The following is a 54,336-nucleotide window of genomic DNA, read 5'->3' as shown; positions in this document are numbered from 1 at the left end:
AGATTTGGCTAAAAGTTCCTCAGCCTTTGTTTCTGCTTGAGTTTGTCTCAAAAACGTCAAACCATCGCTTCATTCTCTCATCCTGGATGTTATCTCCACAGTTCGTCCATCACTAACTTCTGATCTGCTGCTTCCAGGAAAACGGACCAAACTCCGCAGAGAATTAGGTGATTCAGGTTCCGTCCACATCCGTCAGTTCTCCGCCCGGGATTCATCCCCAACGTGCAGCCTGGTCGCTCAGAGTCGGAAGTTTTCAGGAAACGAGGACTCCAGTTTGACGTTAAAAACAATCCACAAAGTTGTTGGATTCAGTTTTTTATAGGAAAATATGTGTCACACGACATCCCTCCATCCAACGCTGCTCCACACCTCCACCTGCCAACCTCAGAGCTGTCATTATTCTGCTGCACATGAATCAGTGGCTTCCCTCCTCCTTCCATCTCTCCTTTCTTCTCTTAATCAACCATATTTTACATCCTCTAACTCTTCACCTCTCCTGTGCATCTTTTCTTCTTTATCTTTTGATCCTATCTCTTCTGTATCACCATCTCTTTCTTCATCTTTTCCACATTCCCTCTCTTCATCCTCTTCGCTCAGTCTTTTCCTTTCTATTGGTCCATTTCTTCACCTCCCTGATTTCCCCTTTCTTCCACCTCTCCCTCCACTCTCCTCTCTCCTGGAGCTCTCCAGTCTGTTCCTGCAGTCTGTATCGCAATGCTGTTCCACTCCACCTCCTCCTCCTCTTCCTCCTCCTCCTCCTCCTCAACTCCAGGAGAGAGAGGGATGAAAGGCAGCGGCAGCAGCAAAGGAGGGATAAAGAGAGAAACGAGGTGGAAATAAAGCACTGAATTCCAGCCTCTCGCTGTTGTTGTTGCCGGGAAACACGGGCGAAGCTCCAGCCTCCCTCCTCCTCCTCCTCCTCTCCCTCGGTCCGTCTGCATCTCTCACCTTCCTCCCTGTCTTCCCTCTCTTTTCACAACCCCGCCCTCTCACTGCTGACACACAGCAGCCGTGAAAACACACACACATACGCTCGACATGCTGCATGAATACTTCATGAGATGACTGACGCCCCCACGGCTGGGCTTCAAACATGCTCATGATTGTGTGCACAGGTCAGACGCCTGATAAGAAACGACAGATGGATGAAACCTGGAGATCAGATCCCACTTCACTGTGATTGTTCATCAATTAATCAATGACCTAATCAGCAGAAAATAAACCAAATCTGAATAATCAATATGGTCTTTGAGATCATTCATGATGGAGACGTTTTCTGCCTTCAGCTCCTCAGACATGAACTGTTTTAGTTCTACTAATTACACTCCAACAGGTTAACTTAGTAAACAGTCCGACTGGGAATCCTGATCAGAAACATCCAACAGCAAGACAAAAGAAAAAGAACACAGAAAACTAAATAAGGGGTGATTTTAAGCTCTGAAACTGTTCATTTCAGCCCCACTGCACTCAGTCCATGAAACTGATGTCAGAGGTCCGGAAACCAACTTGTTATTTAGCTCTGCTGCATGGTGGCAGCACACAGTGCGAGCAGGGGCATCATTTATACATTTAGCACAACACACATGGCTTCAAAGTGCTTCACAAATAAGGTACAATAAATTAAAATGGGTCTGAATACGACAAAGAAAAAAACGTTTAAACTAAGTTAGAAACTTGAAGGCATGAAGCAAAGACATTTTCAGCAAAAAGCAAGAGAAAAAAATAATTCTGATCAGGTTTTTAAACTGTTGAAGCGTTTGTAATCCATATGAAAATTCCTCTTAAAGGTCATGTTAGATATCCCTATTGTGTTTTCCTGGTTGTCCGTGAAGGCACTATTTGGTCACATGACATCTGTTCAACCAGTCCCACTTCCTGGTAGTCTCCATACAAGCCATCTTCACCACCAGATGTGTGGGAGTATGGGAATGGGAAGGCTGCAACAGGTGAGTCTTGTCCAAATGCTTTCCTGGTTGATTATTGTTTAAAACTCTGTCGTATGTTGTAGACGCTGCAAACCCACTGCTGACACCAGGGTTCTCGTGTGGGACGGATTTTTAAGAGGATTGGTGAGTCTGCTGTGTTTGCTACATGCTGTCAGCATTAGCATGCTTGTGCTTTGGCTCACTAGTATAATGCTAATATAGCATTATACTACATTAGCTTTACTTTGAATAAGTTATGTTCATTGTTAGGCTAGAGCCTTTAAAAAAGCCATGTTGGCCTAGCATGTATTTTAAATTTACTTTTGGTTTTATTGGTATTTCTGTCAATGCACTTTGATTTCAAATGGTGCAACGCTCTTTGAATTTTATTTGCATTGTTGTATGTACATGGAAATGACTTTAATGTTTGATGGTCGATGATTTATAATTTAATGATATTTAATTATTTAATGTGTGTACACCAAGACAAAACTAGCTAGTGGGTATGAACTTTGAATGACTGAATGTTTGCCTTGTTTGTCTGATGCAGGCCAGGTGTGCCCTGTTGAGTACAAATCCTTCTAGAGCTAGACTCAAGAGTCTGAACCCTGCAACACACAACAACCTTCTGCAGGCTGGTAAGAGGCTGTTTGCAAGCCAGCCCACTCCCATCTTTTTGCCCTGCACACCGCTGACATTCACATTGGTTGAATAGCGCGCATATGGACATATATTCAATTTTCATGGACTTGGTTTATTATTGGACAACTCATACATAGTGCATTGTGAAAGGTGAATAGAGTGATTGTGACCTAACTTGGTGAAGTTGATGGAGCAATTCCACCTAGGTTGAGTTTGCATACTGGCTCATTACATGTTGTGAATCATTTGGATGCAATAAGTCAACTCTTGAAATTGAATTATGTGAACATGTTTTTCCCTTTTATTCTGCAGATTGTAAATATTGTACATACTGTTATTTATAATTTTTTTTTCCACATTATTATGGCATAAACTCACTGAAGGTCAAAACCTTGCCTCTGGGATTACTGTACCTGCACCTCCCTGAGCTGATATCTACATCTTCTGATTCTAGCCTTAGACATTATCTTTTTCCACAGCTATCTTAATACATGCTACACGTTTCTTATACAAGGAAAAAAAAATCCTCATAGTTTATACAAATGAAATGAAATTTTATTTATGAAGCACTTGTGATACAAAAAGCAGCACAAAGTGCTTCACATAATAAAATCTACCATTTTTGTATAATGAAAAACACAAGCCTTGACACCCAAATATAAAACATAACATAAAAATTTTCCTCCAAGCCCCCACTAATTTTAATCATGGAAACAAAACATCTGATCATATATATGCTGACGACACTCAACTCTTTATTACTGTTTCACCAGGGGCATCTGGTCCCTTGCAAAGTTTAAGGGCACATTCATACCAGGATATTCAAGGGGACTCAGTTCAAGTGGGCAAAAAATTTAGAAAAGTTTCACACCTTCCTCAGGTTTGGTTTGTTTTCATGCAGCTCTTCGCTCAAGCGGATTAAACAGCCTGGTCAGTGTCCTGCAGTTACAACAACTGCTCACTAGAGGGCAAAATTCCCTTTAAATATGACCAAAAAAACGACCAAGAAGAAAGAAGAAAATCAGGTTAATCACTTGGTCAGAACTAAACAACAGAGCAACGATCAATTTAGGAGTTGCTGATTTTACATTGGTATTCCTAATACAGTTTGCAGCAGAATCTTTCCAGTATGAGCAGCAGGAGAGCTAGGGAGCTATCCAGCAGGCTGATCTATGCCTGTCTGTTCAGTTCACTGGATGCTCCGTTTGCTTACACACTGTAAGCGAACCGCACCAGGATTCACTTGCCAGAGAACTAAGGTTTCCGGTTCAAAAGCGGATCGGAGTTCAGTGTGAAGTGTGAATGCACTTTCACGCTGCTCCAAACGAACCGTCCTATCTGTGGAAGCGGACCAGGGTTTGTTTAAAGCAGACTAAGCAAGGCTACCCTGGGTGCCTCAGTTAAATCAGTGCTTGGATGTGCCAGAATTTTGTTCAGCTAAATAAACAGAAATCCAAAATGAGTATTTTTGGAACTACAGACTTGTGCCCAACGACCGACTAGAAAATTGGGTGTAAATCTTTGTTCTGGTTCTCAATTGGTTTGAATCCTACTTGAAGAAAAGGGACTATGTGCAGTTGATGAATACAGATCTACTGTAAGATATGTGAACTTCCCAAGGCTCCGTCTTTGGCCTCCTACTGTTCAACATGCTCCCACCAAATGCTCCCGGTCAAATCAGTACGATAATCTGTCTTGAATTAATAAAGATTGATCTGCAACTTAACTGTGGAACCACAGATGAGCATCCAAAGATTGGTCCAGCTTCAGTCAGCAATGATGAAAAGAACAGATTAATCCAGAAATATTGGTGTTACTTTGGACTCTGAGCTAAATTTTAACAGCCGTATTAAAGCAGGAACCAAATCAGCCTTTTAGTACCTGAAAAAATATCTAGAATAAGTGGAATGATTGCTCAGCATGAAAACCTTTCTTTTTTTTAGTAGACTTGACTACTGCAATGAAATTTTACAGGTCTCTCTAAAAATCCCAACCAAACATGAAGACGCCATAGACTGGGCTCTTACGAAGAATCTAGGCCACAATAGGGTGACACAGCTGGTCGCTGTTTATTCAAACACATATTCAAGATTCAATATTCTTTATTGTCATGTACAATGTACATGTTGGTTTCACCTCAACTTTGCACAGTTAAACATGTAAGAGCAAACAAAGTAAGCTGGAAAGGTCAAATATCAAATTTAAACTGTGGAAACACTCAGACGTCATCTCACTTCTTCCTCCAGATTATTTTGATTGTGAGCCAGAAAAAGTCACATGATTAACTACCAGCAACATGACCCATTGGCACAACCTATAAACTACCCCACCTACAGGTGGCAGGAGGCATTGCACCTTTCTGAACCAAACAACCATTTAAGATGTTAAATCCACATCATAGCAAACATAATTTCTGATGATCCTTCTAACACGGGATGTATTTTCAGTCCCGATGATGATGTTATCACCCAAATCCAAACAGGAAGTAATGGTTTTATTAAAATGCCTGTAGAACTGAGAACTGGTAACAGATTTTATTTGTGGTTCTTGAACTCATCTCCCAGAGTTGAACTGCACATTCAGCCAGTTTGCACTTTGTTAAAGAAACATTTCAGAATTATATCTGATGTGGAAATGTAATCAAATGAGTACATTTTTCTCTCCGGCTACCTGTAGCAGACAGGTATTTTAAAGTTTTTTCTACTGACATTTTTCTTTTGGAAGTCCATTCTCACAGCAAAATGCAAACAGCATGTGTAACATGAAGACAGATGTTATGAGTCCAGTGTGCAGAACATAAACAGCTGTGTTTACATCAGTTGCACAATAAAGACTCAGGTGAATCCATGTGGTTTCTAACGAGTCCCAAAGAAAGTCACTGTACTGCTTTCCTGCATTTAATAACTCGGAAAAGTGAATTAAAACCAAAAAAGAGTCTGAATTAGTGTGACTGTGACTTGCAGCAGTGCTAATCCCTCTGTTTCACAGCATCATGAGAGCAACGCGTAATTGGATAATTAGTGAGCAGAGCAGCCAATCAATGCTGACAGAAAATCAATCACCTCTGCAGTGAGAGGGACTAAAACTCCCATGATTCTCAGATCCAGATCCAGGTCATCCGGGATCAATACTCTGGAACGGACATCGATCAGATGAGGTGATCCGTCAGCGTTAACCAGGAGAGAACAGAAACTGATTCCAGGCCAGCTCAACATTCACACAACAGCCTGAAACCAACAGATCTGAGGGAGGTACAACCACACCATCCCTGGTCCACGGCCCACCTGGCTTCACCGGAGCGTCTTGGGGTTAAGATCTCTTGTAGATGGAAGAGTTGAGGCCGACAACACCTGCTCCTTCCTCATGTTTTCTCCACCAACTTCTCTAAAGATGGAAAAAACCTCAGCAGCCGGTTTGAACGCAGCAGCTTCCTCCAGCTCCGTGTGATTTAACCTGCCCCACACAACACATTAAACAAGCAGAAAAGAGTTTTATTCCATCCAGTCAGAAAGGCTGACGCCCCCGCCTCGCTCCACTTCCTGTCAGGCTGAAAAATGACTTTATTGCTTTTTACCGAGACACAAAAGAAAGAGGCTGGAGGTGTTTGGACTCTTCTTCTGTGGTGTTTCTGGCTCTGCTTCAGTCCAACATCCTGTCAGCACATCAACAGCAGCTTGTCAGCAGCGCCGCCTCAACACCACCAGCTTTCATCCTCCTGTTAATTATCCTGCCACATCACAGACGTCTGCAGGTCCAAACTTAGCCTCTTTCCTCCACCTCCTCCACCGACATCTTCAGCTCTCTTCAGAACGTCAGATCAGGACTGACAGCATCTCCAACTGCTGAACACACCAATGAGTGTGTGAGGAAAACCTCTTGATGAATGGAGATGTAGCTTAAGGCTGTACTGGTTAACCCCAAACTGGACCATGAACTTCTGCAGAACCAACCACCCTGATCCCAGGCTGCGTACAGCTCACATAGACCCGTCACCGCTGATGTTTCATCTTCTGTTTGGAAAGAAAACTGACTGTGAAGCTGTCTGTGGTTCATGTTAGACATGGTGGAAGTCATCATATGAGGACAAGGAGATTAAAAACTGATGAGTAAGATGCAGCGTCCATGATGTGGAGCCTGTGGGACGAACCCATCAGCTGTTTGGGTCCAGGTCGTGCCGGTCTGTGCAGCCTCTGCAGTGAATCTGTTCGGTAACTTTGATGCAGCTTCTGAAAGTCAGCAGCCGCTCTGATTGTGTTTCACCGACACCCGACCCTGCATGGTTAATCAGCCTGCAGCCATCAGGTCGGGATCTGAAGGACCGCAGGAGACCGGAGCAGCAAGCCGCTCTCTGATCACAGGATGTCGACAGGAAAACCCGGGCCAGAAGCCAGAAACTCACTTTGGGGCCATGAATTCCTCAGTGAGGAGCTCAATTTAAAATTTACTTCATTTTTTATTTTAACAGAATACACACACACCGACCTGCAGAGGACACATTTAATCTCTCACGTCCTGGTCCCACAACACAACATTTAACATGAGCACGAGTCCAGAGCGGTGTGAGGTGTCAGCAGCATCATGTGACTGAAACCACGAGTGTTTTTAAGCTCCTTGTTTGAGGTTTTCAGGGTTCTGTTGAAGCTCACAGAATCTGGTTTCAGAGCTGCTCTCAGAACTTATAGACACCTCACCGGTGTGTAAAAAAAAAAGAAAAGACAGCTGAGTGAGACAAAAAATTGCTGCATCAGAGCAAAAACCGAGACTCAGACGAAGAACCAAACCCACAACAGAAGGAAACGTTGAGCTCAGATGGAAATTGCCAGAAGATTTCTGGCTCTGAGCCAACAGACGGCGAGGAGTCAACAACACGTTCACACAGCGAACTCCTACAATATGTCGGATTTTCTCACTCCGTCTGTTTGGCTTTTTTTTCCCTCTGAACACATGCGGCAGGAACCACAACAACACTGTCTCTTCATCTTCCAACACTCTCATCCTCCAGTTCATCCAACTCCATCATGTTCCCATGATCATCTCAGGAAGAGCAACCTGGAAGAAGCTGGAGTTTGTTTTAAACACCTAAAAGTCTTTAATGATGAGTCCACACATGCCTGAACCAGATGAGCTGAGTCACAGCAGCCTGTAAATGTGAACTTAGCTGATGTGGTTTCTGAAGAGCTGGATGCAGAAATGGAGACGATAACCGGCAGCATCCCTGTGATGATTGACAGCTGGAGCTCATGTCTGAGCATCCATCCATCTTAACAGGCAGGCTGACACCACTGAGTCTAAATTCACCGAGAAATGTGCGTCTGAGCTGAAAATAAAACACAGCTCCAGGGAACCTCAGCTGGCTGCATAAATCAGTGCTTCTGGATTCAGAACATCATGTTTGCTGCCTCACAGAGACGCTAACCTCTTCCTCAGAGCAGAACCTGCCTGGTTTACTGAAATCTTAAAGATGTAGACCAGGACCCAGTCTCAAAGATTTACTGGCCCTTCTCATAAATTTTGCATCCAGAGATGTTGGATCAGGACTTGCTCAGTGTGACACAGCCCGATGACCTCCACAGTTTCTCACACATCAGAATCATGGGAGCCCTTCCGGTCCAGCTCGGCCCGTTGGGTGGCCGATGGCTTCAACACAAACTCCTGTGTTTATTTCCAGATGAGAGGAGCTGGTCAGAGAGCGCCTGGTCTGTGTTTGGAAGCTGCCGGGCTTCAGATGTGACTGTCAGTGACAAAGCAGGCAGAACTGCCCTCCTCTGAAGTGGGATGCAATATCTGCTGTTCACCGTACACAGAGCATGGAGGACAAAGTGAACAGACAGAATAAAAGATCTCAGCAGTTTCTCCTCACAGGACTTCATCAGGTTTTAATTCCTGCTGCAGCTCTGCACATCTGAGATAATGAAATGATTAAAGTTAAATGTCCTCACATGAAACACAGACTCCACAGATCGAAGCTCATCCCACATTCAGCTTCAAGCTCCATCATCAGCAGAAACACAGGCGGGAAGACGAAGAGGAGTCCTCCATAATTCAGAGGACAGAGTGAGACGAGTCCTCACCACCCACCACCACCTCTGCTGCTTCCGATGCAGGACTCAGACAGAACCAGCAGGTCTCACTGGTTCTACTGGATCTGGTCAAGCCTTGAATCAAATGTTCATGATCTCAGCTCAGTATAATCCGCTTGGATCCAACGACAGCATCCCGACACAGAAGTGCTGCGGTGTTGGACGTGAACATGATGGAGGTTCTGTTCAGAAACAGGTCTGGAGACGAAGATGAGCCTGAGCCTGATGATGATGATTCTGAGCTGCTTGAAATGAATCATGAAGGTCCTGCTGGTTTCCATGGAGATGAAGGAGGTTTTATAGAGAAGGATTCTCTCTTCCTAACATAACATATCTTGGGCTTCTGTTTTTTCTGGATCCTCATGGTGTTTCTAAGGTGAATGTGGGGGCAATTCCTGGATCCTCCTGACTGACCACTGATAGAGGTGTCCATCATCATCATCGGCTGATGGCTTTCTGAGATATTTACCTGCGTTACATCTCTATTAAAACACCTGGAAACCTGCTCAGGTTCACTTTTTATCTTCTACTATAGCACAGTTCCTCTTTCCTAGATGAACTGAGCTGCTATCCTCTGGTTTTCTCTGAAAGTAATGTGATTTTCTTTTAAGAAGAGAGAAACATTTACATTTTTTACTGTGTTCCAGGAGAATTTACTCTGACACAGTAACACATATCTTGATTCTGGTACTTCTGTAGTAATCTCACATGTCTCAGCTTTCTGTAGAAGATCACACATACAGCCTTTGTAGCTGTAAAGATAAACGTCATTTATTTCAGATCTGAGGCAGAAAAATATGCCTTGTGGTGAAGAGGTTCTAAAATCTGAATAAATCCTGGTTGGCTGCATCCACCATGAACACAGGAAAACATCACATTCTCATCCGACTTGCAGATCTATTATCAACTGAGACCTCAAACTACAGAAAAACTGGCAACTTCCTGGACTGACATGATCAGCTCATGAAGTCAGAAGATTACAAACGCTCCTGGATATTGTACAGAGATGGGCCAGAACTTCATCTAAGAGTCTGTTTGTCCAGAACCAGAGCTTCATCATTACACAACAACCACAAACATGACAGAGAAGTTACATCAGAAACATGAATCATCTTCAGGTGGCGTAAAAGCTTCTGACTTAGAACAAACTGCTGTCATCGAGTTTCTAAATAATCCAGAACTACAGATTTGTATGAACACAAAGAAAACATGAAACTGTGTGTGTGTTTGTGTGTGCGCTCTGCAGGGAGCTGCAGGCTAATCGAGCCTTCAGAGAACTGCAGATGAAAGCGACTCTGCTCCCTCCACTCAGCCCTCACCCTCCTCTGACAGATGCATGCTGGGAAATCTGCAGGGTATTGTGAACTCTGAGTCATCTAAAGGGTTTCAGCTGAGTTCAGGTGTTCCAGCAGCTGGAGGAGTCGAGAGAGCAGCTCTTTAACAAACAAGGAGGCAGTTGTCTGTGTTTACTGAACGTCTGCTGTTTTTATCTGATTTACATTTTAACTGCAGAAACACAAAAATCTGAGTCTCCTCAGCCTGACCCTTAAACCTCTACGTCTCCTCAGACCGACCCTTAAACCTCTGCGTCTCCTCAGACCGACCCTTAAACCTCTGCGTCTCCTCAGACCGACCCTTAAACCTCTACGTCTCCTCAGACCGACCCTTAAACCTCTACGTCTCCTCAGATGACCCTTAAACCTCTACGTCTCCTCAGACCGACCCTTAAACCTCTACGTCTCCTCAGACCGACCCTTAAACCTCTACGTCTCCTCAGATGACCCTTAAACCTCTACGTCTCCTCAGATGACCCTTAAACCTCTGCGTCTCCTCAGACCGACCCTTAAACCTCTACGTCTCCTCAGATGACCCTTAAACCTCTGAGTCTCCTCAGACCGACCCTTAAACCTCTGAGTCTCCTCAGACCGACCCTTAAACCTCTACGTCTCCTCAGACCGACCCTTAAACCTCTGCGTCTCCTCAGACCGACCCTTAAACCTCTACGTCTCCTCAGATGACCCTTAAACCTCTGAGTCTCCTCAGACCGACCCTTAAACCTCTGAGTCTCCTCAGACCGACCCTTAAACCTCTACGTCTCCTCAGATGACCCTTAAACCTTGTCTTCATTCCAACACAGAGTCACAGAAGTCTGGTTGGTCCATCACGGTGGACTTACAATCTGTCAGTTGTGTCAATAAGACAGAAGAGTTTAGTTTCTGCAGAGGAACTGGAATCTTCTTTTGGACTAATCCACCAAACCTGGAGCTCCTCCTGCAGATCAGGCCGACTTTCTGCTTTATATTCATATTTTTACCCTTTAACGCCTCGTTTTAAAAGACAGTTAATGGAAGACTGTGTGTATTTTAGGTTTTGTTATGAGGTCTTGTGGTTCAGTGAAGCTGAAGCGGCGTGTCGGGTCAGATTCTGGGTTACTGACAGGATCTTCACAGTGTCTGCTGAGCAGAAAAGGATCTTTTGTTTTTCAGACTGTGACAACACGCTGCTTCTGTTCGGTGTGACACACACACACCTGCATCAGGTATTCAGCTTCCTCTCTGAACACGATGCAGGCAGATGGAGCAGAACCTCCAGAATCCTGCGGGCCGCCTCTCTGACAGCTCCAACAGGATAAAAATAGCATATCTGCCAATTAGATTCTGCACAGACACAAAGCGGGCTTTCAGCTCCGAGCCGACGTCTCTCCGCTGAGTCTGAACCACGATGGAGGGATGAAATTAGAGAAAACTTTCCCTGAGGGAGGATTTCTGAGTCTGTTTCACTGAACATAAAATCTTTATTCTAACAGCTTTTACAGAAAGTAGAAACCAGTAACGGTGGAAACCCAAAAACCAGAGTTTCCTCACAGTAAACAGACAAGTACAAGATACAAACAGAAACCTCCAAGTTTCTTTGAACTTGTTTCCATCAGATGGAAGAATTGAACAAATGTTTCTCTGTTTCGCAGAAATCATCCAAACATGTCGGAGATCTTTAAAATGTTTCCGAATTCAGACAAAGAAGAACTCTGGAGATGTTTTGGACCAGGATGCTTTTACTCACAAACCAAACATCCTCCTTCTTCCTTCAGATCTTTGTTACATAGAATCCTACATGTCAGCTACAACCATATGTCTACATCACTACAGCACCACCTTCAGGTTAAACACATCCTTACAGCTCAGATTCCCATTAAACACAAATTCTTTACCAAGGTTCACAAACCTGTTTAATACTTTTGATTGTCGGCCATGACCCGTTTCAGGGACAAATGTCGGGACAAATTCGCTCTTAACACATCTCAGACCACCGGGTAATTTTATAGGAAAATCTTACAGAACTTAAGATAACCGAGCGTTTGCCATACTTGGGTCGGGAAGGGGGAATTGGGACAAAAACAGCCCGATAATCTTTATGTGTGTATCCAGCTTAACACCAGAAACTGGTTCCAACCAGTCACTGTTACAGCAGCAGAGACGATACACACAACAGACCAGTAAAATAACTGTTTTGGGGCTTTTTGTATGTTAGTTTAATTTACAGTTATGTTGTCGTTTATTTTGTTGAGGAGGGAGAAAACCCAGAAAATGATTCAGTAACTTTTTCTCCACTTTCATTTCTCAGCTTCTGTAAACAAAACTAATTTAACACGTAAACATGATCCAGAAATGTTAATTATTTATTAGCGAACCAGTCGATAAAGGTTTGATCGTATTTATGTTCCTCATATTTAACACTTTAATGCTCTGGGGATAAAATCAGTGTTGCGTTCACTGACCTGATGAAGAAGGCGGCTGCAGCAGACTGAGGCTGGACGGTCTGGGTGGCGATGCTGTGGGCTTCTGGTTTAACTGGGACGTCCTGGACAGGACTCGTCGCGGTCACATGACTCGCAGCTGAAGTCGAATCCTGATGAAAGAAAAACCGATGACTAGTTCTTCACTGCAGGAAACACGGGATCAAACAGCAGGAAGTGAAGCAGCAGCATCATCAGGTCTATACTCTGATCATCATCCATGTAAACACATCTGTTTGCTCTGAACTGGAACTAAACCTGAAGCTCTGTGACAACAGCTCCGGTCCAGAGGATGCTCTGGACGAGGAGATCATTAACTGATTAACGCTGGTCATTTCTGCACCTGCCGGCATCCACACCTCCTGAAGGTTGATCACTCAAAGAAATTCTCCTGCTGCTTGATGTCAGACTGGACCGGACCAGTGGGACCGGTGTCAAACCGGACCAGTAGGTTTGCGTCTGAGAAACAATCACTTGCATCAGTTTCATGGCTTCATGTTGTAAGATGACCAGAAACCACAGAGGCTGGATCCACGACCCGTCAGATGCTGTTTGTCTGTGTTTCCAGTTCATCTCTGATCTGTGTCCTGGTTTTGGTGGATTACCGTGGCAACAGGAAGCAGTAAATAGGCAGATCCATTATTCAGCCATCTGACTGCGACATGCTTGGCCAGCTAACGGGATTACACAGAGAGCCAGCAGGAGGTTGAGTCAAACAGGACAGGAAGAGCAGCTTTGTTGGTCTGAACTGCTGCACAATGTCAGACAGACACAACCATTTTGGTTTGTTGGGTCTTTAATTTCAGCTTTTTCTTGTGTGTTGAACTGAAATTTTATTTGGTTTTGTCTTTTTGTTTCCTCATTGTTAAAGTTTACACCATCTAGCTTCAGGGTTAGTTACAGGCAGGTCACCTTCTTCCTAAACACTGTGCTCTGATTGGTCAGATCCATTTGCCTGACCAGACTCCGCCCCTTAATCTGAGCCCCGCCTGTCTGACCAGGCCCCGCCCACCATTTGCAGCAGCTCTGCTAAAATCTGAAATTTAACATTAAATTTGATTGAATGCAAAGTTGGAGTCCTTGATCCAAAATGATTTAAGAAAAGACAAAAACATTGAACACTGACTTTGGTTTACTTCATTTGACAGATTTTTGGGTCTAAATAAGTTTTATTTTCATTTAATTTAATGACAGAGTTCAGTTTTTAGGTTGCTGTTAATGTTTATACTGCAGTTGGATTTAGTTAAAAATGTCCATGGCTGTTTCTACAGAGTAATGTCCAGTCTATCCAACCCAGTCATCAGCTGGGTTTGCTGATCTTTAGCTTCTTCTGACACTGAAGAAACCAAAATCAGAGGCAACTGGACTACAGCATCATCAGAACAGAGGTCACGAACTGAAGCTTAACTCAGAACATAACAAAGAGAAGTCAGTCTCGTTTCAAAGATTCGGGTCTTCTAGTTCCCTTCCTTCAGAAGAGCCGGCTCTTCATTTAGTATTACCCAGAGCTTCATTTTAGCCTTGTTTAGTAATTATGAATGCTTTATGTTCTGGTATGCAATTATTTGTTTAGTGTTTTCATTAAAGCCTAATTTTCATGCAGCAGTTACTATTAAATATCTTTATCAAACCTTTAAAAGAACTAAACAAAATTATCAAATGAATAAAGACATAAATTTGAATATCACGACACTTTAGGTTTAAAAGAATTTTTCCACTTTTCATGATGCACTTGTAATTTAAATTCAATGTCGCTTTGTTTCTGGCCTGTACCATTACAATCCCCGTCCTCTGAGAGTCTGCCCCCCTTTCTTCTTTCCCACAATGGTACGATCCTAGTCAGTCCTTGCATGCGACTGACTGCATGATTTGTCTATCAATGCTAAGTCCCGCCCCTTCTGAAGATTTGGATTTACCCAACAGGAGTTAGCTCTTCTTGTTCACAAAAAAGAATCGGCTGGTGGAGCTCTTGTGAATGACACATCACTACCAGAGGAAGATGGAGAGAGCTCTGTAGAAGTTCTGGTGATTTCATGTCTTGGTCATGCTGATCAGTCATGTGACCAGTCATGAGAGTAGAAACAGAACGTGATCACAGAAGCTGTTCCCATCTCTTTTTATGATGCCAACGGAGCAGAAAAAGTTTCTATTGTGACACTTAAATATGTTAACAAAGAAACTGTTAATAAATTTTAACGTGAATTTGGATGTCGTATTAACTGGACTTCACTGATGGCTGGTTTAGACCGGTTTTCATGGGTTTGGTTAAAGGTTTTGGTAACGTCTGAAGGAGAATGTGAACAGAGGCTCATCACTGGAGGATCCAGTTCAGTTTTTACTGTTCATCTCTGGTTGGTCCAGTCAGGACTGGTTTGCTGATTTAATGACATAACTTTTAGTTATTTCTGTTACTGTTTGGTTCAAGTTCAGAAACATTTAGTTTATTTTATGTGGGTGATGCAGGCTGCCAGTCCATCGCCGTGCAGATCATGTGATCATGACGTCGTCCATTCAGGATGCAGCTGCTTATCTCTGCAGACTGAGACAGATGAGGATGTTGCGTCATCTGAGATGAAAAACACGGTAGTCATCCTGCATGTCCGAACACAGATGACATCCAGCCTGAAGGCCTCGATCTTCTTTATTGCCTCAGTTTTCCTTTGAAGTGTCAGATATGTGAACGATGGATGATGCGGAACAGGCGGGTTTCTATTTCAGCCTCAGCCTACAGCTGCAGTCAGGCTGTGAAGAGCGATGATGACGATGTCATCGTCACCCTCGTCTGTATCCTCACCATGACCCAAAAATAAAAAAATCTTTCTGGAGGGCCACCAGACCAGCTGATCGATGACATTGATCAAGGATGAGTCAGTAAAAGTCTGAGCCAGGTTTGAGCCCTCAGTTCTGTCTGTCAGGAGTTGGTTGTGTTGTCAGCGCTCAGCCCGTCACTGAGCAGATTGTGTACCGACACCACGACGGTCACAGCGTGAGGACGGGTCACCGGTGTCGGTCCAGGTGACAGATCCACACAGAGGTTTATGAATTATTTACGATGTTGCTGGAGGTCACGACTGCGACAACAATCTCAGAGACGCGACTGTCTGTGGAAGTGAGACCGAAGGACATGAGTTCTGCTGCAGAGGACGGGCTCTACTCAAGGTTTCCTCTCGAGTTGAGACATCCATCATGGTGAGAGCTGATGAGTCATTCAAGTTTCTTCACCAGATTACACAAAACATTTCAGAAAAAAGGAGAAATTGCAGACGCTGTGAAGTTCCAGCATAAACCGTTTAGCCTCATCATCATGTGTCTGCAGACCTCCTCTCCCTCCTCAGTCTGATCAATAACCCGTTTTTCTGCTCTGACCTCAGGTTAGATTTGCATCTGTAATCAGCATCATTGATCGCTGCACTTCGTCACTGAGATGAAGGACCAGCTGACTGAGGATGACCTGAACACCTCATCACTGAGAGGAAAATAAAGACGAGGGACTTAGGACACTAATGATGATCAGTCTCACAGTCTGGATGCAGCTCTGCGACCTCCATCGCTCCATATCCAGAACCTTCTGTGTCTGCAGGCAGCTGTTTAAAAGATGCTTTCCATAAACTGCATCAAGTATTTCATCTAAAATATTCTTATGTCACAGAAGCTGAGCTATCAGTTACGTTGATATATGATTCAGAATATAAAAAAAGAAAAAGCTTCAGATCTGACGGATAGCTGCAGAGTCTGACTTATTATGACAAAAGATGTTTTGTGAAGTGCTCAAGAAACAGTTCATCAGTTTTGTCTAGAGAAAAGCTTCTTCATTTGTTCATTTTCAGCATGTCAGGTCGGTATGACGCCATCTTTACCCTAACGTAACACTCTCGTTAATTTGATTCATTTTGTACTGGTGTCACTTAGGCTGTGGTGTTTAACATTACAACGGTAGGGGGTAAAGCTGACCCAAAAATTAAACTGACAGAATTTTTATTTGTTTTTATCTGACGTCTGTATTTGTTTCTTTAACAAAATGTAAGACAAATAAACAAAAATATTTAGCATACATGTGTGCTATTTTACCATGTGGTATGTCAGAATTAGTGTTTTGCAAAAGTTATCCACCAGTGGGCAGAAGTATCAGACTTACCGTAAAGTGATGCAATAGGTCTCAAAGTGTAGCATTGAAAGGTTAACTAGAGCAAAAGATGCATCATCCACTAGGAAATTGCTAAAAAGCACATTTCTTTATTTCTTTATGTTTTTTACCAAGATTTCTTGACATTTTAGTAGAACCCAATCAGCTGCTTGTTTTGCTTATGGCTCTGAATTATTTTGGCATCACTCAGAATTCTGAATCTGCCGATGGATTTCAGTACCAATCAAAGACAGGATTAGATATTAAAACCACTGAAACCATTTATCAACATCATATTACATCATCATGACCCCTCCCTGCTTACCGTACTCTGTAGAAGTTCAGGTCTGCAGCATGACACCCTCCACACCCCCTCCAGGTAGTTGTGTGCATTTAGAGGTGTGACAGTGGCAAGCCCTTTGGCTCCGCCCCCTCCCAGATAAGTGCTCTGTACTCCGCCCCATCCCCATATAGCTTCTCCCCCTTTCTGCTGCCCATCGTGTGTCCATCTCTGCTGCTTAATTGGCAGCTCATCAGCCTCCCAGCTGCTCTCGGAGGCGAGGGGGATGCAGGCAGAAGAGGGTGGGGGGGCACTGGGGGTGGCGGGGCGGGGTGTCATGTCCCTGCTGATGCCCAGAGCCCGACGCAGAGCGAGACGTCTCAACTGCTGGAAGGCAGCGCCGCAGACGTCACAGCGCGCACCAGAAGAAGCATGGCGGCCACGACGAGGCCATTGCAGGCGCTGGAGCTTATCAAAGAGGAAGGAGGCGTAGGCGGGGTCCTGGGGGGGCAGGGGGAGATAAAGATCAATCATCATATTTCAGCTTTAAACAAACATAACACAAAAAACATGGTCTCCAAATCAAACTGGTAAAGACTATCGGTCTGTGCCAGATAGAGGAACTGGCCTAAAATGAATGAAATGGGTTGTGTAGAGTCGTCACGGGGGCAGTATAGGCTACAACACTGCTGGTTATAATTCAGTAGAAGAAGCGGTTCTAACAGGAAACAAGATTTGCTGGTTAATTAACCATCAATGGTGAATTTTACTCTATTGATGGATGAAAACATGGTCAGGGTTCTGTGTGCTCATTTTCTATTTCAGGTCAGTTTAGATAACTTTATTTTTTACATTGAGGGCAGTTCAGTTTGACATTTACAAGATCAAACTACAAACAAAGCAGAAATGCAACAGAACTGTGTTCAACAGTTTGGGTTCAACCAAAAACAATAACGCAAAGCCAGAATAAATACAATAATAATCATTTAAAATGGATAATTATGAAAGTCTCTGCCTGCACTGGGCTTTTAAAGACCCACTCTGTAACTTTTGCCATTTTCTCAGTGATGTGCCTCCTATCGATGGCTAATTCAGCATCCGTCTTGCATCCTACTTGTACTGTGAGCTCTCTCCAGACAGTAAAAAAACAGTCTTATATTAATATTCGTCTCATCTCTTGCTCTGTTTCTGGCTGTCTTTTGTGTCCTCTCTTCGTCCATTAATGTCCTCTTGGGATTCTTTGATGAATCAACAATGCCGTACGTTCAAAACAGCCAGGGTGTTGATATGTAGTTGGTAACATGAAGCAGAATACTGCTGTAAAGTGATGCATCGGGGCAGAAAAAACGTTGTGAAGTGTGGTTTCTCAGCCTCAGGTCGCTGCAGGCCAATGCCAGCTTCAGGAATGTACATAATAAAAGTCACTGCACAGTTTTAAAGTCGGAAAGTTATGTAGTGCTACTTTACTTGTTTTCAAGACAAGGCTCCTAAAAGCCCATTTATGCTTATTTCAGAAGCCGCAGCCTCATACTTCCATGTATCCTTCTGCAGTGCAGAGTTCAGAGGTCACTCCTGAGCTCCGACATCAGTTTCAAACAACATTAAACATGCGACAGTGGAGGACATCGTCTCCGAGGTTCAGCAAAGTAGATGCCGGTGGTCTTTGCAGCCACTAGCGTAGTTCATATGGGCCTTAAATCTCTCAGCTGGACACCAATAGTCTTGGAGCACATATTAACCACAAAGCTTGGGCTACTCATGTCTCAGAAACCAACAAATAGAAAAAAATTGGAAGACTAAAAGAATTAATAAAAATAGAAAAGTTTTCTTAGAAACAGAACAATTTATTCTTTGTATTAGATAAGTCCCCTGTTTGTCTTTTATTTTTATTTTATTTTTTTTTTTTAACCTGTCTTGTCCAGCATCGTTGCAAACAGAATGATTGTCTGGCTGCCGTCTGATGCTGGGCAATTTTACTCTATCAAGCAGGGATTTATACTACATGTATAAAGTCCCTCTTGATGACATGAAAAACTTTATTAAATCAGACTCTTAATGCTGGACTCGACCGGAGGGGACAGAGAGAGAGACAAGAAAGTAGAGAGAAGAGGGAGGGGAGAGAGAGGGACAGAAAGGGTGTGGGGAGTGCGGGTGGGGACTTGAAACATCATACAGAAGACCATGTAATCCATACTACTTACAACATATATAGCTAAGATCATCCTAGCCAGTAGGTCATTACACAGCTAGTTGGTAATAGTAACAATAATAATAATAAGAGTAAGAGTAATAATAATAATAAGAACAGAAATAATAAAAAAAAAAAAGAAAAAAAAAATATGATAATAGATATAAGTGAAACTGCTGTATTCAAGAACACGCGCAGAGAAACCTGTGTGGATGTGTTGGAGAACTCGGCCACACGGCGACGCAAAGACTGTGTGGAGACGTTCGGGAAGGAGTGACCATGCAGAGTGATCATGCAGATGCCACCTCACTTGAACAGAGGCCAGAGTCAGGCCAGCGGTCCCGAGACCCAGGCCACCAGCCCCCCCGCAGGCAACAGATCCCGACCGGTCCACAGAGACGACCACTCGCCCGCCCAGGAAGGCAGCAGCAGGAGACCCCAGCAGGAGCTGCCCCGCGGACACAGGCCAGCAGTCCCCGACCCCCCCGGGCACCGGCCGCCCGGGACAGACGGGGCAGAGGGCCCGGGCCCAGGAGCGCAGGGACCCCCCCCCCCTCCCCCCCCCCACAGGCCGAGGGCCAGCACGCCACCCGGGGGGACCCGGCCCGCCCAGACGGCCACCACCAGAGGCCAGCCCCACACCCCAGCACCCAGCCGCACACCCCGAGAACCAGTCCTGCCCCCCCCCAGACCAACACACACACACACACACACTCTCCTTCCACTCCTCCATTCATCCTCCCACGCATACACCATTCAACCCTCACATACTCTGTTCTCCCACACACACACACCATCCTTCCACCATCCATCCTTCCACACACACACCATCCTTCCTCCCACACACTCACCATCCTTCCACCATACACTCTCCCACACCTACCCCATCCTCCCACACACACATCATCCCTCCACCACTCATCCTCCCACACATACACCATCCTCCCTCTCATACACCATTCATCTACCTTCACACCTCCCACACACACACACACACACCATCCTTCCACTACCCATCCTCCCACACATACATCATTCTCCTACACATACACCGTCCTCCCTCTCCTACACCAAACATCCACCTTCACGTACCCCATCCTCCCACACACACACACCACCCCTCCATCACCCACTCTCCCAAACATACACCACTCCCCCACACACACACCATCCTCCCTCCCATACACCATCCATCCTCCCGCACACACACCATCCTTCCACCATCCATCCTCCCACACACTCCCCCATCCCTGCACCATACATTCTCCCACACATACCCCATCCTCCCACACATACATCATCCCTCCACCATTCATCCTCCCACACCCACACCACCCCCCCTCCCACACACCACGCATCCACCTCCACACACCCCACCCTCCCACACACCATCCCTCCACCACCCATCCCCCCACACCCACACCACTCTCCCACCCACACACCCCCCCCCCCCCCCCCCCAACACACACACACACAAACACCATCCCCCCACCACCATCCTCCCGCCACCCCACGCCGCAGGGGGACAGCCCCAGCCAGGAGGCGAGGAGACACGAGCCAGGCCCCCACCCCCCCACCGCCCCCCACTCCCCACCCCCAAAACAGCACCTTCCCCCCAGGGCCAGCAGCCAAAACCCCCCGGGACAGCCCGCCTACGCCCCGGGCCAACGCGACAGGCCACCCGGCCCGCCCCGCCCCCGGGCCATCCATGGAGACAGGGGCGCTTGAAGACCCCATCCCCCCTCCCTCCCCCACTAGTGATGGAATATATTATGTGCTGTTTGCAATTAAAAAAAGAGGGTTAAAATTGGGGGGCAGTAACTGCATTGAGGAGGGGGCGGGGCCACCTGAGCAGTCCCGGCCACCTGAGCAGTCCCACCCACCTGACCTCGCATGTTCCACCCCCCAAAACGTGTTTGTATGTTGCAAATGTTATTTGTGCTCAGTGACTAAGTGGAATTAAAAGCTGGGAGGCATGCTGCCGCTCGGCGAAGCAACGGGGCCACTATGATGACCCCCCTGCCCCGCCCAGCACATCTCCCACAGCCCTACCTGTGTATGTAGTGAAGAGTGGGGGAGGGGAGGGGTCAGGAGATGTAGGTCCAGAGGGGAGTAGGCCTCCCCCCTGGAAGACGACCCGCCAGTGGCCTAGGGCGCCCCCGTCCCCCGCCGGCCCCGAAGGGCGTCACAGGCCCGGAGCAGGCACCCCAACCCAGGCACGCCACGAACCCCCCCAGGGGCCAGCCACCAGCCCAAGGGGCCACTTTGCTCTTTCTGAGTGGGAGGGGGGCGAGGCAAAGGAAGGGAACCCCAGGCCCACGCCCCCAACACCCGGCCAGGGCGCCCCCCAGAGGACACGTCCTAACCCCCTGCAAACGCACACATACTCTGTTTGTCTTTTAAACAATTACCTTTTATTTCAGTCAGATTTCAGGTCTCAGCTGGTGTAGCTGATATATAATGTATGTATGTACACCTTTTACCCTTAGCTGCTCCGGTGTGTGTGTGTGTGTGTGTGTGTGTATATATATATATATATATATATATCTACCAGAGCAGCTAAGGGTAAAAGGTGTACATTTTTTTAAAAGGTGCCTCAAAGGTTAAATAAAAACAACTGGACATCTTTTTCTTGGTCCTCCTCTCAAAGGTTTCTTCAGTCTTTACCAGCTGGTGGAGCGTTTTAGGTCATACATGTGTCACTGACTTACCTGACCTTTATGTGGGTCACCAGTGAGTTCTTTACCTTCCTGATTAACATGTTTTCAGACACAGAAATTATAATGTGTGAAGGAGGAGGAAAGTCAAAGCTGCGTTGTGGGTGAAGGTGATACCTGAGACCTCTGTTCAGAGATGGTTCTTCTAGTTTAACATAGATGGCTTCAATCATTCCATCATTTTTTTTTATGTTTAAAACTGGTCTTAGGATTACTAATCTGAAGATGAGATACAGCAGCATAAAGTCATGACACATGTAAAGTCATCGTCATCACCGTCATCATCAAATCTGCTGCAGACAAAAAGCTTTGATCAGGAAAATATTTGGTTTGTTTCCAGATTTTTATCCAAACAGAAATAAAAAATCATGAACCGACTCCAACATCTGCGTCTTGGTCACATGATCCAGACGAAGGTTTGGACAGTTAATGATGCAGCAGCTGCTCACTTTTCATTCAGACCAAGCTGCCTCTCGGACATCCATCAGAGACCAGCTGCTCGGCCTGACCGGCACGCTCACATGTGCACGCTCGTAAACCTGTCAGCGCCTGTAGAGGCAGCTCAGATTTACAGCAGCGCCTGACCTCCAGTCAACACGAGTCAGTGCTCATCAGCGGAGGTCAAAATAACTCTGCAGGCTGCCTTTATGTCCACATGTTGCATTCACTGACACTCAGCCCCATACAGAAACAATGAACTCATTTTTTTGTTCTTTTATAACTGAAGAGAAAACTCTGATGAGTTTCATTCTAATTAGAAAGAATATAAGAAAAATTCAGGTTTTATCTGAGTTATTGAGGAAAAAATGAGAAAACTGAAAGAAAGAAGAAACAGATGAAGCTCAGTGATTTTCATTCTGTAAAAGACTATCTGCTGTTTCATTAATAACTCTTCAATAACATGTGAAAACAGCTGCATTTCCCATCCCCTGACTCCCTTCCAGCTGTTCTGAGGTCAGTTTCAGCAAGATGCCACCACAAAGCTGCTGTCTGACCTCTGACTGAGTAGCCGGCAGGTTTCAGGGCTACAAACTGAGCTTTCATCTCCAAACAAACATCTAAGCAACAAACGCTCAGTCCGTTATTTCCGATTCTTCTGATGGAGTCAGACCAAGACAAAAACCAACCACATCACACTGCAGATCACACGATAAATGACCAACACAGGCTGTAAGCGTCCAAACACGCCACCAACATGAGATGAAAGTGGCTGAAAAAGAGGAAAACGGGAAATTACCTGAAGCTTTAGAGTCCTGCAGATCTACCATCAGCCTCCTCATCGGTGTGATCCTGAAGGACCATCTGACTGCAGACCAGCAGTCTGCTCCTCTAAATCTGCTGGTCCTAAATCTGACTATTCACCAACATGACAGCGGGGCGGCGACCTGCTGTAACCCTGCAGCTGCTCTGACATCACTTCCTGTCCAGCCTCCACAGCAGGGGATTGATGTGACTTTGAACGTGGCATGGGTGTTGGTGCCAGAAACTGCTGATATACTGGGATTTTTACACACAACCACCTCCATTTTATTATCTTTTCTCTTTTATTGTTTGCTTTATTGTTGTTTTGATGTTTTTATGTATTATTTTACCTGTGCAGCACTTTGGGTTCCTCATGGTATGTGAAAGTGCTATATAAATAAAGACTGATTTGATTTGAATTGATCTCCAGGGTTCACAGAGAATGGTCTGAAAAAGAGAAAACATCCAGTGAGCAGCGGCTGTCTGGACCACAGAGGTCTGGTCAGAGGAGGATGGACAGACTGGTTGGAAATGACAGAAAACAGTAGCCATGATTACATTAACAGCACAGGAGCATGTCCGTATCTGAATCTATAACAAGTACAGATTCATTCTGAAAGGCAGTTTTACATGTACAAACATTAGTCTCTGGGTCCACTCCATTTACCCACCGGGGAACCAGGCGGCTAGCCGGGTGGGCGGAGTTTTCATTCCTTTATAAAAACAGGCAGTCAGCTGTGGCATCAGCTGGTTGACCCACTCAGCCAACAAGAAGTTCAGTGAGAACGCCCTTTTAACCACATCAGGGGGAACAAACAAATAAGAGGGGGTTTGCAGATAAACTTAGAAAAAGTTTGAACTGTCTTCAGATGGCAGCGTTTTCGTTGATTGTTCCGTCTTTGTGATTCTCAAACCTCCGTCTAAAGAGGCGACAGGTGTTTCAGATGCTTCCATCTCGCTCCAATCAGCCATTATGTACATGGAACTTCTTGTTTCATGGAGATGGGCATGCAACAACTGGGTGCATTACTGCCCCTGGTACGGAGTGTGGACCAGAGATAATGCCAAATTCAGATTTTTTAATATGGCGTGAGTAATAATGTTTATGCTTTGATGCGTGAAATTAATGCATAAATTCCACAGATTAGTGTCTTTGCATTAAAGCATTAATTTTGACAGCCTTAATAAAAACAAATTTATTTGATAAGTTCATATTTTTTACAATGATATGGTGACCCTCTAAATTATCTTGGGACCCCCATGGGGGTCCCGACCCCTAGTTTGAGAACGGCTGCAGTAAATAACTGCACATTAAAACGATACCTTAAACATTTATATTGTGGCTCTGTTCAGCTGCTTAAAGCAGGAACGTTGTCCCAATCCAGCTCAGAACAGGAACCCGAGGCTACAGACTCACCAACAGTGGACAATAAAAGATGGAGAAATGTCGCCTGATGAGTCTCCATTTCAGAGTTCAATGGAAACAACATGGATCCATCTGACTTGTGTGGGGAATCATCTGGGAGAAACCACACCAATGTTCATCCTGAATTCTTTTCATCTTTTCTTTTTCTTTCATCCTATAAGTCTGATCCTCCACTTCTCAGTGAACACCGTTAACAACCACCCATACCTCCACCTTCTCCCTCTTAACTCTTCTCCTTCTGTTCCAGTAATACGGGCACTCAGTGAAGAATCTGATCACCTCAGTTAGAAACTCATTAACTCAAATGTTTCTGATCATCATTTCCTGGCTATTAGAGTCTCTGTGTTGTGTTTGGATGGATTTTGGAGCAGCCCTCCAGGCGACGGCTGTGTCTCCTCCCGTCTGCAGGATGTCACTCAGGTGAACGGCAGCGATGTCAGCTGACAGCTTCACCTCAGCTGACTGACAGGAACTGAAATTGAAGTGAGCATAGACAGTAATGAAGAGTCCCGCAGCCTCGTTCAGACTGAATGAACTCTTTAACAACCTTCAGTTTCCATCGACTCTGCAGGAAGAAGACGAGACGACAGCAGAGCTGATCACACACCAAACGCCACCTTCTTACCAGCAGGGAGGGGACTGGTGTTTATCTCCCAGCATGCAGCAGCGTCTGCAGATAAACCAGGCATGATGTGAGTAAACACTGCAGAGTTGAGACTCTTGTCTTTGCCAAATTCTGGTTTCTGCTTCTGTAAATCATCATTCATCTCAGTGTAAACATGAGTTTTATCAAACTTCATTTAAAGGAATTTTCCCTGCAGCAGACACGACTCAGAGTTCTGCTGCAGCTGGAACAACCAGAAAACACGCAAATGCTACAACCATCTATTTATTTAATTATTTTATACAAATTTCTGGAGTTCGCCACCGTTCGCCAAAGAAGAACAAATAACAGGTAAACTCCTTGTGTGTGTATCCAGGTGAAACACCATCAGATTTTAAAATGACTATAGTGCTGCATTCTGGGAGGTTAGAGATTTTTCTTTTGTCTCAATAAAAAAAAAAAAAAGTAACTTAATTATATCTGCACATCCAAAATGGTTCAGAACAGGTTTTATGTCACAAGTTCACGAGACTGCAGGAGAAGGGAGGGGGTGAAACCGGATTCATTAAAACATCTAAATTTCCTCTCTTACAGTAAACCGAATGACAGTATGGACGGAGCTACATGTTTCCCACCTTTTAATCAGTTTATTTATTTATTTTATTTATTTATTTATTTATTTATTACCTGTCCTGTCCAGCATCCTTACATACAGAACGGTGGTCTGTGTGACAGATTTGCTCTACAAAGGGAGACATGATATAAACATGGCTGCCCTTGATATTTTTATTATTTTTATTGTAATCTTATTTTCTTTAGTTTTTATATGTCAGTACTGAACCTGACAGGGAGATCCAGGAAGAGTGAAGAAAAGAAAAGAAAAAAAAAAAAAAACAAAAAGGGGGCGAAAAGGACAGGATTAAAATGTGTAAATAACAGTTGTCTAGGCTGCCTAAAACACACCACAAAAACAAACAACAAAAAAAAAAACAATATAAACTGCCACAGTACAGCATGATACATAAAGAAAAATAGGACGTTGATGATATGAAAAAGTACAATAGTCATCAAACGTACCTGCAGAGAAACGTACCAACACACAAACATCAGCAACATCTAGTTAGAAGCAGATGGAGAGACGAGCAAGTTTGTGAGCATGCACGTGTGAACGTGCGTGTGTGGCCATGCAATGAGGAAGAAATCTGTGCTTGCAAGAGGGCCGTGATCACGCCTCACCCCGAAGCATCAGTGGGGGACGGGGGGAGCCCGAGGCCCCAAAGGCCCAGCAGGTCCACAGAGCACCAAGCCCAGGACGGCCAAAGCAGACAGAGCAGCGGTCCACTCAGACCAGAGCAGAAGGGCCCCCAGACCGGAGCCCCCCGGCACGACGGGGCAGGGGCACTGGGCAGCACAGGGCGACGGTGAGCAGGCCCAGCGGGTGCCGGGCGCCGCAGTGCGGGCCGCACGGACGGCAGGCACCCCACAGGCCCAAGGGCCACCCATTCCCCCCAGTAGAGCCGCACCCAGAACACCTGACGGGGCCCGACTGCCTCAGGCAAAACCACCGCCGGCCACGCCAATCCAATACCAAGGCTAGGCACCCCTGGGACAAGAACATGGCATGCCCAGGGCGACCAAGCCCCCCCGAGGTCCAGGCAGGGTCTCCCAGGCTGAAGGGAGGCAGCCCCCTCACCCGGCCCCCAACACGGCAACCCGGCCACCAAGCCCCCCCAACAGCCCCGGACCCCCGGTCGCCCCCCGGCCCGCCCCCATGGAGCACCAGCCCTCAGGCCACCAAGGCCGTGGTTCTGGTCAGGCACACAGTCTCCCACCTTCCGACCAACCACCGTCCCAGAGAAACAGCCAGAGCTGATGGACCCCCAAGGCCCCCCAGCCAGCCCCACCCCTGACCCCCACGGAACGACTAGACCTCAGCACCCCTTCCCACTACGTGATGTGACTAATCAGCAGGGTCCAGGGAGACTGAGAGTTAACTGATTGATGTTTAATGGATGCCGATACAGTCTCTAGACTGGTGTGATCCAACAGGAGATTTCTGTGCTGGTTAATATTTAGTTTTTATGGGTTAGATGTAACATTCCTGCATGTCCTAAACTTTGTTTACTGGGTGACCTAAGTGACATCAATACAGACACTAACAAAGCACACGTGGTCCTCACGGCCTTATCTATCGCAAAGAAAACTATTTTAGTGAATTATAAGTCTAAAACCAATCTTTTAATCAGTTAATAATGCAGCACAGATCAATTAACACTAAACAAAGTGCTACAAGTCATGTAAACAAAGCACACAAGAGTTCCTCTGATGTTTGAGCTCAGCCTCTTCTGGGTTCAGTTAATATCAACAGAAACAGCAAAAATAACCAACATCTGACTCTGCAGAGAGAAAATGAAACTTTCACTCAACGTTAATCAACACATTAATTCTCCTGCCTGGATATGAGGGAGTTTTGAATGCTAATGACTCTTTAAAGTGTGACTGGAGGAGCTGAACTCGTCTCTCTGGGCTCTAATTATCCCATTAATCACGAGCGCAGCAGCGACCGCCTCTTCACTCGGGTTTATTCTAGGACCTGTGTTTGAAACGAGGAAATCAGTTTTCTCATTAGTTAACCATCTTCCTCTTCCTCAGAGGTTTCCTTCTCTGTGCAGATGAGATCAGTTGATGCTTCTCGTCTTCGTCCACTCTTTACTGTCCGTTTAACATGAAAACAGAAGTGGTCGTCATGGCGACGGTTGAAATCAGTCAGTTCAGGTCAAAGTGGACTTTTTAAAAAAACTCCAAAGAAACAGACCAACAAACAACATGAAACATCAACATCTTCATCTTCAACGTCATCTTCATCATTGTCATTATCATCATCTCCTTCCTCCTCATCATCATCCTTCTCCACATTCATCATCATCATCGTCTTCATTATCATCATGCTCATGGTGATGACAGAGATGATGATGATGCTGATGATGATGGTGATGGTGATGACGGAGATGGTGATGATGGCGATGGTGATGGTAATGATGTGATGATGATGGTGATGATGGTGATGGTAATGATGGTGATGATGATGGTGATGACGGTGATGATGATGATGGTGATGACGGTGATGATGATGATGATGGTGATGGTGATGACAGAGATGATGATGATGATGATAGTGATGGTAAGGATGGTGATGATGATGATGATGATGGTGATGACGGAGATGAAGATGATGTTGGTGATGATGATGATGATGGTGATGATGGAGATGATGGAGATGATGATGATGATAGAGATGATGGAGATGATGATGATGTGATGATGACGGAGATGATGGTGATGTTGGTGATGATGATGGTGATGATTATGATAGAGATGATGGAGATGATGATGATGTGATGATGACGATGGTGATGATGGTGATGACGGTGATGATGATGATGATGGTGATGGTGATGACAGAGATGATGATGATGATGATAGTGATGGTAAGGATGGTGATGATGATGATGATGGTGATGACGGAGATGAAGATGATGTTGGTGATGATGATGATGATGGTGATGATGGAGATGATGGAGATGATGATGATGATAGAGATGATGGAGATGATGATGATGTGATGATGACGATGGTGATGACAGAGATGATGATGATGGTGATGACGAAGATGATGATGATGTTGGTGATGATGATGATGGTGATGATGTTGGTGATGATGATGATGGTGATGATGATGATGATAGCGATGATGGTGATGATGATGATGGAGATGATGATGGTGATGACGGAGATGATGATGGTGATGATGATGATGATGGTGATGACGAAGATGATGATGATGTTGGTGATGATGATGATGATGGTGATGATGGAGGTGATGATGATGATAGTGATGATGGTGATGATGATGATGGAGATGATGTTGGTGATGACGGAGATGATGATGATGGTGATGATGATGATGATGGTGATGATAGTGATGGTAACGATGGGGGTCAGATGTTTTCTTCATCATGTGATCTCAGAGGGAAAATAAAAACGAATCGTGTCACCTGCTGGTTTAAACCTCTGAGTGAAAATGTTTGGTTGCTGTTTCAGTTCTTTGATTTCAGGATTTTTACAGAATCTGCTGAACTTATCACCTGCGAGATGATGGAGCTTCCTGGTCATGTGACCTCAGGTTAATTTAATCTTTCTGAAGTGAAGAACAGTGTCCGTATTTTCCCTGTGAAGAGCTTTATGCTACATTTGTTTAAATAAATCTTCATTAGAAATAGATATTTACCAACATGCAGCGTCAACTCCTCAGAGGCTCCTCACTGCTGTAAAGCCATCCCATAGACCCCCACCCCCACACCCTCTATGACACCACCGCACTGAACCTAATAAAACATCATTACTTCCGATTGTTGGTGCAGTAGGAGAAGATGATGAGGATGAATCTGAGAGCAGTGAGGAAGATGATGCAGGAGAAAGATGAAAACAGCTGTTCTTCTATTGTCTGGTCTCCAGACTCATCCAGCATCATCCAAACATGGAAACCTTCACACCACAGTAGGATCGCTGCAGTGATGGAGCAGCAGCGGGCAGGTGGAGGTGAACTGGTTCCTCCGTCACATCTCAGCTCAAACAGCAGCTCCTGCTCCGTATGTATCACCAGAGGACTGAAATACGAGTCTGATCCAGTGGCTCTGAAAGCGACTTAATTTCTTACCGAGGTGTATCACCATGGCAACAGATGCTGGAATCTGCACCTGCTCTGCAGCTGGATGCAGACTGAGACACTTGCAGCAGGTCTGTTTATTAAAACCAATCAGATCATTTTCACAATGAGGCGGTGATGTTACTTTGATTTATTTATACATCCCGTCTCCTGTTTGAGTAAATAACCATTATCATAGTAAAATCTCAACGGTTAACAGAAGATAACCTCACATGTTGAACCTTCAGACCTCACTGCACTAATGGAATATTATAAATTAAATCATTCGTTGTTTTTCTCTGACAGACGTCACCAATCAAACATGACATTTAATTCTTTCCCCACAGTTTGTTTTATCTTTGAATGAGACCTTCAAACAGCTGAGAGGCTATAAACTAAGTATAGATCTGTTAGATTCTCTCTGTTCTGGTGGGTTCTCTCTGAAGATCATCCTGTCCAATGTTTGAACCGTTTCAACCCTCCAGGCTCGGAGACTCTCGTCGCTTCCAACCAGACTCTGATGCTCGTCAGAGAAGCGAGGACTGACTTTTTATTGGTTGATTGGTGCTCATCCTCTGTTGAGCTCCTCGTTGACCATGTTGAAGGTGATGTGTGCTGGCAGAGTGGGTGAGGACGAGTGAGGATGGGTTAGGGAGGCTGGGGACAGAAAGTTTATTAATTAATGTTAATTGAGGAGACAGCTGCAGTGGAGTGGAGGAGGAACATGGAGGAGGAATGGATGGACAATAAAAGATGGAGAAACCTTGCTGGTCTGATGAGTCTCCATTTCAGCTCCACATTCAGATGATAGGCTCAGAATTTGGTGGAAACATCATGAAAACATGGATCCCTTAGTACCAACATGGCCTGGTTTAACCAGCACAGCCTACCTGATTATTGTTGCTGACCATGTCCATCCCTTTATGACCACAGTGGAGCATCTTCTGATGCTACTTCCAGCAGGATAAAGCACCATGTCACAAAGCTCAGATCATCTCCACCTGCTTTCTAGAACATGACGATGAGTTCACTGGACTCCAACGGCCTCCACAGCCACCAGATCTCAGTCCAGTAAAGCAGCTTTGGGATGTGGTGGAACGGGAGATTCTCATCATGGATGCAGCCGACAAACCTGCAGCAGCTGTGTGATGCTGTCATGTCAATATGGAGAAAACCTCTGAGGAAGGTTTCCACCACCTTGTTCAATCTGTCACACCAAGAATTAAAGTAGTTCTGGGGGAAAAGGGGTCCAACCCGGTACTAGAAAGTGGACCTGACAACGTGGACGGTAACTAAAATTATCCACCAAATATGAGATTATTAATCATACTAGTAGTTTCACTTTCCTCCAGTTTGGTCCCAGCTGACTACAGATGTGGCAGCTGATTGGCTGAAGCTGGGACTGCGGCGTGTGGAGCAGGAAGTGGAGGTCCGGCTGCAGGAGCTGCCGGTCAGCAGAAAGGCGACGCAGTCAGCAGGAGCTTTATGAGCTGGACCTCGTCAGCTGACAGGAGGTGCTGAGTGTCGGATCTGAGCTCAGTCGGGCAGGTTATTACTCTGATTACTGCCACAGATTTCAGACGACAGCAATGAAGCCTGAGCAGGGTTTCAAATTAACTCAGATTTAAAAAATAGTTTTATTTACACACATTTCCTTTTATTCTTTCTTACAAATTCCTGTTTTCATTTCTTCTTCTTCTTGAGTTACTTTGTCGTGTGTTTTAGATTTTACTTCCTTTGATTTAATGCTCACTAATTTTTATTAATTGTAATTAATGACTTTGTGTGTAGAAAAAATGATCAAACAGAAGATGTTCAGAAATATCTCAACTGGTTAAACCTTATTTTTCATCCCCGTCCTTTAAAACACAACCAGACTACAGCATCATGGTCCATTTATTCAGTTTAACCCAAAAGTCGAGCAAACGAAGGAAACTTTCTCTGCAGGTCACTGACCTGCTCAGAGGGCAAGAGAGCATGACAGAGATGCAGAGAGCGAGGGAGTTACGCCACATCAGGGGGAACATCAGCGAGAGCGAAACTGAGCTCGTTCGGCCCTGCAGAGATGTGAGCTGCTGTGATGTTCACGCTCGATACGACAGCCTGACAGAGGAGCTCAGCCTCAAACACACCAAGGCCACACACTGACTCATTTAGATCCAAGAAAACTGGAACAGAACCAGCAGAACCTTAATCAGCCTGAATTCTGGTTGTAGCTTCAATCTGACCTGAGAACTGTTTCACCTAAATTCCTCCAAGATGCTCACACAGCTGGACGTTTCTGCAGAAACTTCCTCACAGCTGAGAAAAAACGGATCAACCCATCAGAAAACGGGATGTCAAACATCCAGCAGCCGATGGAGACAAGAAGTCCTTTTACATTTATTACAAAACGGGTTGAGTTCAGTTAAAACACTTGGAAATATATTTTAAAACAAAGCAGTCAGGCGCAAATATGCAAAGAGACAATTTAGAGCAAAGATAAGAGCCTAAGACGGAGCAAAAAAGCAGCTTCTCCAGGCAGGGAAGACGAATACGTGCAAATAAATTAGTTAAAATACAAACAATACAGAAATAAAGGATTAGTTTAAAATGAGCTGAGTCAACTGTTTAACTCCCATATCTGACATTACTGAACCTTTCAGTCAAATGATAAGTTTTAATTCAAATTCAGGTCTATCGACATAAAGTCTTGAGAGAAACAGCCATTTACATATTTACACTTTTCTCTTTAATGCAGTAACATCGTACTTTGTGACGCGACCATCTTTCCATCGCTTGGTAGCATCGTCACAAAGAAAAGAAAGGACATTTGTACAAGAACAGAAACCTCTTCAGAGCAGGCTATGAGTTCAGCATCTGTTACCATGGTGATCATCAGTTTCAAACTGAGCCATCGTTCTGCCTCTGGAAGCTCCGACTTTCAGCCACTGATCTTCCTTCCATTCTTCTGTCCTTGTGGATGTGTGATCAATCATGCTGAAAGGTTATATAATGGGATAAACAGTCAACTCAACTCATGTCAAAGAGCAGCGAGCGTCCGTAGAAGAAGGAAACTGTGGTCCAACCATGAACTATCATTACATTATAGTGTCTATGGATGCAGGGTGAACGTGCATCATGACTGGTCATCCTCACCAGCTAGATGCGATGTCACGTGAATAAAAATAATAAATCTATGAAAACAGGGTTTCATTCTGTAAAGTTCTGATCCAGAATCCTGATCCAGTCCTTGTACCAAGCCATTTTCAGAGAAAGTCAGTCTAAAGCCTCATTTCAGGTCCATTTACTTGCTTCAATAAGTACATCCACGTCTAACAGTGTCAAACATCACTGCCTACATACTCCCAGGACATGGTTCTTATTTAAAACATCCATTAGGTGGCAGTGCAGAGTTCACCTCCAAGTTCCGACATCAGTGTCAGAAAGGAACATAAAAAGAGGCAGGGCAGGAGATGCAGGGGGTCTGTCTGGCCATTAAATATATCAAAGCTTCTTCTTTTCCTTTCCTTCTTTTACTGGTCGTACGTCAGCTATTCTGCTCAACACAAATAATCATGTAAAGGATGCAGACAGAAGGATCTGTGTGTACGCTTATTTAACACAAAGCATAAATAAGGCTTAAGGCCTGGTACACACATAGAGATTTTCGGGCTGTTTTTGTCCTGATTTTGCCCCTTTCCGACCAAGGACGGCAAACGCCCGATTATCTTGACTCTTATAAGATTTTCCTATAAAATGATCATTTGCTCTGGGTTGTGTTAAGAGAGAATTCGTCCCTGATAATCGGCTCTGAAACCGATCGTGGCCAACAATCGCAAATATTGAACCCGTTCAATATTTACGACAAAATATCTTCACGTGTGTGCGGAAAGCTGGCGACTCCTGAGTCACGACTGTGTGAATGGTGACGTGGAACTGAATGTAGCCAATCAGAGAGCGAGCTGACTGGAGAGCAAGGAAGGATAAAAAGTCTGCATTTGTCGTCTCCAGTCTGTTATTTTTCAGTTCTGGATTTTTCTGTTAACAATAGTCCCAAGACCACCGTCATTCCTCCATGCTGGGCGTTATGTTTTCCGGTTGTTGCTATGTTTCTTCTTCTACGTTTTTTTGCTGGTTGTTGCTATGGTTCTTCTTCTACATTTTTGTGTCGGTTGTTGCGATGGTTCTTCTTCTACATTTTGTGCCAGTTGTTGCTACGGTTCTTCTTCTACGTTTTTTTGCTGGTTGTTGCTATGGTTCTTCTAACTTTTTGTTAGATCACACTTAGTCATGCCAGATTTCTGGCTCGGAGGACTAGATTGTAGATGAGTTGCAGGACAGCATCGTTACATGTTTGTTGTTCTGTGATGAGATTATCTGAGCACACCACACACAGTACGATCAAAACTGTTAAATGCCTCATTTTTTTCTCCTCACATGTGAGGTCTCGACCAGATAAAAAAATCTCATTAGAAAAAAAAAAACTTTGTGTGTGCCAGGCCTTAGGGAAGGAAACAGAGAAAACGCCAAGGTATGAGGAATTTGACTGAACATCTATTTATTTCTAACGAGTTCAAATGTATACAGTACTGGAGATGTTGCCCTGCAATGTTCTGAGGTTGAGAAACCATTTCATAACTTTGTGTTTTACAGCTGAGTTTCATCTTTAGCACTGTCGCATGCTAGCAACTGGATATCAACACTCTGGCTGTTTTGAACGTGACTGATTCATCAAAGAAACCCAAGAGGACAGTCTCGGAGGAAGCGACATAGCAAGACAGAAGACAAGAGTCAACACTAGACTGACCTTTACTGGCTGGAGAGATCTCAGAGAAGAGACAGGATGAAGCTGGAAGCTGAATTAATGGTCGTTAGTGGGTGCTTGTAGAAGTGGGGCTTTGAAAGGTGTCTTTTTATTTTTCTGTGCCTGCTGCAGTAATCAGAAGTGCATCTAACTTGACTCTAAAAATGGCTGAAAACAAACTGTGTTTTTTTTTAATAGAACCACCACCACCTAGTGCTCGTCCATCTTTTATACTGAGCCTATGAAAAGAAAACATTTCTTTCTTGCAGTCTGCAGGGAGTCTAATAAAGACCTGAAGTCCCACCTGTCTCATTTGTTCTGGCGTTTGTGTTTTAACAGTGCAGAGTTGTTCCTGACCTTCAGCGCCGTCGTGTCGGCCAGAGCTGCCGCTTGTCTGTTCAGCTGCGACGCCATGATGTGGCAGCGCTGACACAGTCTCTGAAGCTCCTCCTCTTCCTCCTCCTCCAGCTTGTCATAGCAACTGAGCTCGCTGGCCGACAGCGAGCCTTCGGGATTCGGCCGACATGTACAGTTCTTCCTCGCTTCCTCATCCTCTTCCTCTCCTGCAGAACGAAGGCGCTTCCTGCGACAGGTGGAGCCCAGAGGAAGACGAGTCTCCCCCTCCACCACCTGCAGCCAGACAGGAGGACGAATTGTTTTCAGACATCATTTGGAGACAGAATGATGGATGGCCAGAATAATTACTTATCATTAGGGTCATTTCATGCCATTTCACAGATGCCCCATGCACATGGGGCTCAAAAAATTCAGAAATTTTATTTATTTAATTTATTTATCCAACATGGATACTGTAAAAGTTTGGTTTGTTAAGATGGAGAATTTTTGAGACAGACCAATTTAGTGAGGGGGCTATGTGTTGATTTTCCTGCATCCTTATTTTCTTCCATTTTCAGGTCAGTGTCTCAAGGACTACACCACATAGGAAACTAAAATTACAGTAATACACCTTTGCCTATTCTCTCAGAATACACAAAAACATCTATCATATATCAAAACCAGCAAAAATGGAAAAATAGTTTCAGTGGAAGACTCTGTTTGGGCCTTCAGAAAACAACTTTTTAAATGCCTCAGCTTCTTAATTTTTTTCAGAGCTTTCAGATCCATATGTGTGGTGTTCAAAGCATTAATGGTTAGTCAAATATATGCATTGGTTTCTGGAAAGCAGCCTCTCGAACTCCAAAAGAAAAAGGTTTTCAGGTCACTGTTTAGTTGTCCCATAACTGCATCTTTCAGCACCATCAAATATTGAAATTCGTCTATATTAGACCACCTTGTCACACCTCTGTGTCTTATATTCATTTGCTTTTTATAATTTGTTTATTATTAATCAGAAATATGACCATGGCATCAGAAATGTACATTTATTTGTCAAAATTTATCAACATTTTCATGAACTTTTCACCAAACTGCACATTCACACAGTTCAGGTATTCACTTCCAAACAGCAATTTCCACAGTAACGTGCACGTTCTGACTTTCACCGTGCATTAAATGCACTACTTCACAAACTAAAACCATTAAACGTGATTATCTTTAAAATAAAAAAATCGTGAAATGTCAGGAAGAATTCTGGTTATTTTGGACACGTTTAATTTGAACCCTTGTGTCTTCCTCTAATTCAGCACCTTTCATGGCCAAAAATGTCCATGTTATAAAATCATCAAACGTCAATATTTGTTTCAGGTTATTTTTTCAAAAATCACTTGAACAATTTCTTATCTCGTCTAAACTACCAAACATTCAAACATTTTTTTATATTTTAACCCTTTAAATACCAGTTTAAATATTTGAATTATTGCTTTATGTATTGCAAAAAAACAAAACAAAAACTGAATTATTTCCCATTAATTAAATAGTAGTGGGATCAGTGGTGGTGATTACAGGCTTATATATTATATATATTATATATTAGTAATGAAATTGATTTGATTGTATTAGTACGATTTATGTAGGGTCAGATAGTACTTTTTAGGACCATCGTGGTAAAAATGTACATACCCTGCTATAAAATTATCACGCCTCTGGCTTTTTTAAAATAAACCACTTTTAACAACTTCAGACATGTTCAAAAATATCAAACATTAAATTATTTTAAGACTTTTAACCCTTTAAATGCCTGTTTACTGACTTGAATTTGTTATTTTTTATTTAAAGAACATACAAGGCATGAATTATTTCTATATAGATTTAAAGGGGATGGGGCTTTGGTGGTGATTAGAGTCTTTCCCATCAAAGTGAAGACAAACTTTGTATTTGTGCTGAAATATGTCAGAAATGTAGAAAATTATTTTTTAACAGACACAAAAATGTCTAAATGACAGAAACAACAGAACTGGAAGAGATTTTTTTCTCCTCATTGATTCTTTACTTCATGATGAAGTGTGTGATACTCACTGTGTACCTCCTGTAGTCCGGCCTGCTTCCCCGAGCAGTGCTCCAGTACTGGGAATACATGTCGGATAACAACTCTGACAGCTTCAGTACTTTAATGAAGAATCTGATGAACTCTCTGGCTCTCCATCATCCAGCATGCAGCTTCTGATGAAATCTCTGCTCTCAGCAAAGCAAGAATAAAAAGGAGAGTGTGTGAGGACTGTGGGAGGAGAATGATGTCGCTGAAGCGTGAACTTTCAGACTGCAGGACGGAGAAGTGAAGCCTCAGATGAGGTCCTCTGATCTGACAGAGTTACACAACCTCCGCATGCAGATACAGCACCACACACACAGCTGAACCACTCGAATTAGTTCATATGAGCGAGGCCAGTGGATGAACGGTGATGGTGGATGGACTCTGGAGCAAGACATGACACTCCGATAAATCTGCTTCTAGATGAAGAAGCAGCCACAGAATGGATGAATGGCTGGTTCAAGCCCTCGGCTGATTGGCTGGTGACAGAAGAAGCTACAGGAAGCTAACACCTACATTTGCTCTTGGAGAAGATGGTGCCCCTTGCCAAAGAGCACTGAAGTTCTGAAGTTATTTTCATTCCACAGTGGCAGCTAATTTCACGATCACAGGGACATTTTTATCAACTTGAAGCCACCTGATGAAGAACTGTGTGCAGAAATGCTGGTTTTCTATGATGTGACAGAAAACTCTGAAAACGTTAGAGATTTTCTCCAACTTCAACACTTCAGCACCAAGAACAGGAGAGTCGTGTTAAAGTCAGCCTGGACGGGGATGACAGAAGAACAACAATCAGGATTAGCGACCACGTTTTCTTTCAAAGCGAGTACATGTACTTACATTTGAGCACTAATATGACTACTAACAAATCCCATTTCAGTTCACTGGTAAGGGGTGAGGACCAGAGTGTCAGATAAAATGAGTGTTTAATTGTGTGATTTAATCAAATGGGTCATTCCGCAGGCATCATCTAAAAATAAGGCTGGAAAACAGTCAGAATCTTCATAAATAAGGAGAATAAAGTGGTTTTTTGTGGATTCGGTTCGTTCGGAGATGTAATGAGACAAAGCAGAAGCAGTTTCAGCCTCATCGATGAAGTCTGAAGTCACGTTTTCTAGTGATGGACTCGTAAATTACTTTTTCTCTCATTTTTTTCCACTTTTAAAAATAAACGTTTCAATCAGAATCAAACCAGACTGAACTCTTCACCACAGACTAAAAATATATGAAACATCTTGGCGCAGACACTGAAGGATTTCTGTGTGTTCTGTCTCTGGCTTTAGATGGCCTCTCTGTTGTATGTCCAGTCGATTGTCCAGCTGAACTCCCTACCTGTAGTCCTCCACCTCTTCTCCCAGGATGTAAAAAGTGCTTTGTTAACTACCGTTCCTCCTAAAATCCACAATCATCTCTTTTCTTTTGTTCATGATTTTTTTTTTCTGCACCATCCAGCAAATTGACCAGTTCTCTGTACTCAGCTTTTGTCCATCACTGATACTCTCCACAACTGCAGAGTAATCAGAGTATTTCTGCAGATACCAGGACTCAGAGTTGTATAGGGAGTCTGATGAGAAGTGGGGAGAGTACAGTCCCTTGTGGTGCTCCAGTGCTGCTGACCAGCATCTCAGACACACAACCTTCCCGTCTGTTTGTTAGCTAGACATAAATCCAGGTGGTGGTGGAGGAATCCACCTGGAATCTATGGCGCTTCTCACAGAACAGAGCATCTGAATTGTATTAAAAGCACTTGAAATTGGTCAACTGATTGGTCCAGATAAGAGTGGGCTCTTTGATGATGGTGTCTTTGTCCCCAAGTCCCTTACAATAAGCAAACTGTAATGGGTCCTGAAAGGTGTTCACCTGCTTATTGAGGTGAGACTTTCATGATGTGAGATGTTAGGACAACTGGTCTGGTTCAGATGGTTGGGAGTCTTTTTAGGTACTGGAACAGGGCAGGATGTTTCCACAGCACAGTGGACGTACAGGGGATCGGGTGGATGTTCACTGCTGCTAAGACTGGCAGCTCGCTGTAGAATGATGGACTCTGAATAGTTTGGACGTTAGCAAATGAGTTGAACGTTTTGTAATCTTATAAAATTGCTTCCGAAACCTTAAAAGAAGAAAAGTACATGTAGAAAAAGAAGACAGATGCACTACAAAATATTAATCTGCATACCACAGTTTTTGTTAGATTTTTCTTTATTTTTTTTAATCACATATTTAGCAAAGACAAATATATTACTCACATTTTATTCAATATAAAAAGGCTCAACTCAGGAAGAATATTTCAGTTCACTTTTATCAATATATGCTACAAAGTTCCTGTGTTGCTAGCTAAAATAAAAAGACTTTAATTAAATAGCACTTTTCTATTCACATGTTTATTCACTCAAAGCACTTTTAAACTACACATCATATTCACACACACTCACACACCACTGTTATATACTAAATGCTTTTTCCTCTCACACATTCATACCCTGATAAGACACTTTGCAAGGCAACGTGGAGTTCAGTGTCTTGCCCAAGGACACGTTGACATGGAGTCATTCCACTAACTTTACGGTTTGTAGACGACCGCACATCCTCCTGAGCTACAAGCACCCATGTGGGACTGCATGTGAATAACAAATATCTTTAAACTTTACATGCAGACATTCATAGGGTTGAAAAAAGTGTTGTGTGTTGTAGAGATCATCTCACTTCTATGATCTGCTCATGCCTGTTCAGTGGTGTAAACATCAAAATCTTGACCTCAGTCATTGACTATTTTGTCCCTCCACAGAAACGTCTTCCTACACAGAACACAAAGTCACGGATGAAGCAGGTGACCTAAATCTAAAGCCAGCATACAGAGGTTCAGGGAATGTGGTGTTGAAGGAGTGGAGGTGGATCAGTGAGTGAGAGGAGACTCTGTAGAAGGACAAAGAGCCAGCAGGACAGTCCACATACAGAGCGACTACGCCAGAGGAGGTAGAGGAGGAGGTGATCGATGTCCTTATGTTATTGTGCCAGACGTAGAAGCCATCATTAGAGCAGTTCAGACTCCAAGACTGATCATTCCATCCAAACCTGCAGTCGTCACTGAATCCTCTCCTCCTGATTCCTCTGTAACTCACCGATACATCCAGCCACCCCTTCCACTCCACCTCCCAGTAACAGCGACCAGTCAGAGCATTTCGACACAGCAGCTGCCAGCAGTGATCAAATCTGTCTGGGTGATCCGGATAAAGTAGATCCTCCTCCACCAGGGTCACCTTCCTGTTGTTGTCAGACAGTTTGATGTTCGGATTGACGGTGTTTGTGTCCACTTCAAGTTCACAGAAATCTGATGGAGAAAAAAAGGAGACAAAGCACATGAGGTCTTCTATAAAGACGTAGACAAACACACCGGTATGTTGTTAAAAACACCATCTAGATTTCATCATCATTAGTGAAACTTACACTTCTTCAGGGCAGGTAGTAATCTCTGCTCTCCACTGTGATCCACTCTGCAGGAAGAAACACGACTGTCATGATGTGACAAATACAGGCTAAAATCTGGTTTCAACTGTCTCTGAAGGATTTGTTTATTCTGTATCTGTGAATATAGACCTAGGGCTTCAGTCAAAGAAATATTCCTAGATTTACACTTTAAAATTTAATATTTTAAATTTAATAGTTTAAAATATTTTCAATAGTGAATATTTTAAGCTTAAAGAAATCCCTATGTATGCTCTGAGAATGTCATTTTTAACTGGGACAGCTGTGGTTTATTTATCCTTAATCAACCTAATCTGGTAGCACCGAGGGATAAACAAGGCTCCAGAAAGGCAGGTACCAGCATACCTGTAACTACTCTGACAGTAGCAACAGTTCAAGTCCAAACAATCCCGTGTGGTGACAGAGGACATTGCCCCCTCTCTTCGGGGTGGAGGGTTAGGTTAGTGCCAGGGGTTCTGGGCCGTCCGGGGGTGCTGTCACAGGGTAGGTTGGTGCATGCCCTGGTGTCTGGTTGCTGCCCCGGGACTCAGGGTATGGCCCGGGGGCAGGAGGGGTGTAGGGGTATAAAGGGGGCTGAGTGGGGCTTAGGGGATCGTAGAGGAAGATGCTGGGGTATTTTTAAATGGGAGACGGAGAGGTTTGTGTGTGTATGTGTGTGTGTGTCTGTGTGTGTATGTGTATGTGTATGTGTCAAGATGAGTGGGACATAGGTGTGTATGTGGGGAGGGATCACATGCACTTGTGGGGAGGCCTGGGTGGGCCTGGGCTCTCCCACTGTCCTCCTCCCCTTCCTCTCCTCACCCACATGTGGTGGGTGTGTGCCTTCTGGGGTTGGTGGCGGCTCATTGGCTGCGGTCACAGTGTGTCCTCGTTGTGGGGGACGGCTGCTCCTGGCCTGTCCTCCTCTGGGGGGCCGTCTGAGGACCAGGGGTGCCTCCTGCTGCCAGCGGCTCATCCTCTGGCAGGAAGTTTGCTTCTCTCTGGTCTTAAATCCCCTTCCCTTCCCCACTCTCTCTCACACACACATAGGGTCTTGAGAGACGTGCACGTCATGTAGCGTGGAGCGAAGGGGCTATCTAAGTGGACTCCTTGGCTGCACCCTGTGGCGCCTCTCAGTTTTAATTACACTTAGACATCAAAACACAAGAACACACCACAGACAACTTTTGGGGGGCGTGCCATGTTATGCATGGCGGGTGGGGCTGCTCGGGTGGCCTTGCTCCCAGTACAGTGTGGTTACTACCCCTCAATTTCAACTGCAAACAACACACAAACAGTCATGAGCGGGGAAGGTGAGGCCAATGGAGTCCTCACACACCTTTCTTTCCTGGGCACCACCGGGGGCGGGCAAGGGGAGGGCGTTGCCCCAGGGGCCGTGATCCAGGCTGGTTACGCTGATGCGGGGCTGCTGGCCCTGGGGGGGTTGTCCAGTCTGCTACATCTGGATGAGGTATGGTGGAGTGGTGGGGGTGGCTGGATTTGGGGCTCACTATCCTGTGGTCCACCAGGGATGTCTCCCACACAGCGTAGGTGATTTTTCTACTTGATGCCAATAATTTGACCCTTCTTAAACAGACTAACGTCTTTTCCACGAACACAGGATGTGTCTTGTCACCAGCTGAAACCTGCAGTAATCTTCCAATAGGAAGATCCTACTTATTTGCTACGTTAAATCCAAGTGGACATTTTTTTTTAAAGAAAATGTTATACAAAGTCAGAGAGACAGGCAGTGATGAAAACTCAGATTATGGTTCTGAACATATGTTTGTACCTGAGACAGTCCAGTCTGCATTGTGGATCCTCCAGTCTTGCAGACAGAAGCTTTACTCCTGAGTCTCCTGGATGGTTGTAACTCAGGTCCAGCTCTTTCAGATGGGAAGGGTTGGAGTTTAGAGCCGAGGCCAGAGAACCACAGCCATCCTCTGTAATCAGACAACCTGAAAGACTGAAGTTAAGGAAGAAGGACTTCTTGTTAAATATCTTGCAATAAAACTCAGTGTAAAAATGAACAACAATAACAAAACATTATTTTAAAACAATCCAAACCTGAGGGTTTCAAGTTTACAGTAAGGACTCTTTAGTCCACCAGACAGCTGCTTCACCCCTGAATCCCGGAGGTCGTTGTTACTCAGGTCCAGTTCAGTCAGACTGGAGGACGGTGAGCTGAGAACTGAGGACAGAGCTTCACAGCTTCTCTCTGAGAGGTTACAGCAGCTCAACCTGAGGACAAATTCCATATAAAAGGTTTGATTTTGTCATGTAAAAAATAAAAAAATTTAAAGGGACATTGTGCAACATTTTCTGTTTACTGACCAAAATCAATGTCTGCTCGTATATATGTGTCATCATTGGTGTATTTTGACCTCCGCTAAGGATCGGACACATTCTCGTAAGCAAAAATGTTTAGATTTGTTCATACATATGATGGGTAAGCCATCTTGAAACTACAGCTGCCATCAAGGGACAAAATACACCAACTATGCATTTTCCCTGCGAGCCAGCGCACAATGATTGTGACGTGGGAGGTGAACATGAACGAGAGAGGCTTACTACCCTGGCAAGGTAGAATATCTGTTAAACTGTTATTCACAAAAATCCAGGACCATGCATATGCAGCAGCAGCACAGGAGCCGTTTTCACCATCACCAAAAAAGCTAAAAAAAGGGACTTAAAAGGCAGCGTGACCAGACGACACAAAAAGGACAAAACATTGGGCTAGCGTTCTCCAGATAGGAGCTCAATAAGGAGAAAGATTTTAAAAGGGATGCTAAAGCTGCAGCTTTCTCCTCAACAATTAACAGTACTGCCCAAATGAGCCTACAGCTAACTTTTTTCATTTGTTGTTTTTAAGACAGTGTTGACATGTTTATGTGGTTTCAGTTGCTTTCATCGTCACGGTAAACGCCAGATTTCAGTCGTGGTAAAGCTGGATTAAAAGCCAGTGGGAAGGCTTTATAAGCTGGTTTTTACTGGGACAAAAAGCTGGTGCTGTGTCAAGGCCAGTTCCCCTGTTGGGATCTGTTCGCCCTGTGAGAACCATTATCCTTCTAAACACAGGAACCATATCTGACCGTGAATTTCCATCCACCAGATGTTTTCCCTGCTAGACAGATTGTTAGCTCTGAAATAGAGTAACTGTGTTACTGGTGTTTGTTTTGTGGTGGTCACACGTGTACTGGTATTGTGGAGGGGCAGAAGTCGGGCTGCTGGTATGTTAATGGTACCATGCTTTGGTGGGGGTTGTCGAGCCTTTTCAGATACGACGGCTACCGTTGTTGCAATACGTGTTTGAGAAAGTGAGAAGCTAGAATGTGCTATATGTTAGATGGCAGTAATTCTTACACAATGTCTCTTTAATAAATCCACTTACAGAGCTTTCTTGGAGGCTTTGACCACTGGCAGCAGTCTCAGCAGAGCCTCCTCTGAAGCAGAGTATTTCTTCAGGTCAAACACAAGATCTTCTTCTGATGTCAGTAAGATGAAGACCAGAGCTGACCACTGAGCAGGAGAAAGATTATCTGTGGACAAACGTCCTGATCTCAGATACTGTTGGATCTCCTCCACCAGAGAACGATCATTCAGTTCATTCAGACAGTGGAACAGATTGATGCTTCTCTCTGCAGACACATTCTCACTGATCTTCTTCTTGATGTACTGGACTGCTTCCTGATTGGTCTCTGAGCTACTTCCCATCTGTGTCATCAGGCCTCGTAGGAGACTCTGGTTGGTCTGCAGAGAAAGGCCCAGGAGGAAGCGGAGGAACAAGTCCAGATGTCCATTTGGACTCTGTAAGGCCTGGTCCACAGCACTCTGGTAGAGCTTTGGCTCTTCATATTTTTTATTCCGTTCAAATATTTCAGATGGTGTTTGCTCCTCTTCCATCAGGTTGACTCCAGAGTTGATGAAGGTCAGACAGACATGAAGAGCAGCCAGAAACTCCTGAACACTCAGATGGATGAAGCTGAACACCTTCTCCTGGTACAGTCCTCTCTCCTCTTTGAAGATCTGTGTGAACACTCCTGAGTAAACTGAGGCTGCTGTGATATCGATGCCACACTCTGTCAGGTCTGATTCATAGAAGATCAGGTTTCCTTTCTGCAGCTGATCAAAAGCCAGTTTTCCCAGAGACTCAATCATCTTCCTGCTCTCTGGACTCCAGTGTGGATCTGTCTCAGCTCCTCCATCATACTTGACCTTCTTCACTTTGGCCTGAACCACCAGGAAGTGGATGTACATCTCAGTCAGGGTCTTGGGCAGCTCTCCTCCCTCTCTGGTTTTCAGCACATCCTCCAGAACTGTAGCAGTGATCCAGCAGAAGACTGGGATGTGGCACATGATGTGGAGGCTTCGTGATGTCTTCATGTGGGAGATGATCCTGCTGGCCTGTTTCTTGTCTGTGAACCTCTTCCTGAAGTACTCCTCCTTCTGTGGGTCAGTGAACCCTCTGACCTCTGTCACCATGCCAACACAGTCAGGAGGGATCTGATTGGCTGCTGCAGGTCGTGTGGTTATCCAGAGGCGAGCAGAGGGAAGCAGTTTCCCCCTGATGAGGTTAGTCAGCAGCACATCCAGAGAGGTGGACTGTGTAACATCAGTCAGGGTCTCATTGTTGTGGAAGTCCAGAGGAAGTCGACTCTCATCCAGACCATCAAAGATGAAGACAACCTGGAACTCTTCAAAGCTGCAGATTTCTGCTTCTTTGGTTTCAGTAAAGAAGTGATGAACAAGTTCCACCAAGCTGAACTTCTTCTCTTTCAGCACATTCAGCTCTCTGAAAGTCAGTGGAAATGTCAACTGGATGTCCTGGTTGGTTTTGTCTTCAGCCCAGTCCAGAGTGAACTTCTGTGTTAAGACAGTTTTCCCAATGCCAGCCACTCCCTTCGTCATCACTGTTCTGACTGGTTCATCTCTTCCAGGTGGGAGTTTAAAGATGTCTTCTTGTCTGATGGTTGTTTCTGGTCTGTCTGGTTTCCTGGATGCTGTTTCAATCTGTCTGACCTCATGTTCCTCATTGACCTGTGCAGTCTCTCCCTCTGTGATGTAGATCTCTGTGTAGATCTGGTTCAGAAGGGTTGGGTTTCCTGCTTTAGCGATCCCCTCAAACACACACTCGAACCTCTTCTTCAGGTTTGACTTGTGTTTTTGTAGAAATTCTGTGACAGGAATTCCTGAGTGAACAAACACAGAAATTGTCAAACATTCAATATTTCATTTAGACGTCTGCTTTTTATCAATTAACCAACTCTTTTTCATTCAAGATCTTCTTACTCTGACTGTCTCCACTGAAAGACAAACCGATATTTTCAATCTTAAGCACTGAGCTTGACAACAGACTGATTCAGTGTCAAAGACATATTTACAGGTGTCACTCATATCTAATTTTTGATTAGCCTAATATGTATGTTTTCAGACTGTAACAGTGGGGTACCCAGAAATCCCACACAGGTACCAAAAGAACGTGAACTGTGGAGAAAAGGCCCAGCCATCATTTCAACCTGGAATTTTTTTGCCCCTTTTGATTCTCTACAGTGGGAAGGATAACTTTTACTCAGTGACTCCTAACCTGGGGTCCCCCCCTCCTCATTTTAGCAAAAGAGATCACCGGCAAAGCACAAAGTCTTTAGTTCACAGAAGTTGTAAAACTTTGTGCAAAATTCAAGAACATCTGCTGGATAATGAGAACGAAGCTCATGAATAATGTAATGCACAGAGGTTCGAGGTTGTAGATCTGTTTAGGGGCTGGGATGTATTTACTCTGAACGCAAGCATTCGCGTCAACGTTCGACTATGTCTGTGTATATACTTGCTGCAAACTACTGAAACATGGCCCGGCCAAAACACCCAGTACTGGAGGTCACTTCAAGGGGGAGTACACAGAACTTGGACTTTGAAATAGTGAAAAGGTAAATCTACTGGTCACATAGTATTTACAGGGCATCAACCCCCAAAACGCTTCCAATTTCTTGCCAACTGTTAAGTCACGAGTGTTTTTCACTGAGCAACAGGGAGACAAAGTCATACAAATGCCGATAGACAAGGTCCAAGAGATGGTGTTTAAAACTATCAGCCATTGTGTTTACCTCCGACCTGTCTTGTTTATGCTCATGTTACCATGAGCGCCTCAGCATTGAAGTCAATACTGCAACTCGTGCACATGACATGTTACCTCATATCAACGTAAGTGGCCTACGTGCCAACCGAACACTAGGAACACGTGGCAGCCAATGCTGTGCACGCGGACCTTGCATCACTTTATTTCCTGCAGCTTTTAGCGACTCGAATCACATAACAGGGTCTCGTTTGTCTTTGATATTCTGAAAGACAACATGGGTTTCAACACAGGCTTCGTTTGGACACGCCCCCCACACAGGCCTTGAGGCGCCAGCGTCAGATGTAACATCACCAATTAATTGTAAGAATTTGCTCGTACGTTGTATATGCTGAGGTCTTGTGCTACTCGCTAACAGTGAAACTTGGTGGAACGCAACTGTCCAGACCAGAAGACGTTGTTGTCTGGAGGTGGTGCCAGGACTTAGTTGCAGTTGTGGAAGTTATTCATTCACACCAGTCTTCTTGATTCCAATCCAAGTCCGTTCGCTCGGAAAGTCTGCTTCGTTTGGGGAATCGTGAACTCAAACTAATTCTGATTCTGATCAAAAACGTGGACTGGGTCCACCTACAAACACAGATCTCGATTCGTTTCATGCAGAACAAAGACAGGAAGTTGGGCTACAAAGCAAAGTGCATTGTGGGTTAAGAACACGGCATTGTGGGTAAGCGCATCCAAAACATAAGCACGTGTGAGGCGACTGGTGGCTCTGGACAGGAGAAATGTCTTGCTGTCAGACGGATAGAAAATGATCAACCCAGGACCGCTAGGCTGTGATGCAGCTCCGTATTTAGATGTTATGTAGTAGAACCTAAAGTTGTTCTGGATTAACTAAAAGATGAACCAGTTTTCTTCTTCGTTTCCCCTCTAGCAGGAACACGTTATTTAAAAGGTTCCTACATATTTTATCTGTTAAAATCCACCTACTGCTCTGCAGCCGGTCAGCCAGCTCCTCCTGCTTCATCTGCCTCAGGAAGTACACCATGATCTTCAGAAACAGCTCCCTGTTGGTCTTCCTCTGCGCTTCATCCTCATCATTTAGCAACTTTTCATTCTCAGTCTGAGTTTCTGAGCTTTCGGGGGAATCTGGACTCAGATCCTTGTGGATCCTTTTCAGCTCGTTTTTCACAAAACTGACGATGTTTTTCTCCAGCAGCTGGAACAAAGAGACACAACATTTACTTTCAGATTAAACCGCTAGCTTCCGATCTACTTTACACCGAAAGTAGGATGAGTAACATGTTTTCAAACTTTACATCATAACCTTCGTTTGTAACAGGGATGTTCTATATTTTATGGATTGTATCTGCTGGTTTCTGATTGTGCTCCATGTATCAAGGTGACACCAAACTAAATGTAGAGTTTTTCTCACCATAAATACGGAGTCCAGATCTGTTTTATTCTGAGGGTCCGACTCTGACTCCTCCTGGATAAACCTGTAAAACCATAGAGGATCAGAACTTGTATGAAATTACTTCAAATACACTTAGTCATCTCTGTTACTGGATAGGTTCAGAACAAACTGGGATTCAGGTCCACAAAACACCTTAGGTTAGGATCTTCCTCATAGTCCGAGTTAAGGATTCAAAGACACCCTTAAATTTAGTCTTTAAGACTTTTTTGCAAAGGCATTTGCAGAAAAAACTCTATTAATTCATTTTAGATCCATCTTTTTCAGCTGTGCTCTTCCAGCCCCTAACAGTGATTGTATAGCTCTTTTCTTACATCTTACTCACTGATGAACGAGTTTTATTTGATGTCAAAGAAACAAAACATAAAGAAAACCTCTTGTTGTATCTGACACACTTTACTTTGACCTTGTTGGAAACGGTTGCAAAGTTAAGAAAAGCTGGTTGGAGTAATTCCTTTATTCAGGAAATAAAAAAAATCCACGTCATGATCACCAACACCGTCTGAGAAAAGTGCACGTGTGGTTGAAGACAACTGAAACCCTGTCATCTGCTGTCAGTGATCACATCAAGTACAGAATGCAGCATTTCCTCTGTGTAGTCCAGGTTTCAGTTTCATTTTGACCCTCAGTAAGTAAAAATGATGCTACGGTGAGGCGAGCTCAGGTGACTGATCTTTACAAACTTCTCTGCCTGAAGAGGCTTTAAGCTCGAACCACTTCTGTCTTGCTTGAGGCACCTCACCGTTAACTTCGTAGCCAAAATCACGTTTTTATAGCCTCAACAAACATCTTCGCACTGGAGTTTTTTGGTGTCCCATAAGCGAACCAAAACCACAGCCTGACACCTCCCTCAGCCTCGTGTTAAGAAACGACTACCTCATGGCCATAGTCCTGAACAGCTGGAGGACCAGGTTTAGCCTGGAACAGAGCCATTCAGACTTAATTCTACCAGCCTCGCTAGGAATGTTGGAGAAGCTCTGCCAGAGATTTTCTGGACTGGCGCATGTGCCAAAGGTTCCCAGTACATCAGACATTTGGGTGAACCCAGGCTGTCCAGCATCCTATTCATCACCAAGCAGGTTCAAATCTCTGCTCCTCACCAAAACTCTGTGAAAGATAACGGCCTGTAAGGTGTCAAGAACATAAAGTGCACGTATGAAGGTCTGGAGGACTGGGTTACTGAGCGCACTTTAGGGTGCATTCCCGCCTCATAATCCACTAGACTGGGTTCAGATGGGGTTGCAACATTCTTCAGGTCCGAGTTTGCTTTCACGTTTTACTTTAACGAACCGGACCATTTAAAAAACAAGTTCTTCTCCTCTGCAGAGACGGCGCTGCATCAAGAATCTCTGAAGGATTAGAAAAGACAATGAAGAAGAAACCTGGCTCCTCTGCTGGGCCATGCGGGACGACTTTGGTTCCACCCTGTAAGAATAAAAGGTGGAGCTGAACCGGATCCTCGTGGTCCGGGTTTGATCACATTTCTATAAGAACGTTTACCGTGTTCTTCCATGTCTGACAGTTCTCCCACTCAGAGCCATACACACACGTATGTTTTCGTTGTGTTTACCCATAATGCCCTTTGTGTTGTCGTCCACTTCCTGTATTTGGCTCACTTGAAGTGGCCTTGAAGCTTCTTTGACACAAACAAGCCAGACTCTGAGCAAACTTTACTGGGAATCAAAGCAGAAGGGCTGCTGTGAAAGTGTCCTTAAAGTGGGCGGATAAGCGCCAGTAGGGCCACGAATAAACCAGGTTCATCATGCAGACGGGCATTAGTAGAACCACACTTTCAGGAAAGAAGGAGGATCTAAAGGACGTATCAAAGGAGAAAGTAATGAGTACAATTTCATAGATAGAATTTAGGAAATTTATTTTTCTTTTTCAAACATCTTTATAACCTGTAACTATTTCCTTCAAGGTTCAAGGTAACTTTATTAAACCCTGTGGGTAGATTTGTTTTGCAGAAACAGTGGAAACTTGTGGCGTTCCATAACAAAACACACCGAACCAGACAGACATCAAATGAAAATTCAAAACAAAGAATAGCTCAGTTTCCACCATCCACCAGTTTAGCCGGAAGGATCCGGTTGAAAGAGTCTGTGTGTATCTTTCTGTTCTCCTTCCCTCCATCAGGTGCTGCGCCTACGGTGGTGGATGGATGTCCCTGGTGATGGTGCCCCTTTGTGAGTTTTCTGGATTTAAGTTGGTTTGGTTTGTTTCTGCTTTGTTGTTTCTGTTTTGTTTTTGTTTTTTTGGACCCCACCATCTCAGATCTCAGCCCTGATTTATCTTCCTTACTGTTTTATGGTTATTTTACTTATTTCAAACTGACTCTTGAATAAATTCTTGCTTCATACAGTGAACTGCTGTCTTTGCCTCGTTGTAAATGAACATGAGTGTCTTTGCTGTATTCCTCTGGGTGAAATCCCCCAAGGTGGCGTTGTCTGGTCCGTGTATGGATCCCGTCCTCTGGGTGACAATTTTCCAGCCCTCACCACACTAAGACTCATCAGCGAACTTAATGCTGGCCCTGTTTTCATATGACACATGTTTGTGTAGGAAATGAATAATAAAGGTGGAGAAGGACACTGTGTCAGACACAACCCCATATATTCTCACTAATTGTCACCTGTCAGGTCTAAAGTCTAAAATCCAGCCCACCAGAGTCACAATAATGTGTAACTGAAGTCATTTTACCAAAGAAGAAACTAATTCAAGCACCTGATTCTCATACGCAGTATAAAACACATGAAAGAGACTAACTTCACACATGAACTTACTCTGTTTCAGAAGGAGGCTGGCTTTTAAACGCCAGCGGATGCTCCATGGACGCGCTGGCCGACACACAGCTGGGTTCTGGTTCTGCGTCCGGGTCCCGCTGCTCTGTTCTGTAACACACAAGGTAAATGTGAGTACTGGTCATCTGAGAGGGGAGCTCTGAGATGAAGAGGAGGATCTTTATCTCACCTCTGATCTTTGCTTTCATGTTGCCCCCTCAGAGTGGACTCGGAGGGACAGACTCGCTCCTCGCTGCCCTCACACTGGTCCATCACAGAGCAAGTCTCATATGTTCGGATCCAGGAGCTAAATTAGAGTTTAGATTCAAATAAAACAAAATACCCTCAGTAGTATAAGATAGATATTCATATATTTATTTATCCATATTTACCCAAATATCTTAAATCTCATGAAAGAACCCAGAAAAGATTTAATCCTCTTCCTCTGTGGTTTTTTGTCTTTATAAAACTAAACGTGCTACCGTCCTCAAATTTATGAAATAATAAAGATGTCTGACTTCATATTCTGTTCAGCAGCTTTGAAACATGGATATAAAGAAGATCTAGTTTTCATATACACAGCAAAATCTGGACTAGTCAGCCAGGGTTTCCTCATCGCTTCGTCAAAGTTCCAGCTTTTTCTGACCAGCAGTGAACGCAACACGCTGCTGCTCCTGGCTGCAGTTTTTATTTAAAGACAGGGGAAGTACACATCTTCACATCTTCAATGGAGATTTAAGCCTGCTTGCTTTCCTGCTACGATTATTGTTTTATTTCAGCACATTTTCATTCCCAGTTCTGTAAGATCAGGTTTGGACTCTTAAATGTCTTTTCCACAAACCGGGACGTAAACGACCTGCAACCAAAGTCATGTGGAGCGTGTAGCGGATTAAACGCCTGCTCAGACTTTTCCTTCCTTATTCCTTTGCTTTACGACTAGTCCTGACACTGAACGCCTCATTTATCTTTAAACTACATTGTAAAGTATGGTTCGTAATTATCTAGTTTCCTGCAAAGGGAAAAAGTTTTCCAAACACATTCACCCTGAAAAAATAAAAATATTTAAAAGAACTTCAAACTGGAGATAAAAACTCTCATTTTTTCTGTCTTGCTCCTTTATTATCTGCCCTCACTCCAAACCCTGCCAACATATCTGATTATTTTCTTTCTTGGCCTTTATCAGAACCATTTCTAATAACTTTTTCATCCTTTCTTGAAGAGAAAACTAAATTTCTTAGAATGGATGATGATGATCAAACAGTTTCTGTCTCAGTCTTTACGAATCTAAAGGTAATAAAATAAAAATACTTTACTGACCTGCACTAAGTTCATCGTCCTCGATGTTGGCTGATTTTATTTTCTTTCACTTTCTTAAGCAAACGAGTCATATCTTGTCCTTGCGCACAGCTTCCTGTGTTTCTGGCCGTTACCTTCCACCTCATGTTTTACACTTACTTCCTACAAATACAGGACTTATAAGAAAACCCGTCACCACGTTGACAGTGAATCAGCTACAACCCACTGACACTGGTCCTTTACACGCTTCCTTATTCCTGAACATAATTTACAGGACTGTTATAGACTTTAGGGTTTTTAAGAAAATATGGAATGGATTATTTTAGCTGGAAGGAACTAAAATGCAGGAGTAGAGAATAAAACCAGCGGTGGGTTTTTACTAATGGCCGACTTGGAGCTTGGTAGATTTTATGATGTCAGTAACTAAACCATGGCTGTATGAGTATTTATGCAGATTTGTGTGTAAGATTAGATTTAATTGGGGTCTAGTTAAAAGCACCTTGTCTCCTCATACTTCATCCTCACCGTCTGCTCTCTGGTTGGACCACAGGAGAGGACACAAGGAAAGGAAACAAGGATGAAAAGAAAATGTGTTGGAAAAAAGCTGCAGAATAAAACCAGACTTTCATTCAGACATGGTGACGCCATCAGGTTCAGCCTGTTTCAGGATTTCTCCATGATGACTTCATATCAAGTTATGTTCAATCTCCTGTGGTTTCATTTGGTATTTAGTGGATGTAAATAGTTCTACCAGCAATATATGTGTCAGATACAGACTCTAGTACATAAAGAAAACTGCAAATAGACTTGAATTATTTCTAAAATATATTGAGGGATAAACAGTTTATCCTGCTGATCAGACCTGCTGATGAACTCACCTCAGGTCCACCAGGTCCACTTCCAGATAGGTTTCATGTCTCGAGGAAACACTTGTAAACAAGAAGCTGCTTCTTTTTCCTCATCCGTCTTTATTTCCACATGCAGCTGATCTGAGGACGACGTCATTTCCTCATAGTCTGACTTAGGAAAAAAAAACACTCTGACATGAAACCGGTCTGAGCGGTGTCGCAAACCCAGCACAGATGGTGTAATTACACCAGATGTCCACGAGATGGAGCTGCTGGAGATGTAATGAGAAGAAGCAGTTTGGGTCTGAAGTCATTCTTTCTTCTGATGGACTTCATTTGTTTCTAATACTGTCAAAGTTAAGATTAGAACTGTTCCTTGGAAATAGCTAAAAACACATCATGTATATATATATATATGTGTGTGTGTGTGTGTGTGTGTGTGTGTGTGTGTGTGTGTGTGTGTGTGTGTGTATATATATATATATCCCCAGATTTCTGAAAAATATATAATTGATGTGAAAATGACAGAATAATTTAAATTAGATGACTAAAAACTACTATGGAGTCTATTTGCCATCATGGGGTCATTTGAGGCCATTTGGACCTGTTTCCCAGGACACCCTCGTCCTCCGGCTGGGTTTGTGACCTTCTTCTTCCTCCAGTGAGGAGTTGTAATTTGTGGTTTTCTGACCATGTTTGGAGGCTGATGCTAAAACACCATCAGAAATTACAGTTTGAAATAAATATTACAACAAAAGGAAACAAGGAAGATGATTGGATGATACAAGCTATTCGTTTGTGTTTGTGTTAAAAAAAAAAGATTTTTTATGTTTTATTTAGTATGTTTTTGTATGGTCTCAGTGGTACTTACAAGAACAAACAAAAACATACTAAATAAACATAAAAAATCTTTTAAAAGTTGAAAAAAAACTGCTACAAAAAGGAAAAGGAACAAAAAGAAAATAATCTAAAGAAATTTAAAGAAATGATGATGATGATGATGAAGACTTTGTGCTTATAAATCTGAGAAATGTAAAAAATTCTGATTTCTTTTTTTACTATTATTATTTGTTTGTATTTTGGTGTAAAATAATCCTCTCAGAATTTTACAGCTGAAGCAACGTCACATGACAGCAGCAGGAGCCAATCAGAGAGCAGCTTCTGTCCCACATGACGGAGAAATCTGAACTTTATTTACAAAATCTGAGAAACAGAGAACTGAGGCCACGATGAAGAGGAGGATGACGTCTTTATTTTGAACACAAATTCACAGATACATGAGCAGATTACACAATAAACAAACAAACAAACAAACAAACAAACAAACAAACACTTGTCCAGTTGGAAAACAAACAGCAGCAGAAACAAAATTATTTAACAGTCATTAAGTATTTCAGAGAGCTTCCTCGTCTTCATCTAATCAGCTCAGAGAGGAAATCCTCTTCCTCAGTCAAGAAATGTTGTTTATCA

The 54,336-nt window shown here is 43.9% G+C and overlaps 1 protein-coding gene and 2 long non-coding RNA genes across 3 annotated transcripts; 2 read left to right on the top strand and 1 right to left on the bottom strand.

Annotated features, from left to right (window-relative positions):
- Positions 1-1,907: 1,907 nt before the first annotated feature.
- Positions 1,908-2,493, top strand: LOC121633557. The gene is made up of 3 exons (XR_006009085.1): positions 1,908-1,946; positions 2,009-2,069; positions 2,476-2,493. It is a non-coding gene; the product is annotated as an uncharacterized LOC121633557 (long non-coding RNA).
- Positions 2,494-24,566: 22,073 nt separating this feature from the next.
- Positions 24,567-30,096, top strand: LOC121633554. Its single transcript, XR_006009081.1, has 3 exons — positions 24,567-24,899; positions 24,988-25,108; positions 29,546-30,096. It is a non-coding gene; the product is annotated as an uncharacterized LOC121633554 (long non-coding RNA).
- Positions 30,097-39,127: 9,031 nt separating this feature from the next.
- On the bottom strand, positions 39,128-52,544 carry LOC121633433 (NLR family CARD domain-containing protein 3-like). Its single transcript, XM_041975463.1, has 10 exons — positions 52,518-52,544; positions 50,913-51,029; positions 50,726-50,833; positions 47,904-47,967; positions 47,459-47,687; positions 43,793-45,590; positions 42,469-42,642; positions 42,194-42,367; positions 40,384-40,430; positions 39,128-40,267 (listed from the first exon to the last, which is right to left on the bottom strand). Exons 1-10 carry the CDS (start codon positions 52,535-52,537, stop codon positions 39,735-39,737), a joined length of 3,264 nt encoding a protein of 1,087 aa, XP_041831397.1. The 5' UTR covers positions 52,538-52,544; the 3' UTR covers positions 39,128-39,734.
- Positions 52,545-54,336: the final 1,792 nt, after the last annotated feature.

The sequence above is a fragment of the Melanotaenia boesemani genome, chromosome 22 (genome assembly GCF_017639745.1).
Source record: "Melanotaenia boesemani isolate fMelBoe1 chromosome 22, fMelBoe1.pri, whole genome shotgun sequence".
Taxonomy (NCBI): Eukaryota; Metazoa; Chordata; class Actinopteri; order Atheriniformes; family Melanotaeniidae; genus Melanotaenia; species Melanotaenia boesemani.
Note: the sequence above shows the minus strand (reverse complement) of the source record. Positions and strands in the feature narration are given on the sequence as shown.

What these genes read in the sequence shown, in the direction of transcription:
- LOC121633433 (XM_041975463.1), bottom strand. Translation starts at nt 52,537, where the DNA reads ATGAAGTATGAGGAGACAAG. An exon ending in ATCTGGACTCCGTATTTATG is followed by an intron (nt 47,688 to 47,903) that starts GTGAGAAAAACT and finishes TCTTTGTTCCAG; the next exon opens with CTGCTGGAGAAAAACATCGT. An exon ending in TGTAAACTTGAAACCCTCAG is followed by an intron (nt 42,368 to 42,468) that starts GTTTGGATTGTT and finishes CCTTAACTTCAG; the next exon opens with TCTTTCAGGTTGTCTGATTA.